Source organism: Chiloscyllium plagiosum, chromosome 22 (assembly GCF_004010195.1).
Source record: "Chiloscyllium plagiosum isolate BGI_BamShark_2017 chromosome 22, ASM401019v2, whole genome shotgun sequence".
Lineage (NCBI taxonomy): Eukaryota > Metazoa > Chordata > Chondrichthyes > Orectolobiformes > Hemiscylliidae > Chiloscyllium > Chiloscyllium plagiosum.
In genome coordinates this window covers 41,614,791-41,686,879 of record NC_057731.1, presented here as the reverse complement: position 1 = coordinate 41,686,879, position 72,089 = coordinate 41,614,791, and the positions used below count along the sequence as shown (strand labels likewise).

The window sequence follows — 72,089 nt, the reverse complement described above, 5'->3', positions numbered from 1 at the left end:
CTCTGCCCCAGGTTTGCAAGCTATTTTTGAACTCTTAAATTCAGCATGCATGAGATTTAGCCTGTCCCTAAATGTTGGCAAAATTATTCTCATATCAACCCAGACTTCAGCCAAATATTCCAATTCCTAAAAGGAGAGATTCTGGAATATGTTGAACACTTGCTACACCTTGTCAGCGACAAGGAGACCAAACACCAGATCAGTTCCATCAGTTCAGCTTTCAACAAACTCTGGCACTGAGGTTTGACAACAAAGATCTCTAAGTCAACAAAGTCTCAGTGTATGTGATAATTGTCACCATCACCACATTTCTGTTGTGTAGTGAGTCCTGGACTGTTTATCAGCAACATGTAAGTATGCTAAAGAAACTCCATTAACAATACCTCTATCACATTTTAGGGACTCTGCGAAGGTTATAGAACAAATGCCAGTGGTATGCTGAAGCCAATTTCTGAGCATTCAGGTAAACTTTATACAAAATCAAATGCAATGCACTGGACTCTATATCTTGCTAGCTAAAAGGCGAGGAAATTATTGGAAGAAATTCTAAAGGACTGGCTTAAACAATACTTGGAAAGGCAGGGATTGATCAGGGATAGACTGCACAGATATGTTAGAGCGAAATACTCTCTGACTAATTTTAATGAGCTTTTTGAAAGGATAACTAAATGTATTGATGAAGATCATGCAGTTGATGTTGTTTACATGGACTTCAGTAAGGCCTCTGACAAGGTCCCATATCAAAGCTGGTCCAAAAAATAAGAGTTCATGGAATCCAATGCAAATTAGCATACTGAATCCGAAACTTGCTTACAAATCGGAGGGAAAAGATGATGGTGGAGGATCGATTTTTTTTTGTAATTGGAAGCCTGTGACCAGTGTGTACTACAGGGATTGATGCTGGGATCTTGCTATTTTTTTACATGATTAACGGCTTGGATGTGAATGCGCCAGGTATAATTAGTAATTTTATAGATGACACAAAGTTATGGTGTTGTTGATAGTGAGGAGGATGATCTTGGACTACAATTTGATAATGGTCAGCTGGTAAATTGTGCAGAGCAATGGCAGATGGAATTTAACCCTGATAGTTTTGAGGTGATGCATTTTGGGAGGTCTAATAAGGAAACAGGTAAAAACAAGGGCTGCAGATGCTGGAAACCAGAGTCTAAATTATAGTGGTGCTCGAAAAGCACAGCAGGTCAGGCAGCATCCGAGGAGCAGGAAAATCGACGTTTCGGGCAAAGGCTCTTCATCAGGAATAGGGAATATCTTACACAATGAATGGTAAGTCGCTTGGTGTTCCAAGTCCATGGATCATTGATGATGTCAGCATTTGTAGACAGGTTAGTTAGAAGGCAAATGTGTTGTTCGCCTTCCTTAGTAGAATATAGGAGCACGGAAGTCTTGTGCTACTAAACAAGTATTTTGCATCAGTATTTACTGTGGAAAAGGACATGGAAGACATAGAATGTAGGGAAATACATGGTGACATTTTGAAAAATGTCCATATTACAGAGGAGGAAGTGCTGGGTGTCTTTAAATGCATAAAAGTGGAAAAGTCCCCAAGACCTGATCAGGTGTACCCTAGAACTCTGTGGGAGGTGATTGCTGGGCCTCTTACTGAGGTATTTGTGTTATCAATAGTCACAGGTGAGGTGCTGGAAGATTGGAGGTTGGCTAACATGGTGCCACTGCTTAAGAGAAGTGGTAAGGACAAACCAAGGAACTATAGACCAGTGAGCCTGACGGTGGTGGGCAAGTTGTTGGAGGGAATCCTGAGGAAGGTGGTGGTGGAGGGTTGTTTTTCAGACTGGAAGCCTGTGACCAGTAGAGTGCCACAAGGGTCAGTGCTGGGTCCACAACTTTTCATTATTTCTATAAATGAGTTGGATGTGACCATAAGAGGTACAGTTAGTAAGTTTGCAGATGACACCAAAATTGGAGGTGTAGTGGACAGCGAAGAAGGTTACAACGATTACAACAGGTTCTTGATCAGATGGGCCAATGGCTGAGAAGTGGCAGATGGAGTTTAATTTAGATAAATGTGAGGTGCTGCATTTTGGGAAAGCAAATCTTAGCAGGACTTATACCCTTAATGGTAAGGTCCTAGGGAGTGTTGCTAAACAAAGAGACCTTGGAGTGCAGGTTCATAGCTCCTTGAAAGTGGAGTTGCAGGTAGATAGGATAGTGAAAGCGGCATTTGGTATGCTTTCCTTTATTGGTCAGAGTATTGAACACAGGACTTGGGAGGTCAGGGAGAAGTTTTGGCTTTACAGGATATTGATTAGGCAATTCTAGTCTCCTTCCTACCAGAAAGATGTTGTGAAACTTGAAAGGTTCAGAAAAGATATACAAGGATGTTGTCAGGGTTGGAGGATTTGAGCAAAAGGGAGATGTTGAATAGGCTAGGGCTGTTTTGCCTGGAGTGTTGGAGGCTGAGGGGTGACATTATAGAGGTGTATAAAATCATGAGGGACGTGGATAGGATAAATAGACAGTCTTTTCCCTGGGATGAGGGAGTCCAGATCTAGAGGGTATAGGTTTAGGGTGAGAGGGGAAAGATATAAAAGAGACCTCAGGGGCAACTTTTTCACACACACGGTGGTGTGTGTATGGAATGAGCTGCCAGAGGAAGTGATGGAGGCTGGTACAATTACAACATTTAAAAGGCATTTGGATTGGTTTATGAATAAGAAGAGTCTGGAGGGATATGGGCCAGGTGCTGGCAGGTGGGATTAGATTGGGTTGAGATATCTGGTCAGCATGGACGAGTTGGACCGAAGAGTCTGTTTCTGTGCTGTTCATCTCTATGACTCTATAACTTTATAAAATATTAGTTAGGCCACAGATGGAATACTGTGTGCAGTTCTGGTGACCACACTATTGGAAGAACATGATTTCACTGAAGAGGGTGCCGAAGAGATTCACCAGGATACTATTTGGAATGAAAAGTCTCAATTATGAGGAGAGACAGGATAGGCTGAGTTTGTTTTCCTTTGAGCAGAGAATGCGGAGAGGTATACAATATATGAGAAACAAAAACAGTAGATTGTAAGACTCTTTTCCCCTTGACAGACATGTTTAAGACCAGAGGGCCTAAGTTTAAGGAGAGGAATAAGTGATTTAGAGGAAATGGGAACAGTTCCTTTCTAACTAAAAGGGTGATAGAATTATAAAATGTGCTACCTGAGAGGGATGATGGAGGCAGGTACTCTTGCAATAATTAAGAGGCATCTGGATGAGTAGGGCATAGTAGGCTAAGAACCAACTGCAGATAAGTAAGATTAATGTAGTTTGGTGTTTGTTGGTTGCCATAGACATGGTAGGCTGAAGGGCCTGTTTCTATGCTGTATCACTCTATGACTATGACATTATCTCTCCTGTCAGATTTTCTTTTCTCAACTCTCACACCTGCAGCATTCCAGGGGATGGTGAAGAAAATGCTACAAAGTCACTTTGAAGCTTTCTTTGAAATATGACAGCATTGGCATCAATGACTAGGAGGAACTCGCTAGACATTGTTCAAAATGACACAAGCAAGTTGCATCATCTGTGATTGCTAATGCTACAATAATGAGGCAGTGAAGAAAGCAAATTCAGCATTCTGGATCCCATTACCTCATGGACATCATGACCAGATTGAGATTCAACCTTTTCATATGTGAAGTCACTACAGAATGGGGGAGGTGGTAGCATACTGGTAATGTCGTCAGGCCAGAAATCAATGGCCAAAGATTCCACTACCCCTCCTCCCCTCCAACCTGACTAAAATGTCCAGGAGGAGCTCTTGTATGGGAATTTAAGGGACAATTGACAAGTTACCTCATCATAGCCTGGTCCAGAAGATTATATTACATGAAATCCATGGGAAATTGGATACAAAATTAGCTTGGTCGTAGGAGACATAGGAGAGCTGTGGAGGGTATTTTTCTGAGATCTGTGATCAGTGGTGTTTTGCAAGGATCAGCGCTGAGACCTCTGTGATTTGTTTGTTATATATACAAATGATTTGGAAGCAAATGTAGAGGGTCTGATTAGTAAGTTTGCAGATGATGTGAAAATTGATGGAGTTGTAGATAGTGAGGCAGGTTATCAAAGGATACAGCAGGGTATAGATGAGTTGGATAGCTGGGAAGAAAAATGGTAGATGGAGTTTAATCTGGACAAATTTGAGATGATGCACTTTAGGAGGTTAAATAGCAAGACCTTTAGGAGCATTGGTATACAGAGGGATCTTCCACAGCTCCCTGAAAGTAGCAATGCAAGTGCATAAGGTGGTAAAGAAGGCAAACAGCATGCTTGCCTGAATGATTAGGGCACTGACCGTGAAAATTGGCAAGACATGTTGCACCTGTGTAACTTTAGTTACACCACATTTAGATATTGTGTGTAGTTCTTTTCGCCACACTATAGGAAAGATGTGGAAGCTTTGGAGAGGGTGCAAAACAGTTTTACAAGGAAGTTGCCTGGATTGGAGTGTATTAGCTCTTAGGAGAGCTTTGGACAAACTTGGATTGTATTCGCTAGAATGTCGGAGGTGACCAGAAGTATATAAAATTATGAAAGGCATGGATAGGATTGTTAATTGGAGTCTCTTTCTGAAGATGGAAATGTCAAATACTAAAGGACATTGGTTTAAGGTGAGAGCTGAAAGTGTACAGGTAGTGTAGGTCAGTGAGTAAAGGGATGATAGATCACAGAATGATAGTAAAACAAAATATGTAGTGAAGTACTAAAGTGCCATTGATACCTTGAGCATGTTGGGCAACAACGATCTCACTTTCCACCAGGTTCACAAACACATCGTAGATGTCTAGGCGGTCAGTCACCTTTAAGTCTGTGAAACCAGCTACATACCCTGTGTGTTGAAGTGAAAACAATTCTTAGAACTGTCATTAAACACTAGAGGTATATACTCTGTTACAGGGGAAAAGCCATCAATGTTTGCCAGCAGATGGATCGATAGTTGGTAATTTGCAACCACTTTATACATCCCAGAATTAGACAAAGGGATTTTATTATTGAGTGACAAAGTTCCAGGTGAAATTAGATATTGCAGGAGTAGCACAGCAAAAAGTGATTTAATTGTGGATTTGAAAAAGAAACAGTATTCCTACCAGCACAAGTCTTCAAGGCCTCTAGTTCATTTTGATTTAAATGCACATAAGGATGAAGTATTGACCAATCCTGCCTATGCCAAGCTAATGTAGGCAAGGTCCTGGAATATAAAGTAAAATGAATATCTGTCACAATTCGCAGTCACCACACTTTGAAATGACAAACTTTTAAAGAACAGAGAATTAAAGCCAGTGATTTTGCTTTGTTCTTCCTGGCTTCTCTGCAAGGGCAAGAGTCAAGGATCTACCAGAAAAGGCCATTTTTCCAGTTATTAGCTTCAAGATGATACATTGTGTCACTATCACAAAAACTACACCAAATAGATTGAAGTGGGTTCAAGAAGACAGCGCATTACCACTTTGTCAAAGATAATAGGGAAAGCAATAAATGCATATCCACCCAAGGACATTCCGGTGTCATAAATGATTTTTAAAATGTGTCTCCATTTAGTGTGGCTCAGCATTTTCCATTAAAATCGCAGGACAGGGTTCAGAGATAAAGCAATGGAAATAGCAATATCTGGTTATCATGGCATCCAAAGTAGGAAGTTTAGAAGATGTAGACAATATCATGCAAATGCAGTGAAACACTATGTGCCATCCCATGTATTGTTTTTACCTGGTAAACTCCTGCAATGCTTCTATGCGTGGGTGGTAGACCACAATTCTCCTCTTCAACAGAAGTGCAGTATACAGGATAATAGTTTCCATTCCAAACTGATTTACTACATCTGGTAAAGAAAAATGCATTTCACTGGAGACAAAAAAAATCCTACTTTGTTTCACAACATAATCACTTTACTGCATACGGTGATTTTATTCCCTTAAGAGAACCATTTCACACCAACATGACTTTCACTTTGTGTGGAGTTCATAGAATCTTGACAGTGCAGATAATGGCTATTTGGCCCATTGAGTTTGCACTGATCTGCAATACTCATAACCCTGCATTTACTGTAGCTAATCCATCTTACCTACATATTTCTGAACTGTGGGAAGAAACTGAAGCACCGGCGGAAATCCACACAGACAGTCACCACAGACTGGCATCAGACTCTGGTCCCTTGCATTGTGAGGCTGCAGTGCTAACTACTGTGCAACTGTGTTACTCAGTTATCTGGTTTCAGTGAAGGATTGAATTGAGGAATAACTATTTCAGGCCAAAGTGAACTATACTCACAACTTATGGTTGCTGTTCATTTTCTCTGCTTAAATATCTGCATATGTGGAAGTCTAGTGCGGTCAGAGTTGAGTTAATCTACAATGTTCTCCATAGTCATGTGACACTTGCTGCTACATTAAGAATTGTGATTTTTTTCCAAGTCTTTCATGAAGATGTATGCAACAGTGGAAGACTATCATTTATTACATAATTGTCCATGAAAAGGTGATGGTGACCCACCAGACTGGGTAAGAGCAGCAGATCTCCTTTCTTAAAAGATATTGGTGAACCTGACAGCTTTTCAAACATTATTCACAAATACTGGTGGTTTGTTTTTAAATGTCTAAATTAATTGAATTTAAATCCCAAAGCTGCCATGATGACATTTGAACTTGAGTTTCTGGATTATTATCCAGAATTAACCATTATTAACCACTATGCTATAGAATCCCTAGGTGAATGTGCGTGTCAGAGAGGTACCAGTGAACAGCTGAGGGTTATCTACTTTCAAGAGACCGCTGTGTGCAAAATGAAAATAAGAACAGCTACTGAACAATGGAAAATAGATCATCATATGTAAAATAATTAAGTTAAAATGAATTCAGTAGAAAATGAAACAATTCTGCCATAAGATATAAGTACATTTGGAGTAGATAGAAATATAGAAATAAGTGAAGGAGTTAGGCTGTTTGGCCCTTCAAGCCTGCACCACCATTCAATATGGTCACGGCTGATCATGCAATTTCAGTATCCCACTCCTATTTTCTCTCCATACCCTTTAACTGTAAGGGCAACATCCAGCTCCCTCTTGAATACATCAAACAATCTGACCCCAATAGCTACGTTAGAGAATTCCACAGGTTCACAACTCTGAGTGAAGAAATTCTTCCTCATCTCAGTCCTGAATGGATTACCCATTACCGTGACCCCTAGTTCTGGAATTATTCAACAACTTTCTACATCTTTCTTTCTACATCTAGCCTGTCCAGCCCCAGATGTCCCACTATTTGTGATAATTACAAACTACCATTTTTTACACAATAGCTTATTATATCAATGATGTAAAGATCTGCTTGGCATCGGACCAAAGCATTAACTCTGTTTTCTCATTACAGATGCTGCCAGATCTGCTGTGTTTTTCCAACAATTTTTGTTTTTGTTCATGCATAATGTAAGTGACCATATTTGCTCAATCATGACATCAACCAGATTGAATACTTCAAAAGGAAACTTATGTTTATGTAAATCCTTAAGCATAACAGGTTTTTGTGTTTACCTTTAATGGATCCAGCAAGGTATGCTTTTCTTGCATCATAATCCTTCATAAGAAATGACCCATTCTCTTCACTTTGACAGATGCCATTAGTAAGAACAGAAATGTAACCTTCCATCATTTTGGCTGGGCTACCATATTTCATGTATATCCTTCAGAAATATTAACATCATTAAAGTTGATAATCACCTTTATATAAAGAAATATGTTTGTTTTTAATGACTGTTATGCTATTGAAATATATAGAAAGATATTAACTTTCTCATTTAGAAAGGTTTCTTTTTCAAGTGAATATCACTTTTCGGAACACAGATTAATATTTCAAAATTGCCAAACACAACAATATTTTCGGATTCAAGTTTCTGACTCTGGAGTTGGGCTTTCTTTATCCCACATACTGCTTAGTTAAAATCATGGAATTTCCTCCATAACTGCAGAATAAGAACTTCAGCTGTTAAAGATGTCAGTTCATCACCACCATCTCAAGGGCAATTAGGAATGGGCAATATTGCAGGCCTTGCCAATTTCACAAAAATCCCATGAATAAACACAAAATACCATCAGGCATGTGCATTTCAATCCCAGATTGTATTGATTTAAGTATTATTGGTACAATAAAACATATTATACATCTAATTCAGAAACCTACAATATCATTATGTTGTAATAAATAATATGGTGTGTAGAGAATAGAATAAGTGACTGTCTCGTTATTATGAAGATGTGGGTGTACCTTTTAAGAGAGTTAAAAGCAGCAGAACTAGCAGATACAGCACCAAGTGTTCTCAACAAGGTAACAATGTAACACAGGGTCGAACAACTCGATTAGCTCATTGCTTGGAGACAAAAACCAATTCGAATTCGGCCAATCAGTTTAAATTATACCCGAAAAAATACCAATTTCCAATCAAGTTTGAATTGAGTATGTTGACAATCTTAAAAGCCAATGATAGAATCCAATGCTCTGGGGTATAAGACGGGGGGAATTGAACAGTTGGGAGGAGAACTGCCAAGTCCTAGCATGTAACAGACTGCTTGAAAAAAATTTCTCTTAAAAGTACCTTTTCGATCAGTAACCTGTGCCGCAGAAATTCCTAACAAGGAGAAAAGAGGACACAGGAAGATCCGAAGACAAGAACCTAAAGCTGCCTGGTTTTGAGATAAGAAGTGATGTTTTATAAGTCTTAATTGGGAGTTTTATCGGAATAGTATAATAAAAGGGAAGGTAACAGATAGGTTAAAATAAAGAATGGTAAATACTTGTTAGTTAATTTTACTCTGTTATACTTTAAGAAATAAATTTGTTAATTTTTACTTAGTTCTTGGCCACTCGAAGTTTTACAGATTACTGCGTGGGATAAATCTTTTCTGTGTTGCTGGTTTTAAATTAAGCAGGAGAATTTACTCTGTGTTGTGATACTCGTAAAGCCATAATAAACTGCATTACACAGGATAGCAGTGCAAAAATTACTCAGATACTATTGCCAAATCATGATATCAATCAGTATCAATGTGTCCTTACCTAATGCAGGCTTGAAGTTAGGTAAAACTCCAATGGTGCACAGCATTAGGAACCTTGGATCCAAAATTATCAGTTCTGCCAGGTAGGTTACATCTACTACATATCTTGTTTCAAAGTACCATTTTCTGCATCGCAAAATATTAGTTTATTAAATAAAGCTACCTAATTTGTATTTTAATGAACCAATACTATTTGGTTCCATTGTCTCTTTAGGAAGCCTGCATATAAATGTACCACTTGCACACAGAAAACAATGGTCTGATAATTGTGGGTTGCAGGAATGGTGTGAATGAGGTTGAAAGCAGTCAAAGAATTCAGTAAAATCAGGAAGTTCTGCTCATATGACCTCATCAGCGTGTTATAATTTTGCCTCCTGACCAGCAGATAATTAGCCATTAAGCCTGGTCACTAAGCAGTCAACTGCAACTGTCATTGGAGGGGGAGGGGGGGGTCTCAGTTCCTTTAAGAGTCAGATCCCCACCCCCTTCCTTGTGAGCCGCCAGTCAATCACAGGGTTGGCAAATCTTATGATACCCACTACTAGGACTGAAGTCAGTCCTGAATGGTGAAAAAAGTGGATGCCCAAGAATGAAGGGTGGTGTGTAGGGCTTATTGGGACCTGGTATGCAGGCCCTTGCATTATTGTGGTAGGGAGGGGTGGTTATTGAAAATGCAATGGAGGAAGGTCTGACAGTAGCTTTTGCCTCCAGGGTCACTGGGGTCCTAAACAGCAAAGTCCTTCCTACCTAAGCCCAAAAGGGGACTCGTCTTTTACGTTGTGACCTACCTGTGTAGTGTAAGGATGCCTTCCATTTAAGAACCTCAGTGGAGGACTTTTGGACGGAACCACCCTCGACATTCCATGTCCCTGACATAATCAGAGATTTCAAGAATGAACTCCATCCCCAGCTTTCTCTTCCAATTTTATGTCCCCCCTTAACTCTTCCCAGCTTGCTCCTAAGGGTGAAATGTGATTCCGCCCAAGGAGTGCTGAGGGAGCTATTTACTTCTCAAAGCCTTGAGCTCCTATCTCTGCTTTACGGCTGAGTTTCCTAATATTTGGGAAACCAGTTAGTTAACTTCAAGTTGGAATCCCATTGTATTGTAGGAGCTCAATAAATATATTAATAAGCATCTCACTTTGTTATGTCAGTGGAGACAGATGCACCAAAATCTGTCACTCTAAAACTAAAACTAACAGTGGATGCAACACAGTATGTTAGGGTAAGGTTAAGTGTCTTTCGCTATGTAACTATTCTTAACCTGTTTCTGCTATTAGTTTTCAATGTACCCCTTTTCAAGGACAGGCATATCCTGCCCAACATATATCCCTTAACCACAATCATTAAAAGAGACTATAATCATAATTTTACCTCTTGTCATTCAGACTGAGCAAGTTGACTGTCTTGCTTCCTACATTCTATCATTGAAACACTTATGAAAAGTTCATTATGTGTAAAATATTTCTTTAGGATGTCCTGAGGTCAGGAAAGTTCCTCAGCAACTTATCCCCTGAGGAAGTTGTTTAAATATTTTATTTTTTCTTTGCATGTAAACTGGTAAGTTGTAATTATTTTAGCTATGAGCCACTGAGCATTTGAAATGTCCAGGGCAAAATAGTACAGATGATGGTTTAGTGGTAATGTCACTGGACTGTAATACAGAGGAGCAAAAATGTGTCCAAACTGTAAAGCTAGACTCAGTAATGTCCATCAAGAAACTATCATCGATTTGATTTAAAAGAGCAATCTGCTTCAAATGTTGACCTTGCCAATGATGACCATATCCCATGAAAGCCATTACATGTAAAACCTTCACCTAGATCCATAAAGAGTTCAATATAATGTGTAATGTGATCTCAGAATTTATAACTCACCTACATAATACTCTCCCAAATGATGCATATTTCTCAGGATTAAAGTCTTTGGCAGTCAGAACTATAGAAAAATGGGTCACCTATGATAAGAATGAAAAATAAGATACAACTAATATTTAATGCTCATCATTGTCACAATTAGAGTTCTATTTCAATTCCTAACTCTTACGCAAAATTAGAAATAGAACTTAAGAATGCAATTTGATATGGCTATAATATCATATAGTTCTCCATATTCATGCTGCCTTATTATATAGTATTGACATTACAGAAATGTGGTATGTGGCACATGGAAACTGAGATTGAGAGCAAGGAAGAGAAGAAAGTCTGGCCTCAGATTAAAACAAATCCATAAAGCGTTGTATACCTTTGACAATGTGGTGGGATCCTGGACTTGTATGGTTGTGATATAATACCAGGTTCTTTTGAACTGGCCAAAGACAAAGGTGTGAAGAACATCATTTTCATCAGAAAGGCAGCATTTCCTCAAAAGCAGCTCACGGAATTCTGTTGTGACAGTAGGATAGCACCACACCCACAGTGCATCACCATTTGTGTCTTTTTCTAAGGAAGGAAGGACATTCATTATAAGAGTGTGAAAGAGCACTACTGAAGTTGTAAAAATGCATTTTATATAATGTGGAGGAGCTGGTGTTGGACCGGAGTGGACAAATTTAACAATCATACAACACCAGATTATAGTCCCACAGGTTTATCTGGAAGCACTAACTTTTGGAGTGCTGCTCCTTCATTAGATGGTTGTCCACCTGATGAAGGAACAGCGCTCTGAAAGCTGCTGCTTTCAAATAAACCTGTTAGACTATAATCTGGTGTTGTGTGATTTTTTAACTTTGCATTTTATATAAACTCTTGTCAGGAAATTCATCTTTAAAGCAGTAGCTCCACATTCCACAATGATATGCTTTTAAAAATCAATATGCTGTGAAGAATTAAATGCATGTCCATAATGATTATTACCAAGTTAAAAAATCACACAACACCAGGTTATAGTCCAATAGGTTTAATTGGAAGCACACTAGCTTTCGAAGCGACGCTCCTTCATCAGGTGATAGTGGAGGGCTCGATCGTAACACAGAATTTATAACAAAAATTTGCAGTGTCATGTAACTGAAATTATACATTGAAAAATTGATTGTCTGTTAAGCCTTTCATCTGTTAGAATACAGTGATAGTTTCACTTCTTTCATGTGTAAATCACAAAACCTTTTTTTTAAAGCAGCATTCTCGGGTTAGCTGTTAACAATGGTGATAGCTAGACAATATGTTGAAGGTGTTAGCCCCCTGTGTTTGTCTATGACCTGATGTTTAGATTGATTCTAATCTAAAAAGGTCTATGACCTGATGTTTAGATTGATTCTAATCTAAAAAGTGAGATCACAGAGATTTACATAAATTCATGCAGTTTTTGAGTTTAGAGTTCTACATGAATATATGCAGTTTTTGAGCAAAGTGTAATGTAACTCTGCAAGTACAAATTCACCCCACAAAATATATGTGTGCATGTGGGTCTGTGTCTGTCTGGGTTGGGGGTTGTGAGTGTAAGAAAATGTGTGTGTGTATAGTGAGTGCAGAGTGTCTTAAGTCTGTGAGGGGGTGCATGTGTGAGCGTGGCAGTGTGTGTGTGTCTATAAGGGTGTGTGTGGGTGTCTGTGTGCACATCTGTATGTACCTGTTTGTGTGTAGTGTAATGGTGATCACCTGTAATGTGACATGAACCCAAGGTCCCGGTTGAGGCCCTCCCTATGGGTACCGAACTTAGCTTTTAGCCTCTGTTCGGCCACTTTCCTCTGCTGCCTGTCCCGAAGTCCATCTTGGAGGATGGTTACCCGAAGGTCCGAGGCTGAATGTCCTGGACAACTGAAGTGTTCCCCAACTGGGAGGGAACCCTCCTGTCTGTTGATTGTTGTGCAGTGACCATTCATCCGTTGTTGTAGCCTTTGCTCGGTTTCCCCGATGCCTCCGGGCATCCTTGCCTGCAACGTATAAGATAGACAACGTTGGCTGAGTCACATGAGTACCTGCCATGTACATGGTGGGAGGTGTTCCCATTCGTAATAGTGGTATCTATGTCCACAATCTGACATGTCTTGCAGCGTCCACCATGACAGGGTTGCATAGAGTTGTCCTGAGAGCCGGGCAGTTTGCTACGAACAATGATCTGTTTGAGGTTTGGCGGTTGTTTAAAGGCAAGTAGTGGAGGTGTGGGGAAGGTCTTGGTGAGGTGCTCATCATCATTGATAATGTGATGCAGGTCACGAAGAACATGGCGTAATTTTTCAGCCCCTGGGAAGTACTGAACAACGAAGGGTACCCTGTCAATTGCAGCCCGTGTCTGTCTCCTGAGGAAGTCATTATGGTTCATTGCTGATTTACACATGAAAGAAGTGAAACTATCACTGTATTCTAACAGATGAAAGGCTTAACAGACAATCAATTTTTCAATGTATAATTTCAGTTACATGACACTGCAAATTTTTGCTATAAATTCTGTGTGTTAGGATTGAGCCCTCCACTACCACCTGATGAAAGAGCATCACTCCGAAAGCTTCCAGTTAAACCTGTTGGACTATAACCTGGTGTTGTGTGATTTTTAACTTTGTACACCCCAGTCCAACACCGGCATCTCCAAATCATGATTATTACCAATTTTTATAGCACATTACAAAGCATCCTATCCAGAAGCATCACAGCTTAGTATGGCAACTGCTCTGCCCAAGACTAAAATAAATTATAGACAGTTGTGAATGCAGCCAAGTCCATCACACAAATCTGCCTCCCAGGTTGTACAGGACATTGGTGAGGCCTCTTCTGGAATATTGTGTCCAGTTCTGGTCTCCCAGTTTTTGGAAGAATATCATTAAGCTGGAGAGGGTTCAGAATAGATTTACCAGGATGTTGCCAGGTCTGGAATGTTTGTTATATAGAAAGGCTGGATAGGCTGGGACTTTTATCACTTTAGTGCAGGAAGTTCAAGAAGTGACCTGGTAGAAATATACAAAATGATGAGAGGTACAGGTAGAATTAATGGTAGTTGTCTTTTCTCTAGAATAGGGGATTTCAAGGGCAGGAAGCACATTTTAAGATGAGAGGAGAGAGATTTTTAAAAATGTGCGAGGCAAATTCTTTCCACAGAAGTTGGTTCACATGTGGCATGAACTTCCTGAAGAAGTGATGGATGTGGGTACAATTTAAAAGGTTCAAAAGAGATAAGTACATGAACAGGATAGGTTTGGAAGGATATGGGCCAGGTGGGATTAGTTCAATTTGGATTATGTTTGGCATGGACTGGTTGGATTGAAGGGTTTGTTTCCATGTATGACTCTATGACTCCATCTATATTTCATGCTTTCTCGAGAAAGCAGTGAACATAATCAAAGACCCCTCCCACCCCGGTTATACTTTCTTCCACCTTCTTTAGCGGGCAGAAGAGACAAACATTTGAAAACATGTACCAATAGATGCAAGAGCAGCTTTTTCCCCATTTATCAGACTTTTGAACAGACCTCTCATATATTAAAGTTGATCTTTCTCTGTAACATTGTATTCTGCATCCTGTTCTGTTACCATGATGTACTTATGTATGCTATAATTTGCCTGGATAGCATGAAAAACAATACTTTCACTGTTTCTCTGTACATGTGACAATAATCAAATCAAATATCATATGGAAGAATTAATGAATGTACTGAAAGGACTCTATACAACCATATTGAGACTCTTTTTAATGGTTATCTATGCACAATTTACTAGGAACTTACAGTCTCAGGACTTCTCTGGTGTCTTTAACAATGAAGCGTCCACCAAATGCGAACACACAAGTATGATTTTGTGTTTGAACAGGGCTATGAGCTACAAAAGATCACTCTTCCGTGCCTCTGCCGCATTTGTTCCCAGGATGACCAATTCCATCTTAGAAAATCCCTGAAGACTGCAATCTTCCCTCCCACGTGGTCAATGATCTCCTCCACTTCCTGCACCCCTGCCCTTGAACCCCACCCCTCTCAATGCAGCAAGGACAGAACCCCATGGTCCTCACCCTCCACCCCACCAACCTCCATATACATTGCATCATCCTCCACCACTTCTGCCACCTACAAACAGACCCCACCACTAGGGATATATTTCTCTCCCCACCCCTATCAGCATTCTGGAGAGACCATTCCTTCCACGTCTCCCTTGTTAGATCCATGCCCCCAACCAGCCCTCACCCCACTCCCGGCACCTTTCTCTGCCACCGCAGGAAGTGTAAAACCTGCACTAATACCTCCCCCCTCACCTCCAAGGCCCTAAAGGATCCTTCTACATCCAACAGAAATTTACCTGTACCTCCACAGATAATCATCTGCTGTATCCTTTGCACCTGATGTAGTCTCCTGTACATCGGGGAGACAGGACACCAACTTGCGGGTCATTTCAGAGAACATCTCTGGGACACCCGCGCCAACCAACCCCACTACCATGTGGCTGATCACGTCAATTCCCCCTCACACTCCGCCAAGGACATGCAGGTCCTCGGCCTCCTCCATCGCCAAACCCTAACCATCCGACACCTGGAGGAAGAACGCCTCATCTTCTGCCTTGCAACCCTACAACCACACAGGATTAATGTAGATTTCACCAGTTTCCTCATTTCCCCATCCCTCACCTTATCCCAGTCCCAAGTCTCCAACTCATCAACCTCCCCTTGACCTGTGCATAGTCTTTCCTATCTATCTACTTCACCCTCCTCTCTGCCCTATTACCTTCTCCCCCACATTCACCTACCCATGGCATGCCCATCTACCTTCCCCCAAGCCTGTCCCCCCACACCCCTCCATTTATCTCAACTCCCAGGCCCAAAAGCCTCATTCCTGATGAAGGGCTTATGCCCGAAACGTCGATTATCAGATGCTGCCTGACCTGCTGCGCTTTTCCAGCACCACACTCTCGACTATGAGCTACAAAAGTCAATCTATGACAACCTTTATCAATTACTTTGTTTTGCACTAAGGGAAGAAAGGCAATTTTTTAAAGAGCGATGGCATCTTGTAGAATTGCACAATCCTGGGGTCGGGGAGACATCAGATCAGTTAGTCGGGAGAAATGGAGGATCGAGTGCTGTTCCGCGAATTAGTACTAAGTTTTACGGTCCTCTTGACCACGTCAATGTCTCGTTTTCTCTCCGAGACAGAGATCGATAAAGCTGCCGGAACAGGCCCTCAATCCTCGGTATAAATCTGCACCATGTGACCAAATAGGAAATATGGAAATCCCATGTTTAACATAAATGTTTACAATTGATCAACTGCTTCGATGTCGGAGACAAAACGCGTAGGTCATATATGCGAATGTGTTTACAATTAAATAATAAAATTTGCAGAATGTAACCTATATTAAACTGGATATTTCTTGAAGCTGGTACAACGTACACAAGGGGAAAAGACAGGCCGAAGTGCGAAATGTATAAACGTAAAAAAATGGGATAGCAGCATCTATCATTCGGCACTCTTAGGACAACGCAGGATGTCAGTGTACATTACAATCCCGATTCCTGACTGCGGACTCTTACCGACCAGCCCCACACTCAGCATCAGAGGTGTCTCAGCCATGGTCTGTCCAACGCGTCAGCAGCTCCGTTACTATAAATGAATGTGGAAACACTCCCTCCGAATATATCTTCAACAGGAATTGAACAATAAATCACTACAGACTGAAATGAAACTGTTGCTGTACTTTGCCAATTGTAGCTATCACTGAGGTTCTCTAGTGATACAATGTCTGATACAATGTAACTATTAATGCAACCACTTGTTCATGTCAGTTATTTTCAACAATGCAGGTTGTCATTAAAGTTAATGCAACCTTACTACAACTGTTACTCTCACTTTTTTTTTATTTCGGAAGGGGTGATTTTTCGGTCAAAAATGCAAACAACTTTTCCGCACTGTAATCTTTCAGGACCTCTGGCTTCACATTAAAAACTGTCCGGCTGTCACTAAGGGATTGTGCAAAGATTGAGCTGGCCGGACGGAGACGTGCAAAGAATGGTACTGCATATGCTTAACGACTGAAGCCTTCACGACAACAGGATATTTTGAACTTTGCTTCCTGTTTGAGGAATCTTATAAAGACTATTCGGAATCGAAATTGAAATTGGAATCGAAATTGTGTAAATAAGCTTTTTTTTATTCCTTCACAGGTTGTGTGCGACATTGACCAGGTCTGCATTTATTCCCCATCCCTAATTGCCCGGGGGCAGTTAAATGTCAAACACATTGGTGTGGGTCTGGAGTCACAGGTAGGCTAGACTACGTAAGGATGACAGTTTCTTTCCCTAAAAGACATTAGTGAACCAGATGGGTTTTTCCCAACAATTGGCAGCGGTTTCAGTCATCATTAGACTCCTAATTCCAGATATTTATTGGATTCAAATTTCACCATTTGTCATCTCATTCAAGAACATGACCAGGGTCATTGGACTAATAGTTTAGCGATAATACCACTAGGCCATCACCTCCCCACTAACATAAAATGCATAGCCGTTCCATCAACACCCAAAAAAAGTCAGTTTGTGACACCTTCAAGAATATTATGATAAGGGTGTTCCACAATGATTCCCTGTCAAAATGAGCTGTTTAAAAAGTGTTAAAAAGTGTTCTTTAAAATATTAAAGTAATAACATAAAACAGTCTTGTACATTGGCTCCCAAATAAAAAGAAAGCTGAGATATCTTCAGAATTTCATTGTCTTCTTGTGCCTGCTACATATTCAAATATATTTTTGTTTAATTAACAATACAAAGTATAAATGAAATGATTAACAGTTCATGTATTGGTGCTTGGTCGGATACCCTTTTGTTTACATATTCTAAGCTCAGTGGTCTCCAAACTTCTGAAGACAAGGTCACTATTTAAATTTAAAGTGCAACCAGGATCTACCATGAAGAAAAATATCAAACAAAAGTTTTATTTTTTGTGCTATATAAATATAAAACCAAGTATATATAATTATCAATCCATCATCTACTCACAAAGTCTCAGTGTAACATCTGTGACTGCACATTATCTGCCAGTACTTTGGAGTCAGGGTTATAATCTGTTGCTAATCTATTGTCATAATTTATTTCCAGGCCCCTTAGTTGGTTTGCTTTGATTGGATATTGGATTTGGGGCATGGCATCATTTCCCATATTTTTACTGCCATGCCCTACATTTTGATTTGTTCTGCATGGACATAATGAATAAGCTGGACAAAGCTCTAATAGTGTCTCATGGACCTACACTTTCTTAGGCAGAATTAATCTGATAATATCCATTTGTAAATTAATTGAAATCAGCACATTTGTTTTAAAAATGTATCAGATATTCCAAACAGAAAATTTCTTTGATGATATTCTTACAAAAGAATTATATATCAATACAAACTATTTAAATTGAAGTTGTAGATTTTAATTATTTAAGGAAAATAAATTTGTCTGAAGAATATCAGATTATTGTAGTACTGAAAATAAATATTTTCCAAACTTGTCTACATTCAAAAGAAAAGAACCTGCTTAAGAATCAGTGTGAGATCAGAGTCATCATGATATCAAATCAAGTAAGGATGGTCCACCACATGCATCCCACTCACCCACTTTAAACGACATTAGTAAATGCCAAACCATCTATTCACTTTTATTGGTGCCAGCCTTTATTTCCAGATTTTTAAAAAGTAACCTCTAATTCCCACATAGCATAACAGCATTTTAATTCAGTTCTTTGGATTATGGGTCCAGCAGTATAATCATATTTATAATCCTACAACACGAAATCTCAGGAAACAGTATTATTTGCTGATGATGAAAACATGATAATTTTTTTGTGAAGTTGGTGCCCCTTTGGCTATAAGGCAACATTTTAACATGATAATTCCAATAACTAGTGTTACAATGTTTTCTTGATTTTTAATCCAATGTTTATCCTAACTGCAAACTTTGTTCAAAACAACAGTAATAGATCAGTTTTTTAACAAACTAATTGCTTATAATGACAACTGCGATTCAGTTGGTCACACTCTTGCTTGAAGTCAGAAGGGTTGAGTCCCATTCCAAACCATAACAAACTGAGTACCCAGCTGGAATATCAGTGTTGCTGTTGTTCGGATGAGATGTTAAAGTTTATATCCTCACAGGAAAATATATAAAATCCTATGGTATTATTTTGAAGCACAGAAGACTTCTACCCAGTGTCAATATTCATCTCTCAAGTTGTCATCATATTTTAAGAAAATTATGGTCATTATCTGGTTGTTGTTTTTGGGTGCTTGCTGAACACATTCCTGCATGACAACAAAGATCAAATTTAAGAAGTATTCCATTGACCATGAAGATAATAAGTGGAAACAAAGTCAAACTTAAGAAGCATTTCATTGACCATGAAGATAATAAATGGAAACAAGGGTAGGCCATTAGGCCCCTTCAGCCGACTCCAACACAATAGAATAATGACTGATTCCACACTCCTATCCTGCCTTTTCTTCGTAACCCTTGATTCCCCGACTGAATAATATATCTACCTCGGCCTTAAATATACAGGAGCCTGCCCTCACAGTTCTCTGAGGCAAGGAGTTCTAAAGACTAACAACCCTCTCAGAGGTGAAATTCCTCCTCATCTCAGTCTTAAGTTGGCGCACCCAACTTAAGACTGGGGTCATGAAAGGTCTTTTTTTTCCCACTATGCTGCTAATTGGTTTTTAAATTGTCCACAGTCCACAGACATAGCAATTCCAGAGCCTGAGAGACTTCCTTGCTTCAAGTGAACGGGTCTTAGCGCGCATGCGCTGAGCGTCGTGATGTCGGGGTGCGCCTGCGCAAGGTGCCGGCGGGCGCCGGGCGGTCCACGTGGGTGTCGTGGGTGTCACGTGACACTGGCCTCCATTTTGAAGCCGTCGGTTCAGCGCCGTGCAGCTCCGCTGGTGGCGGGTCTGGTTGGGGAGGGAGTGCGGAGTCCGAAACCATGCCGGCATATTTCCAGAGACCGGAGAACGCTCTGAAACGAGCCAATGGTGAGCGACTGGGGTTAGTTTGGCGAGAGATCTGGTCTGGGCCGTATGGCTGAGGTGGCGCAGGCCTGGAGGAGGGAGAGGCTGCGGCCTTGCACCAGGCCTGTGGCTCATGCACATGTTGCTCGACCTCTTATCGACTTAGGAGTGACTCGCTTTTATATAAAATATAGCAAACCAAGCTCACTCGTCACTTGCCTTTATTTACTTCAAGAAAAGCATCTGGATTTCTGCATTGTCCCGGAAGTGAAATTCTCCTATCTTAAGTCGAAATTTAATTTGCAGTTTTAAGTCCAGATTAATGTATCAGTAAACTAATTATAAGACATCTCTACCTTTTTGCATGTTTGGTACTATATAATGTTTGATTATTTTTCGAGGTTGAAAGCCAAACTGATGATTCATGGATATCTTAATCTTCCCTTTTGTTACTGGCCCTCAGACCAAACCAAATGTCTTCCTTTCAACGTCGTGATTGTATTTATTTTTGTTTAGATCTCAATTAATCCCATCATTGAATGTTCTGAGTACTGCCATGATAATAGGTCTTCCTTTTTTTCTAAATGACTTTTTTTCTAATTGTGGCAATTTTTGTTTGATTTATCTGATCTGCTTCTGGTCTTATCTAACTTTAGTTTGCTCGGAGGTGTTTTGTTAGTGATAAGATAGTCAGTCATTGATATATTAACTGGGAGTTGGGTGTGATATCTGGGGTGTGTAATGTGGTTTAGTTTGAAACTATATTTTACAGGGGGTATTGCCAAGGAAATTGGAAATTTTAAGGATTATATTTTTAAAAAAATTACCATAAGGATATCTAGGTCATTAGGAAGTGTATGAAACCAGTAAGAAGGGAGGTTTTGCATGATATGTGACAGGAAATGTTAAAAGTAAAGTTATTGGGGCTCGTGGGGAGGGGATGATATCAGAAAAAATACTTAGTTTAGCATCAGTACAAGTGAAGTTTCTGAGCTCTCGTGTCTGTGAATGAACTTGTTTAATCTGATCAAGACAAATCACATTGAGAAGTCTTGTCTGACTTGCTGCTTGTATATGTGCAATTTCCCCTTCAAGGCACTCGCTATCCTGCTGTTCATTCTGCATCAAAATCCTGTAATTCATATGACATTATGGGTCTACCTACAGGATATAAACTGTAGCAGATCAAAAAGGCAACTCACCACCACCTTTTCGTGGTAGCTTGACCAGTGCCTGTGTCTTATGGAAATATTTTTTTAAAAAAAGATTTAGTAGTTTTAACTTTCAGAAAGCATTTCCTCTGAGATTCTGCAAAGGGTGTTCCATAAAAAGATGATGTAACTAAAGGTAACCTTGTAAGGTATCAGGGATTTCTTGTCTTGAGTGATTAGAATGTTGATGTTGGCACAACAAAAACTGGCTGAGGCTAATAGCATAGCTGTTTTCTGAAGAATGCTAAAGTACCTGAGAGAAAAATTTAATATGGTTTGAAAGTTTACAGTATTGTAAGTCAGATGTGTGGAAATGTTTGTGGAACATAATCACCAGCATGGACTATTGAGGCTGATGGCCCTTTATTTTGTCTATATTATTCAACATACAGTTTGGAGTTTGCATATTGGGAGGGCACAATAAGCTGTTTGACAGTGGGAAATTATGACATGCTGTAGATTAAAAGGTCAAAATTATTGTAGATGGTATTCAATATGGAGATGTGACATCATGTATTTTGGATCTAAGGGACAAATTTGGATACTGTATTTACTTACCTGAAGCAAAATAAAAGGATTCGGTGTCCGTATATACACAATCCTAGAAGTAATGGAATATTGGTGCTTGTATACCAAAGGAGGAAATCTTTTCAGTTGGTTCAGTGACACAGCCTTGTTTGATCCAAATTTTTATTGATCTGGTTCTCTGGTTGTATTAGTGAGAATCACATCTTGTATGTCTGCACAGTGTAGACAGAGGATTCCAGCCAGACTTGAGGCCAGTCAAATTTGAGGCAACTTGACCAGCTATCAGTGAAGGTGATAACATCTATTTACAGTGGCTGATGCTGTTCCTTCTTATAAAAAAGAAACATTCTTGTTTAATGGATTGCAGTGACTCTTGTGTTAATATGCATGATGGAGATTTTTGGTGAATTGAAGCTGACACTTGAAAACTTTGGAGACACACCACCGTGACAAGATGCTTCAAATCCTATGTCAAAAAAGACCCAATAGCAATACCTCAAGCAACTTGTCCAGGATTGAGATGCTCTACTGGGTGGGACATTGCTTAAAAGCTTAATCTCAGAGCTCTGATCCTTTACTTTACTTGGAACTCTTTCTGAGGACTGGATACGTTTTGGTGATTGTCTTGAAATCAAACATGCTGGCTGAATCGTAGAAGACTCGAGTTTGTCACTGACCAAAATGGAAAAGCTTTATTCGGGAAGACACCAAACACATTGTGAACATGCAGAGGCAAGCCAAGACATTTTGAAGGAGTGAACAAACTTCTGAAAAGTATGTGGTTCTGTTCGCCGAGCTGGAAGTTTTTGTTTCAAACGTTTCGTCCCCTGGCTAGGCGACATCATCAGTGCTTGGGAGCCTCCTGCGAAGCGCTTCTTTGATGTTTCCTCCGGTGTTTATAGTGGTCTGTCCCTGCCGCTTCCGGTTGTCAGTTTCAGCTGTCCGCTGTAGTGGTTGGTATATTGGGTCCAGGTCGATGTGTTTGTTGATGGAGTTTGTGGATGAATCCGGTTGTCAGCTGAAACTGACAACCGGAAGCGGCAGGGACAGACCACTATAAACACCGGAGGAAATATCAAAGAAGCGCTTCGCAGGAGGCTCCCAAGCACTGATGATGTCGCCTAGCCAGGGGACGAAACGTTTGCAACAAAAACTTCCAGCTCGGCGAACAGAACCACAACAACGAGCACCTGAGCTACAAATCTTCGCACAAACTTCCTGAAAAGTATTTAAGCAGCATTTGCCATGAGTGACAATGACTGCAGGTTGCATATAGGTTCTGAAATATAGCTGATAAGACCAATCGAACATGAGTGAAAGTGTGTCCTCCTGTCCCCAAGGACTCTGTCAGAAGAAGTTTTGCCAAAGTCTTGCGGTACTCTGTAGCCTAACGATGTAGATTTAAAAATTTGGAAAAATATCACTTTTCATAGTTGACGTATGTTTGATTTGTGCTGAATGCTTCGTTTTGGAATTCCTGCTAACAAATGAAATAGACAATTGTTAGTCTCACACTGACTTTATTTAACTTTCAGTCCTTTTGACTGTCATCTTTGGTCGACATAATGATCTGTATGATTTTAATTCCTTTGGATTTTCCTTTGCCTTCTCGCCTAATCAATCCAATTCAGAAGTTGACTGTCACCATAGTTGAGGAAAAGAAGGGCAAGTTGCAAAGGAGGTTGCTAAGAAAGGCATGAAGTACAGCAAGAGGAGGACTAAGTCCAGGAAAGTTACTTTGTGTACATCTCCAAAGTGAAGCAGGTTCACCCTGACTCTTGACATCTCAAAGGCCATGAGCATGATGAACTTGTTCATCAATGATATTTTCAAGTGCATCATAGGGGACTCTTTACACCTGGCCTATTACAACAAGTGTGGCACCATCAGCTTCTGAGAGATCCAGACTACCATGTCTACTGCTGCCAGTGGCACTGGTCAAGAAGTGTCAGCAGGGGCAGAGAAGGTGACCAAGTACACCAGCTCCAAGTGATACACTGCATTGCGCGGGGGGGGTGGAATATAACCAGTCATATATGGGCTATCATTGTCAGTCTCTCTTTCCTTGTCCAAGTGAACGTTGGTCTGAGTATCAGCATGCTGTAATCATGCATTTCATCATTGATCTGCACAATCCAGTGATCTGCTGATGATCTCATGAACTTTCCAAAAAGACATTTCTTATTTAGGTCATATATAATATACTTGTATCACATTAAAAACAAAACCCTGAGTCAATTATTGACTTGATTTATGTATGTTGATGTGTGTGTATCATTCTGTCACTATAAATAATTTTTTTGTAACAGCTGGAAGTGTTCTTTTGAGAAATGGCTCACTTTTCATTTCCACTGTATCTTGGCACTCACTTGAGATGCCTAGTGTGCTGATAAGCTTGCCTTTTACAGTTAGCTTTTACACTGTTCAGCTACACCCATGACTGGATTTTGGATATGTTGAAATGACATTTAAAATAAGATCTTTGTCATCTTTCCTTGAACAAAAGAGTTCCATATGCTTCAGAAGCATATGGAACACTTAACACTAAATCAAAGAATGTGACTGAAAGCTGGTTTGAAGAGGTGCATTCTAAGAAGCATCTTGAAGGAAAAGGGATTTCAAAGGGAATTTGGTGTTCTAAGCAGGGGCAATCCTGTTGAACAGGCCAGTGGGGGAGAGGTGATGCAAGAAGGATAAATCGGTCATATCCGTTCAGTCAGTTAAATGCTGTAATGTTGTAGAAATTTAAATGGGTAGCAATGGTAGTGTTCAGAGGAAGTCTATCTGTAATTGAGAAGTTAGTTGCATGTTGTATAGAGGGAATATTAAGAATGGGATCAATAGAAAAAGAGGTGTACACCCTGCAGTAAGTGGGCATGCGAATGGTGTGAGAGAGTGAACCATGTTCAGGGTTATGTGAAGGGACAGGTGCTTTCCTGGGGGAGTAGGAAGCATAGCGTAGCAAAGCTGATTGAGTGGAAGCTGTTAATTCTGATAAAAATTCATAAGTTCCATGATAGAAATGAATGAGCAAGTCAAGAATCAAGATTTGAAGGGACTGGTTTTTATTGTTGGAAATAAAAACAGGATGTAGCAGGAGACTATCTTTGCTATAAGTCTGTAGTTTTGAGAGCAGGATGGTGCTTGATGTCTCTGTTATGGTATTGGGAGACTGACACATTTGCGCTCAGATGGCAGGAAATGGGAAGATATGGTGGATGAGTTCAAGAAAATAATCAAAGCTGACTTATATTTAATGGCTGAAGGAGTGGCTTCTGAAGAGAAGTTTCAACATGCTTTGTTAGGATTTGAGTATCACTGGAAAGATTAGCATTTGTTGCACATCCCTAATTGACTTTGAATTGAGCAGCTTGTGAAACCACTTCTGAGGTCACATTGAGAGTCAGCCACATTGCTGCCGCTGCTGTTCTTGAGATACCTATGAACCAGGTCAGGTTAGGACAGTTATTTCCTTTTCCTAAAGGACATTGCTGTAAAAATGCGTCAACAATGGTTTCATAGTCACAATTAGTGAGACTTAAATTCAGATTTTTAAATTGAATTTAAACTCCTTTAATGAGACTTTAATCTGCATCCCCACATCGTTAGCCTGGACATACTAGGTTATTAGTCCGGTGACATTACCACAATGCTATTGTGACCCTACACAATTATAAACTTGTTCGTGGGTGAATGGACTATAGAGAGGGCTGCTGATGGATCTACTGGCAGAGTCAAAATAGGTAGCTCTTAATGAATAGAATATGGAGGCTGGTGAAATTTGAACCCAGCAGATCCTCTGGGCAAGATCCCAATGAGGAACGTGTGGCTATCGGGATATCTGATTGCAAAAAGCCAATGACGTGTCCATTATGGGTTCCCTTTTAAGAGGCATGGATGTCTCCTTTACTTCATGGGATATGGGTGTTGTTAACCACGTCAACTTTATGCTTTGGAGAAGTTTGTGATGAGACACCTTCGAGAATTGTTGCAGTCCCTCAATGGAGGTGCTGCCACACTACTGTTAGGGGAGTTTCAGAATTGTTTTTTTAACACAGTGATAGTTCCAAGTCTGGTATGTGGTTAGGAGGTAAGCTTGCAATTGGAGTTAGCAAGCATCTGCTGTAATTGTCCTTCTAGGTTGCACAGATCATTGGTTGTACAGTACTTTTGAGGCTCTATGATTAATGTAGTGCATCTTTGTAAATGGTACACACTGCGCACTGGTGAAATTAACCATCTTAAAATGGTCAAGCTGAGGGCAGTATCCTGAGGAACTCCTGTACTGATGTTCTGAAACTGAGATGATTGATATTCAAACAAGTCTTTCCCTTCCTGTGACTGCGAGCAGAAGTAGGATGTTTGGCCCATCAAGTTTGCTCCACCGTGCAGTGAGATCATGAGCTGATTTAATAGTCTTCAACCTCACTCTCCTGCTGTTTTTCCCCATAACTCTTGATTGGCCTTATTAAAAAATTGTCCTGAATGTACTGAACAACCCAACCTCAGCAGCTACTTGCAGTAAGGAATTCCACAAATTCAATATCCGAGAGAAGAAATTCCTTAATCTCTATTTTAAATGGGTGACCCATTGCTTTGAGATTATGCACTCGGGCCTTGGACCGTCCCATTAGCAGAAACAACATTTGCGCATCTACTCTGTGAAGGGTAAGAATCCCTAAGAATTTTTTATGTTTCAAAAAGGCTGCCTGTCATTCTTCTATATTCCGATGAGAGCAGGCTCTACCTACTCAACCTCTTCTCAGTCATACAATATGAAACAACTAGTCCAACTGTCCAACTAGTCCTTGCCGACCAAGTTTCTACATTGGTCCCACTTGTCTGCAATTGGCCCATATCACTCAACCTTTCTCATTCATATACCTATCAAATGTCTTTCAAATGTTGTATCTGTACCTGCATTTACTTCATCTGGCAGTTCATTCCATGTATGAACCACCTGTGGGGAAAACATTGCTCCTCAAATTGCTTTTTAAATCTTTCTCTTACTTTAATACGCTCCAAGTTTTGAACTCCTCCACCCTAGGGCAAAGACCTTTTTAATATTCACCTTTTCAATGCCCCTCATGATTTTATAAACCTCCTAAGGTCACTCCTCGGCCTTCTATGCTTCAGGCAAAAAGGTCTTAGCCTGTCCTTATAACTCTCTCCATCCAGTGTCAGCAACATCCTGGTAAAGCTTTTCTGAACCTTCTCCAATTTTAATAATATCCTTTCCATAGCAGGGCAGCCAGAATAGAGTACTCCAAAAGTGGGTTTGCTAACATCCTGTGTAACCTCAAAATGATCCAACTCCCTTGCACAGTGGTCTGAGCAATGAAAGTAAGCACGCTAAACTCTTTATTAACCATCCTGTCTGCTTGTGATGCAACTTTCAAAGAATTATGTACCTGAACCCCATGGTCTCTTTTCAGCAACACTACCCAGCCCTGCAACTAATTGTATAAATTCTGCCCTTTTACCAAAATGCAATACCTTACATTTATGTAAATTAAGCTCCATCTGTCACTCTTCAGCCCACTTGACCCAATTGTTCAAGATTCCTTTGTAATCTCTAATAACTTTCACTTTTGACTATACCACCAATAATGGTGACATCCACAAACTTAATAACCATGCCTCCCAAATTCTTATCCAAGTCATTTATATGAATGACAGACAAAAATGGACCCAGCAACAATCTCTACAGAACACAATTGGTCACAGGCCTCCCATCCTAAAAACAACACCCCTCTTCCACTCTCTTGCCATCAAGCCAGATAAATGCAGGTAAATCCTATCTGTAAGAATCCCCTCCAACAACTTAACCACCACTGATGTCAGACTCTCATGTCTATTATTTCCCTGCTTTCCTTTGCAGCCTTTCTTAAATAAAAGCACATCAGCCATCCTCTAGTCATCCGGTATCTCAACTGTGGGTGTAGATGACACAAATATCTTTGCTAGGGCCCCTGCACGGTCTTCCCTAGCTTCCCACATTGTCCTGTGATACTCCTGGAGATTTATCCACCTTTTGGTTTGTAAGAGTCCTTGTCCATTAGATAGTTGAATAGACTTGCCACGTGTGCATGCAAACACACACGCACACCCATTCACAACCGAGCACTGCCTGCCCCACTGGAACCTTTTCTACCATGGTACCAGTGCCACTGCCTCATAAACGGAAAATCATTTACTCTATGCCAGTTTGCTTATGGTTCGGTAGTACGCTTGAGATTATTGCCTTGGAGTTTCTTTTTAATTCTGCTCCTATTTGTTCAAATCTTTCAGTTGGACCTCCGTTCCACAACAATCAGTGTTCTTCGTACCAAGCAGTGGCAAGTTTCCACTTATTCTAAAGTAAATTGGAGTCCTAAGGGCTGCTTGATGCTACTTTTGTAACCATGGTAATGGGAGCAATATATTTCATAGAAATATCCTGGCCTAATTTCTATATCTAGAGTTTATGTGCAAGCAATTCTCGCAATTTACTGGGATTTGCAATGGAACCAGATGGCGTATCAGGCTGTGCACTCGGAGCATGCACAGATCAACTGGCAGAAGTCTTCTCAGACATCTTCAATTCTCCCTGCGGCACGCCACCATCCCTGCCTGTTTCAAGAGGGCCAACATCATCCCTGTGCCTAAGAAGGCTCATGCAGCCTGTCTCCTTGACTACCGCCCAGTGGCCTAACTTCGGTGGTCATGAAGTGCTTTGAAAAGCTGGTCATGGCATTAATCAACTCCAGCCTCCCCACTACACATGACCTATCGGACCAACAGATCCACATCAGATGCCATATCACCTGCCCTTCATTCCTCCCTAGAACATCTTGACACCAAGAACAGCTACGTAAGAATCCTACTCATTGACTACAGTTTAGCCTTTAACACTATTATCCCCTTGAGTCTGATTGCTAAACTTGGTGATCTCGGACTAAGCCCCACTCTCTGCAACTGGATCCTCAGTCTCCTGAGCCACAGGCCACAATAGGTGAAGATTGGGGACAATATTTCATTGTCACTAATGCTCAACAATGGCGCCCACCAGGGGTGCGTACTCAGTCCCCTACTGTACTCACTGTATACCCATGACTGCGTCACCAAATACCAGACTAATGCCATTTACAAGTTCGCTGATGATGCCACCATAGTCAGTCCAATCTCAGATGGCGATGAAACAGACTACAAACAGGAGGTGGAAGACCTGGAAAAATGGTGCAAAGAACAACTTGCTCTCAATGCCGGCAAAACCAAGGAACTCATTATTGACTTTCAGCAGGATGTCACTCATACCCCCCTACACGTTAACAGCGAAGTGGAACGCGTGGAGAATGTCAAACTCCTGGAAGTGGTAATCCACAACAAGCTTTCTTGGACTCTTCGTGTGGATGCGCTGGTTTCAAAAGCCTTTCTTCCTCAGGCAGCTCAGGAAATTTGGCATGACGGCGAATACCCTTGCCAACATTTATAGGTGTGCCATCAAGAGCATTCTGTCTGGATGTATCACTACCTGGTATGGCAACTATACCATTCAAGATCTGAGACGGTTACAGAGAGTAGTGAACTCTGCCCGGACAATCTCAAAGACCAACCTCCTACCTTTTAGAATCCATCTACTAGGCCCGCTGCCAAGGAAAGGCCGTTAGCATTCTCGAAGATTCATCCCACCCTGGCAATGTTTTTCTACAACCTCTACCATCAGGGCGAAGGTACAGAAGCCTGGACACACGCACCAGCCGGTTTCGAAACAGTTTCTGCACGATTTATTAGAATACTGAATGGACTCTTAACATTCGCCTTTATCTGTGTTTTTGTTTTCGCCACTGTTTATCTATTATTTACTGTCTAGGCTACTTAACTATTTGATCTGCCTGTATTGCTAGCAAGACAAAGCTTTTTCACTGTCTCTGTATACGTGACAATAAATTCAATTCAATACTTCTGACCTGCTTGAGAAAATGTTGATATTTTTGTTAGAATTAGCTTTCCTAATTGAATAACATTTATAAGCTGGATAACCAAAGTCATCCACAAATGTTGTATTAAATAAGTCAAGTGGAAAAGTTCTATTGTCAGTCTTGACTTCTTGGTTACACTGCCTTGTTTAAAATTTGGTGAATGTTTTTATTACAAATTTGTGATCTGTGGATCCTTAATATAAACTCTATTGTTTACTTGCAGAGTTCTTGGAAGTTGGCAAAAAACAACCTGCTCTTGATGTGTTGTATGATGTTATTAAAAGCAAAAAACATCGAACATGGCAGAAAATACACGAGCCGATCATGCTCAAATACCTGGAGCTCTGTGTGGATCTTCGCAAGAGCCACTTAGCAAAGGAAGGATTGTATCAATACAAGAATATCTGCCAGCAGGTAAGTTGAACTTGTGGAATGTTATGTACACAGATTGAAAAAGTTCATGGCATGGAAATTAATAATCTAGTTTCTTCCAAGTTTTATGTTTCTGAAGTTGGCCAATTGGAAATTTGCAAGTAACATTTTTAGTGGCCAATTATTGTTCAAATAGTATTTATGGAATCCAAAATCTAAATGATTTTACCATTGCTTTTAATGTGCATATTTTTCTATTTCTCACTTGTCCTTGTGCATTTATTTGCACTTTGAAAATACAGCAGTAGAAAGACTCTCTGCATATGAACAGGGACATAACTGTCAGCCAATATCTGTTCAATGTGCAAGTATCCCACAGAAAAAAATGGAATAGGAACTAAGAGAAGTAAATTGAAATAGATTGCATGAAAAGAGACAAGGCTAAAAAAAGGTCTTTTTAGGGTGTGATGGACGCAAGTTTAGAGGCAAGAGGAGAGCACATGAACTGGATGTTTGATTGCAAGTTTGAGGTCGGGTGAGCAACGCAATGAAGGAACCAGTGGGATAGTTTAAGGATAGGAGTGAAATGTGAAAAGAATACGTTTGTGAAGTGCTTTTCCATAAGTTTGTTTATACTAATTTAAAATGCAGAAAATTGAACAGCAGAGTTTTTGACAAATCAAGCTTGAGTCATGGTGCAAGTTTTAGTGGCAGTGGGATGAGGTAAATGCCAATCCAGAAGAGAGTTACTTTTCCAATAGTTCAAGTAATGGGCTAAAACTGATGTTATGACCCCAACCAATTTGATTTTTTTTTTTGATTATATGTCTAGATAAGCCAGATTCAAACATGGCTTGATGTATTGAGTTTTGATTTTTGTTTTGGTTTTAAATGGTCTCTTGTTGAAATACACGTATGCAATACTGCAGATTTTGCCTAAAGAATAAAACTGTTTAATGCAAAATAAAATAGAATAAATCAAACCATCTTTTATAAACTTCAACTTATACAATGTATATTCTTTTTACTAAAAGAAAAACAGCAGCTTTTGTATTGTACCCAGAAACACCACTTTGTACAATACTGTCAAAGGTGTCCCCATCTCAATAGGTTTAAGTCACCTGTAAATTTTTAGTCTGCGACACAGACAGCGATTTTACTGGAGCTACTGTGCATCTGAACTTAAACCTACTTGGCGTTTAAGTAACCTCTTCAGGGTTTTATACCAGCAAGTCTAGAGTGGGGCTAACACACAGCCTTTACTCTAAGGTCATCTAGTTTTGCTAAATTCTTGCCTCTTCAGGACCACCAGTCTTTACAGCCTTATTCATCCAAGGATGTTGCCAGCAACAAAAGATCTCTAAGCCAAAGGTGTTTCTATTAAGCTCATGACTTTGCAAAGTAGAGTTTTATTTACTTTGTTTAGTGACTAGTGTATATAAAAATCCTATTAACTTTAAAGGTAGGGCTGTAACACTTTTTTAATAAAAATCACCATAGCTACAGAAATACTTGCAAGTTAATAATTAACTTTGGAGATGCAGAAACATTATTACTAGATCGCAAACTCTAACTTACAATAAATATTGAAAACATATAAATCTGTCTCGGTAAACAGAAATCTGGGTTATACAAGGCAAGAAGGTTGAATGATATCTAATTTGATCTATAGTTGAGTAGGATGTGGAAGTAAAGCTTTTACTCCAGTTTCTCCTTTTTTATTTTTCTTTGACCAAAATAAAAAGTTACATTTTAAAAGCATGGAATTCATAATAACCTCACCCAGACTTTCTGGACTCCTTTTGAGATTCGTTGTCCCAGGATCTGGCAGTAAATATTTAATTGAAAGTCATTGAACTTGGTCATTTAAGTGTTTCGACCTTAATCCCGGAATGGATGGATTATTTTTCAATGAAATGTCAGCCTGTTATCTATCTACTCTTCTACCTATTGAAATTCAAAAATAGTTGTTGCTTCCAATTTTGCTTCAGTGGCTCCTCCGAAGTGTTTGGCTCCGACTAGCTGTTATCCACTCGGCATTTATAGTGCTGTACGATAACCATTTACATGTGTATATACTTCTATCTCCCAAGGGTGCTGAATTGCAGTTATGATAGGACTACTCGATTCAGACAGCACAATTCGATTTATTTTGTACAAAAGCCATTTGGGTGGCACAGTGGTTAGCACTGCTGCCTCGCAGCGCCAGAGACCCGGGTTCAACTCCCGCCTCAGGCGACTGTCCGTGTGGAGTTTGCGCATTCTCCCCGTGTCTGCGTGGGTTTCCTCCGGGTGCTCCGGTTTCCTCCCACAATCCAAAAATGTGCAGGTTAGGTGAATTGGCCATGCTAAATTGCCCGTAGTGTTAGGTGAAGGGGTAAACGTAGGAGTATGGGTCTGGGTGGTTTGCTCTTCGGTGGGTCGGTGTGGACTTGGGCCGAAGGGCCTGTTTCCACACTAAGTAATCCAATCTAATGATGCACTTCATGCTAAATTGTCTGTCTGCCTTGTTTTGAAGAAATTTTGACAATTCTCTCCTGTACTTCATTTCACTGGCATATTGCCACAGACTTTTTTTATTTTGGCTAATACTGTTTTTGCAGATTTAGCCTGACCTCTATCTGTTTAGGATTTTTTTGTTTGTCTTTTGCTGTTTGCTGTCAAAAAGGGTTAGACTTCTACACTCCCTACCAGCCACCATCCAGTGTGTCACAACAAAATGGATGTGATATTCATTATGGTAGTAAGCTGGCAAGCAGTTACATCCACAGATCATGGTAATATGGCAACTGCTTTTACCACATTTTTTAAATGTGTGAGTGCTTGATGCATTAAAGCAACATTTTGAAATCAATTCTATACCTCAACAGTTTCATGGATACTTAAATTCTTAATTGTGACACTGGTTATTACCAAATTGGCCAGTTTTATGTTAGGCAAGAGTTTGGCTTTGATTCTGCTGGCATACCTTTATGTTTTTTTTCTCTTTTTTTTGCATTTTTACAGGTAAATATCAAGTCCTTAGAGGATGTGGTTAGAGCTTATCTGAAGTTAGCTGAGGAAAAAACTGAAGCTGCTAAAGGAGAGTCTCAACAGATGGTACTTGATATTGAAGACTTGGACAATATTCAAACTCCAGAGAGGTAAGCTGTCACGAGTTTTGGTTTCAGTGTCTTGTGCATCTGGAGTCCAAAAGAATTGACTTTTGTGATTTTGTGTGCTGACCTCTGAAATTACTGAAAATAAATTTGTGATAAATGATTGATAGGAGTTTAGGTTGATTATTCTACAGTGGTGTAGTGCTTTGTTTAAATGGTTTTGCTTTTAAGGCCAGAAAATGGTATTGTCTTTGATTTCAAGCTGGCAGTTTGATCGTTCTGACCTCTTTTAAATTGTGGGATATGAAAAGTTTTACTTGCATGCTCTTGTTTGGCAGTCCCCAAGCAGACATGAAAGAATGTGTAACATCAGTACTCTGCACTGAAGTTCCTTCGTTGGTAACAGTGAATAGCCTGATGCTCTGATTTACCTAAAGTCATAAATCAAACTGTAACCTTCTAACAGAATACAGCAATGTGCATTAAATGACACAGGAAATTCAGAGTAATTTATTTAAAAACTGGAGCTGTGTTTACACAGCTGTGTAGTTTTGGTGCATGGTTGTTTTACCATACTTTTCTTACAGGTATGACCTGTGTACAGTGTCTGACCTGATGGAAGCTGGCCAGTTAATTGCTGTCATGAATTTCTGTTGACAGAATTAGATTGATTTTTAAGGGGGAAGTCAATGGCCTAGTGGTGGTATTATGGACTGCTAATTCAAAGATCCAGGTATTGTGTTGAGGCCCACGTTCAAATCCTGCCATGGCAAATGGTGGAATTTGGGTTCAATAAAAATATCCTGTGATTAAGAATCTAATGACATTGAAGATTGTTGGGAAAACCCATCTGATGTCCTTTAGAGAGGGAAACTGCCATCTTTACCTGGCCTGACCTACATGTGACTCCAGACCCAGAGCAATGTGATTGACTCTTAACTACCCTCTGAGCAATTAAGGATGGGCAATGCATGCTGGCCTAGTCAGTGATGCCCACATCCTATGAAAGCATAAAACCACACTTTTTTTTAATTCAATCAAAAGTATGTGTTATGGAATGGTTAGCACATTTTGTGTCAGCTTACTGCAAGGGGAATTTGGATAGCCTTGCTCCAAAGTCATACAGAATGAAAACAGACCCTTTGGTAAAACTCCTCTGCTGACCAGGCATCCCAATCTGACAGTGTCCTGGTTGTAAGTTTGCTCGCTGAACTGGCACATTTGTTTTGAGATGTTTCGTCACTGTGCTATGTAATGTCAGTGAGATTTCAGTGAAGCACATGTGTTCTGTCCCGCTTTCTATTTGTGTCTCGGGCTCTTAAGGTGTGATATCATTTCCGGTTCCTTTGCTCAAAGGTTAGTAAATGGGGTCCAAATTTGTGTTTATTGGAGGAGTTCTGGTTTGAATGCCAGGCCTCTAGGAATTCCCATATGTATCTCTGTTCAGCCTGTCCTAGGATGGATGTGTTGTCCCAATCGAAAGTAGTATCATTCTTCGTCTGTTTGTAAGGATACTAATGATAGTGGGTCATGTCCTTTAGTGGCTAGTTGGTGTAAGTGTATCCTGGTGGTTAGTTTTCTGCCTCTGTCTGATGTAGATGTACAGTAGATGTGATCTATATGGACTTCAGTAAGGCGTTCAACAAGGTTCCCCATGGGACACTGATTAGCAAGGTTAGATCTCATGGAATACAGGGAGAACTAGCCATTTGGATACAGAACTGGCTCAAAGATGGTGGTGGTGGAGGGTTGTTTTTCAGACTGGAGGCCTGTGACCAGTGGAGTGCCACAAGGATCAGTGCTGGGTCCTCTACTTTTTGTCATTTACATAAATGATTTGGATGTGAGTATAAGAGGTACAGTTAGTAAGTTTGCAGATGACACCAAAATTGGAGGTGTCATGGACAGCGAAGAGGGTTACCTCAGATTACAGCAGGATCTGGACCAGATGGGCCAATGGGCTGAGAAGTGGCAGATGGAGTTTAATTCAGATAAATGCAAGGTGCTGCATTTTAGGAAAACAAATCTTAGCAGGACTCATACACTTAATGGTAAGGTCCTAGGGAGTATTGCTGAACAAAGTGACCTTGGAGTGCCGTTTCATGGCTCCTTGAAAGTGGAGTCGCAGGTAGATAGGATAGTGAAGAAGGCGTTTGGTATGCTTTCCTTTATTGGTCAGAGGATTGAGTACGGAGTTGAGAAGTCATGTTGCAGCTGTACAGGACATTGGTTAGGCCACTGTTGGAATATTGCGTGCAATTCTGGTCTCCTTCCTATCGGAAAGATGTTGTGAAACTTGAAAGGGTTCAGAAAGGATTTACAAGGATGTTGCCAGGGTTGGAGGATTTGAGCTATAGGGAGAGGCTGAACAGGCTGGGGCTGTTTTCCCTGGAGCGTTGGAGGCTGTGGGGTGACCTTTATAGATGTTTACAAAATGATGAGGGGCATGGATAGGATAAATAGACAAGGTCTTTTCCCTGGGGTTTGGGAGTCCTGAACTAGAGGGCATAGGTTCGGGGTGAGAGGGGAAAGATATAAAAGAGACCTAAGGGGCAACGTTTTCATGCAGAGGATGGTATGTGTATAGAATGAGCTGCCAGAGGATGTGGTGGAGGCTCGTACAATTGCAACATTTAAGAGGCATTTGGCTGGGTATATGAATAGGAAGGGTTTGGAGGGGTATGGGCTGGGTGCTGGCAGGTGGGACTAGATTGGGTTGGGATATCTGGTCGGCATGGAAAGGTTGGACCGAAGGGCCTGTTTTCATGCTGTACATCTCTATGACTCTGATGTTGTGTTTGTTACAGTTCTTGCAAGGTATTTTGTAAATGGCATTTATTTTGCTGGTTGTTGGTATGGGATCCTCCAGGTTCATCAGGTAGCTCTTTCAGTGTGTTGGTAGGTTTGTGGGCTACCACGATTCCAAGGGGCCACCATAGTCTGATAGTCATCTCTGAGACGTCTTTGTATGGTTGTGTGGCTAGATTTTCTGGGTGTGTTGTGTTTATTTGTTTGGCTTTGTTTAAGCATTGGTGGATGTATTTATCGGGTACCTGTTCTTGAATACACTGTATGGGTACTTTTTGTTCTACATGCTTGTAGTTCCTCAGTACTGCAGTGTATTCTGGTCCGTTTAAATGTCCTGATGCAGCTCTGTTTTTGGGTGTTGGGATGATTGCTTCTATAGCTAAGTATCTGGTCTGTGTGTGTTGCTGTCCTGTAGACGCAGCTCTGCAGTTGTCCATTAACTGTTCCTTCCACTGTGATATCTAGGAAAGGGAGTCTATCCTCTTTTATGAAATTTATGCCAGTAAGAATGTTGTTGATGATATATCCTCTAATTTTTTCTGTTTTGTGATGACAAAGGTGTCATCCACGTAGCAGACCCAAAGTTTGCGTTGGATCACAAAATGGAATAGTTAATGGAGAACTGCAGACCAGCATCTCCAGGAAAGCAACTTAACTACCAGGAGCAATTATGCGAACGCAGCTGCACCAAGACATTATTTAAATGAGCCACAACACACTGCAGCACCCAGGAACTGCATGCAGCAGAATAAAAATACCTGTACAGCGTATTCAAGAAGATTGGGTACCTGATAAGCACAATCTGCCGATTCTTATACAACAAACCCAAACAAGTAGACACATCGCACGCAGAAACTCTAGCCACACTACCATACATCAAAGACATCTTGGAGATGACTACCAGACTACTGTGACCCCTTGAGCATCGTGGTAGCCCACAAACCTACTTAACAACTGAAACAGCTACTGATGAACCTAAAGGACTCTGTACCAATAACCAGCAAAACAAATGTCATTTACAAAATACCATGCAAGGACTGTAACAAATGCTGCATCGGAGAGACAGGCAGGAAACTAGCCACCAAAAGACATGACCCTCTATCACTGCTATCCTTACATACAGCCGAAGGAGGATACCACTTCAACTGGGACAACACATCCATCCTAGGACAGGTTAAATAGAGACACGCATGGGACTTCCTAGAGGTCTGGCATTCAAACCAGAACACACCAAAAGAAATGCACCAATTTGGACCCTGTTTAATAAACTGAGTAAAAGAACTGGAAATGATATCACCCACTGAAGAGACCAAGGCACATAAGTAGAAAGTGAGACAGAACACCATCGCTTCACTGGAGGCTCACTGATGTTACTGAGCATGGTGACGAAACATCTGAGAACAAACCTGCCAGCTCAGCGAGCAAACTTACAAGCTGAACTTCAACCTGAGCTACAAATCTTCTCAAAAATTGAAAATGAGCTAGTCAAATTTGGCTCATACCATGTAAACCTTCCTTATTCATATATCCATCCAGATGCCTTCTTTAAGTGTTGTAATTGTACTCACCATCACTACATCCGTTGGCAGCTTGTTCCATACATGCACCACCCTCTGTGCAAAAGTGACTCTTCAGGTCTCTTTTTAAATCTTTTCCTTCACACCTTAAACCCATGGCTCTAGTTTTGGATGCCTCCACCCCCCGAAAAAGATCTTGGCTATTCACCCTATCCATGCCCTCATGAGCTTGTACACTTCTGTAAGGTTACCCCGCTGCCTCAGTTCCAGGGTGAAAAAGACCTAACCTATTCAGCCTCTCCCTATAACTCAACCCTCTAGTCCTGGCAACATTCTTGTAAATCTTCTGTACCCTCCCAAGTTTAACACCATTCTTCCTGTAGCAGGTAGACCAGAATTGAATACAGTATTCTAAGTGGTCCCACCAATGCCCTTTAAAGCCACAATATGACGTTCCAACTGCTGCATTGTGTTCTAACCAATTAAGACAAACATGCCAAATGTGTTCTTCACTACCCTACCTGCAACTTCATTTTCAAGGACCTGTGCACCTTAATTTCTGACTCGTTGTCTCAGCACTTTCCCCTAACCCTGATATTTTACCTCCAACTACTTCCACAAATTCCTTTTGAGAGTCATACTAGAGTTTACCTACACCATCACTTGAAGTGCATTTCAGATCATATAAGATGACCATGTTATAAGTTCTGTACTGTACTGGTGCTTTGTTCTGTACTGGAAACATCTTTATTACTAATGGGGCTCGCTAGTGTTTTCAAGCTGATTTAATTAGTTAATGAGGGGAAAGAATGCTGCTCACAACTGGGAATTTTTTTTTTAAATCTTGGTTTTCTTGTACAAAACGTTATGTTTTTTAAAAAAAAATCATTAAGTAACTGGCTGGTCTGCCATTCTAGCATTTAAAAATAAATTGCTGAAACTCCCATCACCTTTAAATTAAATCAATCATCTGACATAATTGAGAATTCTGAACAAACATTGGCAAATTTTGGAAAAGTGAACTTTTCTTTTGCTACCAGTATTAAACTGAGTTAATATAAATCAGTGAGGAGGTGGATGACTGGTCACCATGTAATTTGTTGATACTGAGAATGCGGTAATATCCGAATAAGCCAAGTGAACTGAAGCAAAAGAACCAAGTTGCTCCAGAAGTTCAGACATCTAATATATTATTGCTGAGAAAATGACTTAAATGATTAATGTGAATAACTTGCTGTAACTAATTTCTGAAGGAAGTACTTGTGGAAACATGCATTGGTGGGAACAAAACTTCAGTATTTCTCAAAATGGCTAAGATTTATGCACAGCATTGAAACTCAGATGTCATATTAATGACTGCTTGTTTGTAGTATGTTGTATTGTCTGCAGTGTTTTGACGTGCTGCTTCTTTAAAGGTATTTAGTTTTTGTTAAGTCTGGTTGGAAAGGATGTTTTTGGCTCATGATTTAGACCTTTTATAAATGTGCAAAATAGTTGCTCCTGCAATCCAAGTTAATTTGGTTTTTTGAGTATTCATCTACACTTGCAGTTTTTAAGCTTTTACACTGCCACCATTTCTCTGTACAAATGTTACTGATTTTCTTGTACAAAAACTTCTGGGGTGGCAAGATGTATTTAAGCTGTTTTATGTTGAATATTTGCAGCGTGCTACTTAGTGCTGTTAGTGGTGAAGACACTCAAGATCGTACAGATCGTCTGCTGCTAACTCCATGGGTTAAATTTCTTTGGGAGTCCTACAGACAATGTTTGGATTTATTACGGAACAACTCTAAAGTGGAGCGCCTTTATCATGATATTGCACAACAAGGTAGAGTTTCTTCGCTGACCTTCGTTTTCTGTCTAACCTGTGCCATGACCAACTGCAGCTCGTCCCTCCCATGTTTCTTTCTCCTCGTGATTTTGATCCTCCCTTCCCTTAACTGTTGAAAATAATATTTAATGGTGATGTCATCTCTGCTTTAATTGCAAATTTTTATTGTTTTCCACAGGCTCTAACATAGCACAAAGATGAGGAGAAACTTGTACAATGTTTCTTTTATACTTAATGTTGTCTCATTCAATATCTGCAGAATTTAGACTGATGTTTTATCTACTCTGCCTAATTCCATTTATAACAAAATAATTTTACTTGAAAAACACCTAGACTGAGATGTTTCAGTCTTTTCTTGAATATCTGAAACATTCCACAATTAGATGAATCCCATTGAATGTACAAGAGTCTCCTATTCCCATACTCATCTGCGAGCAACTCAGAATTCTAATATTTACTATCTTGTTCTGCTTATTGCTGAAATTTGTAATCTGTTGCTTTTGGTTCTGGAAATTTGATTTTGGAATTGCTTTTATATGATCAAATTTTTTTTTCAGCTTTTAAGTTCTGCTTGCAGTACACTCGAAAAGCAGAATTCCGCAAACTATGTGACAACCTGCGTACACACTTGGGACAGATCCAGCGTCACCACAACCAAAGCACAGCAATCAACCTTAATAATCCAGATAGCCAGTCCATGCATCTGGAGACTCGCCTTGTACAACTTGATAGTGCAATTAGTATGGAACTTTGGCAGGTAATATTTGAGCTTCATTAAATACCATCAGATCATCCATAATGAGTTGGCTTCACAAAGCATAGCTATAAAATTTGCGGTTGCTCAGAGTATAATCAGCACAAATTAAGGATTCAAAATTCTTACTGTGTAGGGTCTTTAATAATAAAGGGAGTCAGAGAACTTTAAGTGGATAGGTAGGTTCAATCCCCACTTAACTGCATCAATGAAGCATGACAATATGAACATCTGCGCAAATGACTTTCGAGTTAAATGAATAGCATGTAGCAAAGGACATATCTCCTTTGTAACTGATACCTGTACTGATTTGGATCAGAGTTGACTTTGTTCTTTTATTTGCATTAGATCCTTCCCATTAGTCACATATGACTGAACCTCAAAACACTGAGAAGAGAAATGTATTCTTGTGTTTTAAGTAATCAACTTGAATTAACCTCATTCTGGGATTGTTGGGTTTTCATCTGGACTCTCCCTCTAACACTTCTGCTTCTGTTATGGAAGGAGTGAAGATACATGCACAGAATGACTGACTGACCGAGTTTGGTTCTTTTACTTAACATTTTTTCAAAATGATCCAATAGCTGTGTGCTGATGTTAAAAGTTTAGAAACTTGCTTTATTCTGGGTTTTCAAAATTCTAGAACCTTATTTTGTATTGCACGTGGTTTGTATGGCACTACTAATAAGTTAGTGTTGCAGTAATTGTGCACTGATGTGCTTACTTAGAATCTGAATAAAGTACTCATGATTTCCACATGTTGTTAGCAACTGACCACAGCATGTCCTCCTTAGCTTGCCATTGTAGAGTGCGTTTGAAGTTGCAGACACCGGCTGCAATGAATTTGATTCAATGCCAAGCAATTAATGCAAAAAAACTGCTGGCAAATATTAATCTTTATTAACCATGTTACACACTTATGCATTACTGACCTAAGTCTGCAGAATGTATCGGTAATAAATTTGAGGCAAAATTGGATTTAATTTTAGTTTCCACATCAGGATTAAGTAAGTGTCTTGAAGGTGGAGGTGTGTACTGGAATCATCTCTCCCTAAGTGAATATTTAACTTTTTTGTAACGGTCAAGCAACTTGTTAATAAATCTTCAACTATGTGGAGTTAAAACTTTTAATAAATCTCTGGATTGTTGAGGATTCTAGTATAATGTTTTGTTTATGAAGTATGTTTGTTTTTTTTTAATAGGAAGCTTTCAAGGCTGTAGAAGACATTCATGGGCTATTTTCTTTGTCCAAGAAGCCCCCCAAACCCCAGCTAATGGCTAACTACTATAATAAAGTTTCCACAGTCTTCTGGAAATCAGGAAATGCTCTGTTTCATGCATCTACTCTTCACCGACTATACCATTTGTCCAGAGAGATGAGAAAAAATCTTTCACCAGAGGAGATGCAGAGGTAGAGAAATACTTAAATGCATAGCTAGTGATAAACACAAGTGCTGTAGATTATAAAGAAATATTGGGGAGAAAACGACATACTGAAAGGTGGAAGCAGTACAAAAATTAGATTGTGAAGTGTGGTTGATGTACTATTATCTACATGCATTGAATGGTAGGTAGGGGATCCCAAATTTCCCATAAGGGTGTGAAGTCAACCTCAAAGTCTGTTTGTACGTGCTTCTCATTGTTTGAATGCGATGAATGATACAGTGACTGAGTCCAGATTGAGCACAACTATTTTGAGTGGGTTGCTGTCACAGATGAGGCTCCCTGTTTTAGGGTTTTGAAGGCAGAATTATATCAATATAATTGCAGAAAATTGGCCTTCACACCACAAAATATTGTAGAAGCTGGAAATTGAAAATAAAGGAGAGGCTGAAAGTCCATGTCACGCTGTAAGTTAATGCTTCAGGTCAGTTATCACTGTCAAAATTTTAAAAATCATTAAGGTATTATATGTTTTAGGTGAGTGAAAGGAGTTGAAACTTAAAGTGAAAGTCTTTGATAAGATGGGAGGCATTAAAAGGCAAAAGGAGACAGTAATGGAGCAAGGAGTGGAACAAAAGGTGGATCCAGGGAAAGCAGAATCATCAACTGAATAGGGGCTGTAGATGAAAACCGCCTACTATTACAATCTGAAATCAAACTAATCGGAAGGGCTGTAATAGTGTTTAATCATAAAATACCATTCCTTTTACTTTAAGCTTCATCAGAATAATCTGAAAAAGATAAGAAAATTGAAATGTCAGTTTTTTTCCTTTTGGGGCGAAGAAAGTAAACTAAAACTTTTTTACAAAAAATTGGGCATTAATTATTGCCTAAAATCCTCTATTGAAAGATTCTTGAGCTTCAGCAAACCATACAGCTGCAGGCTAGAATGCCTTTAATTGTGGAAATGGATATAATGTTGGGAATTTATGTCTAACTTGGATTTTAATAGCAGGTCTAAAAGTAAACCGCTTCCAATTTGACTTGTGCTTATGAGTGAGATTTGATTTCTTCATTTGTAACAGTCTAATCAATTTGCTGTTTACTTTCCAAAGGCTTGCCTGTCCAAAATCATCGGTATTGCATTAAGTACACCCAAAGTCAACTCTGTTTTTAGGATGTTAAGTGTGTTGCTTATATACATAAAATAATGCTGAAGCATTTCACAATCAGAGTTTCCCCATACATCAAATTTGTAGTGAAAAATATTTTTTTTAAAAACTTGTTAGCAGTTAATCAATGCTCGTCTTGGATGCATCATTTCTTTGTTGCAGCAAATTTTTTAGTATCATGTAACATTTTGATTTACTGTCTTTACAGGATGTCTACCAGAGTCCTTTTAGCTACTCTATCAATTCCTATTACACCTGAAAGGACAGACATTGCCCGATTGCTCGACATGGATGGTATTATTGTTGAGAAGCACAGACGATTAGCTACGCTGTTGGGCTTACAGGCACCTCCAACTCGACAAAGTTTGATTAATGACATGGTATGATTTTTAGCATGCCCAAGTTTGTATCCCACTGGAGCAAGCTTTAATTTTGTAATGCCTTTTTCAGTAGTTTTCAGGATTTGACAGTGGCAGGGCCAGCATTTATGATTGCATTGGTGAGGCATGTATGATAGGCTGGATGAAGTAAAAAATATAGGATTCCCTCCTGAAAGAAATTCAGTGAAGCATTTTTGGTTTTGGAACTATCCAGTATCTTTTCATCAGCACTTCAGGTCTTTTTGACAGAAGTTAAATCCTAATAATCACTTTGAAACGATTTAAACTTGCATTCTATGCATTACTAATCCAGTAAAAAAATAACAATTACAATGCCATCCACAGTATAATTTTAATATAGGAATGAAGTTTGTTTTAGTAATTAAGGTAAGAGATTGGGAATTGGAAAGCATCAAAAAAGACATGTAATGGTAGAAATTCACTTATCCTTTTCTTTTTGAAGAAGCATTTTCACTTGAGCTGAAAAAGTACTAATGGACAGATTTGCCACTAATAAAGCACACTTCATTATCTTGTTCTCAGCCTTAGTGAGATTTGAGAGATTTTTTTATGTGCCAGAATAAGAGTTGAAGGTTAATTAGCAGCTTGGCTGATTCAAGTGTACTACTGCTGCCAGTCTCCTTCAGACAAGGTGATTCAGATACAGAATTTGAACTGTTAGTAAGTTGAAGTGAGCAAGCTATATTAAAATTCAAGTGGTGAGGTCCCCAATGAGGTAAGTAATAGTTAATAAATTTACTTTCCAGGGTTGAATTACGACTTGCAGATGTATTTTATTTTAACTGTTGCTCATTTAGCACTGGTAAAGTTCTTTTTAGATCTCAAAACATTTCCTGATGTGCTGCAATAGAGTTGCAAGATGGTCTCCCCCATCAATTTTTATCAAATATTTGTTGACCACCAAAACACAATCAAGTTACTGCAGATGCTGGCGACCTAAAATAAAAACTTAGCATGTTGAGCAGCATCTGTGAATTGTGAAAGGGAAATGGTTAACATCTTGAGTCCAATGTAACTGTTAGTTTGGAATTGAGAATGGTTGCTGGCAATTTAAATATGCCACGTTACTTACATTTCTGTTCTGCGTTTGTTGCTCCAGTGCAGTGAGGAACAGCAACTGATGTTTGTTAGACAAACTCAGACCATCGATTCTGTTAACCATTTTATTGTCCTGCCTCATTTCTCAACAGAGACAGCAGAGCTGTCTTTTGTTCTGCCATTTAAAATAACTCTGAGCCTGTGTCTCTTTGCAGCTATTACCTTCCCCTTTTTGATCGATGGTATTTACCTGTGGTTTCTACTCTGCCTTGCCCTCTGGCCTTTAAATTTGTTCCATTTGCTCCTCCTGACCACCTTTTTTCAACAGCATAAAACCATCACCTTGTTTTTATTTGACCACAATCCTGATTATCAGTTTTGCTTAATCCAGTTTTAATTTTAGGATGAAGTGTAATTAAGGAATATTCAGGCACTAATGATGGTCCTGTACTGAGCAGAGCTCTGTTGAAAAATCTTAGGATTTGATATACTTTTTGAGACTACTAACAATTGTGTGACTCGATCAAAATCAAAACAAGGCACAGGTATACAGGTGATATCTTTTGCGTTCTTGGTCTATTGGAATCCTTCAGTGTTTGTGGCATGTGGTACGGTAGAGTGCAATTGTGAGAAACTTGATCATGAATTAAAGAAGTTACTTCGGCTCCTATCAAAGTTGAACATTCTGCCAATTATTCTTCTGTTAATTGACTTTGAGAGTAAATTGTTTAACTGTTCATTGATGCTTTGGTTTCAGCCTTCATTCTGAACCAACTTTTCTTTTTACAAAGGTTCGTTTCAATGTGATGCAGCATGCTGCACTTGAAGTGAAGGGTGTATATAATTGGTTGGAAGTGGAATTCCACCCGCTCAAACTTTGTGGACGTGTTAGTAAGGTAACAAATAACGTTAAGTTTTGACATTCTGAACTGTTTGGAAGGGATCAGTTGACTGTACAATATAAATTATTTATGTTACAGTCCAATTAAAAACTATCCTGATTTTGAAAATTTGAGCTCCTCTAAGCAAAGTTGCATGGTTAAAGAAATGCTATATGGTGGATGGAAATAAGCGTGAGGTGTGAAGTTGAATTTTAGGGGTGAAAATTGAAAAGCATTCTTAGTTTGAGTTTATTATCCCACCAACACGCACCCCCTATCGGAGAACATACTCTAAGTCCATTTTCCTATATTTGGCTATGATTTTCATAAAATGTCCAACCGAATATTTGAAGGACTGATCAGCCAAATCCTGTCTTCCTGGTTTTGTACTGCAATTTGCTGTAATATTGCTTTCAGCACCTTCTCATTGTCATGTTCTTTGTTCTTGTGAGATCAATGATATTTCTAATGTGCTAGAGCAAAATTGGAGGCTAATTAGCAGATGGTCTTTTTATGTAACCATAACTGCCAGTCCCCTCCATACATTTTAGGTAAGTACGTTAAATTTATTTCCTATATTGCAAAATGGTAACATTCTTTAAACAGGACAAAAGAGTTGAAGTCTAGAGATGAGAATGATTGCCGTTAACGTTAAGGTAGCTTTGAGTATGTAATCAAGGGATTCTCACAACTGAAGTCAATGACCATTGGAGTTGAGGATGGTATGGGAAGCGCTGTACTCTTTGGAGTGATACCAACACTAAGGAAGATGGTAGCAGGTCTTAGAGGTTTCAAGTCAATCCAAGATAATTGCTGTAGCACCTCCTTAGGTTAGTGATCATACTTGACATTTTCATGGTCGTCTTCATTGTTTGTCCTTCCATTTTAAGGCCAGAAGTGGGGGTGGGCAAGCATCAATGTTCAGCACTATTCTCACTCCTTAAACACTGATGTTGTCCATCTCAAAATGCATCAAGACCAAATTAACATTTTGGCTTCTACTGACAACTGGTAAGTAACATTTATGTTGTCCAAGTGCCAAGAAAGACCATGGCTGAACTGACAGTCTCTGTGACATTCAATGGTTACAACTCCTTTTAAGCATTCTGGGGGCAGCCATTAACTAAAAATTGAACTGGACCAGATATATAAATCTTGTGGTTACAAGAGTAGGTCAGAGGATTGGAAATCTGACGGGTAACTCTTCTGTCTCCTGGGAGCCTGTCCATCATCTAAAAGGCACAAGTAAGAAGCATGATGCAATTCTGGTCACTTGCCTGAATGAATGCAGCTCCAACAATAATCAAGAGGCTTGAAATCATCCACAACAAAGTAACCTTCTTGACTGCTGCCTATCTCCTCCCAGCCATCATCATTCATAGCAGCTTCCCAAAGTTCCATCAACAGCCTCCTTCAAACCTTTGATCTCTCTCACTTAGACAGAAACAGTTGGTACATAGGAGCACCAAGCAAGTTACCCTCCAAGTTGCATACAATTCTGGCTTGGGACCCAGTCAGCATTCTCACTGTCACTGGGTCAAAACCCTGGAACTTGCTTTGTAGCAGCACTGTTGGTATATCTGTACTGAATGGTTTGATTCCCACTACCACTTTTTTGCAAGTAATTAGAGGTAGCCAATAAATACTGGCCTAGCCAGTAATTTTCCCAACATCATGACAGCATATTTTGTTTGTTTAAAAAAAATTGGCATTCAGAAATTTATTTGATTTAGTATGTTTAAAAAATTGGTCAGGTCTTTATTTCTGCAATTGCATTAAATCATGTTTTTCTGCTTTAATCACTATCCTGTCAAAATAAATACACTCTTTAGATAAATACTCAGGTCTACATGATGTAAACCATATCTTTTGTCTTTCTCTTCTACTCAAGGTCCTCGACTGGGTCCGAGACCAGTCAGAAAAAGAACCTGATCTCCAGCATTACGTGCCTCATTTGCAGAATAATACTATCCTACGGCTCCTTCAGCAGGTGTGTACATATTTTCATGAAACAGTTTAGAAAAATCACTCCCTTTTACATTAGGAAACTTAGTACAAAGATTTGAAGTTCACATATAATCTGATATGTGGCGATATCTTGCTGTCATTTTAGAAAAGGTTACTCTTGTTATATTTTGGACAGCAGAGTGTTTTTGCTCCATTTGCCTTAAGCCTCTCCCTTGAGAACCTTGCATGCGTTTTAATGTTGCACAGATTCTGTCCTGTTCAGGAAAGCCAAGCAATTAGGTGTGCTGTTTTAGAATATTGCAGTTTCCAAGAGTCACATCCAGGGGATAAAATTTCAACTGTTGTCATTTAGAAATTCACAATTAAATTTGATACTTATCCTGTATTTTGTTTCACGATCAACTTGTAAACCGTACCAAAACGCTGACTGCAATGCCTTCAAAGAGTTGAAATATTTTATTATCACTCATGAAATGTGATGAGCACTTTCACTCAGATTTTTTTTGTTGTATAATCTGCCATCTGCAGTCGTGGAATTAGAACCCACGTCACTAGAACAGTAGCCTGTACCTGTGGATTCCTAACACAGTAACAACAACACTGGACTGAAGCCTCCCCGAACTTGATGTGTGCTTCCATGGTGGTGATAACTAGGGAGTTCCTGAATTTGGTTCAGTGATGAAGAAACAGATGTGTATTTCCTAATCAAGATAGTCTTGTTTAATGGGAACTTGGAAGCATGGTCTTCCCATGCATTTGCTGCTGTTGTCTTTGCAGACAAGAGATTGGAGTCTAGAAAGTGATTTGGAGTTGTGTAACATGCCTCTTGTAGATGGTGCAAATTGTAACCATGGTAGAGAGGCGAATGATTACTTGAAATATATTGGTGTAGAAGTGTTAGAAAGTTCTGGTTCTTCCTTTTTGATGTTTTCTCTGAGGCAGCAGTGCTAACCAATTATGCAAGTGATCAAACTTGCATCCTAAAATTATTCTAACAACATTTCAATTTTTTTCTGCCTACCTTTTTGAGGATGAAGGCAGCTTGTAATGGCATAGGTGTAAATGTGTTTTAGCCTGGTTCAGTAGATCTCAATTAGATTTGATTTGAAGCACAAAATTAATACATCAGCCTTAATTACACAGCCATAAACCTACAGTGTCTTTGGAAAACATGCAAGCTTTTTTGATTCAATCCTGATTGATAAAGTACTATTTTTATTTCCACAGGTAGCTCAGATTTATCAAGGCATAGAATTTACTCGTTTGGCTTCCTTGGTTCCTTTTGTTGATGCCTTTCAATTGGAGCGTGCCATTGTTGATGCTGCCAGACACTGTGATTTGCAGGTAATGCCAACAGTCACATATTGACCTGTGCAGTGGTGTTAGAGTTCTGTTGGGTTTCAAATACTGGGCTTAATTATTGGAGAGAAGTTTAAGAAATCAAATCTTATGTTGTGTTGCATTAGAAGCAGGTATTTCTCATCACGTAATTAGCTGAGATTACTCCTTTGAGAAACTTGACGGAAGCTCTGATGGATACATTTTTGATTGAGTTTACACTGCTGATAACACAAACTTTACCAGAAATTTGTGGAGATCTGTTCCAATGTAGTTCATTCTCTCTAATGTAAGATCAAAGATCTAACTTGAATCTGAGTAATTTCACAAATCCTGAACGAGTGCTTGTAGACAACTTGTAATTCCAAGAGGAAGTTGTTGACATGTTAGTTAAGTGTATTGGAAAATGACTTCTGTCTGGCTGTCCTGTAATTTGTAGTCATCCATGCTGTTTTTACATGTATTTTGCTGACTTTCATGCTGAAAGGCACAGCCGGAGATTGGAAGAGCTTCCATGAAAGTTCCATGCACTTTTGAGTGCAGTAATTTCTAGTAAAATTGTCCTTTAAACACATTTCATAATCTTCTGGGTTGATTTAATTCTGCTCCAACCAAGTCTGGATTTTTATAGCGCAGGTCAGATATATTCAAATAAGTATATTTTTTGAGTGCAGTCAATAGATGGATCTAGAATGGCTGGTTCAGTTATGATTAGTGTAATTTCTTGTGGCTTTAATTATCATTAGCAGTTATCATTTCCAGTAAGGGAAATTACAACATTTGAAAGACATTTCGACAGGTACATGACCAGAAAGATTTAGAAGAATATGGGTCCAACACAGGCGAATTGGACTAGTTCAGTTTAGGAAACCTGGTCACTATGGATGAGTTTGGCTAAAGGGTCTGATTCCATGCTATATGACTGACAAAATTGTTTTTTTTTTGTTAATTCTGTTTTTGTTCTAGGTTCGCATAGATCATTCTTCTCGTACTTTAAGTTTTGGCTCAGATCTCAACTATTCTCCACGAGAAGATTCACCAGTGGGTCCTTACTTGCAGCCAATGCCTTCAGAGCAGATCAGAAGTCAGTTGACCGCTATGTCTGCCGCATTAGCAAAGGCTATCCAAGTTGTCAAGCCAACACACTTGCTTGTAAGTTTTTTGTTTTGACTAAGTAACCCTAATAGGTCCAGTAATTCTAAATCGCCAGGAGTAGCGGTCTCAGCATACAAGCATGTTGTTTTGCTGTTAAACTTTACAGCCTTGGACATAGTATTGCTACACTTTGACTTGTTTCCACCTTGAAACAAAGTTTACCAGACTAATGAAAATGGTTTGTGCATCCTAAATGTGGGTGATGCATTCCATTGTTGACCATTTTCATTATTTGGTTTGCAGAGTTTTAAATAAGCTGTTATAAATATCATATGCTCACTGATGTCTGAAAGGACATTTGATCTCGTTAGATCAGTTTAGTTAATAAGTCCTGATAGTTAGCTGGGATCTGGTAACTCAGCGTGAACTGAAGATGAGCCAGGACCTTCCTGTTTTCTGTCTCAATTCAGTCGAGTGAGCTGTGAGACATTATGAATTTAAGTATTAGGAATTTTAGTTCTGTTAGGAGTTTGTATTCATGATTTTTCCTTGCCCATGTTTCCTCTATAATCTCTCAGCATGAAAAGGAAGAGCAGCATCAGCAAGCTGTTAGTGCTTACTTGAAGAATGCCAGAAAGGAGCACCAGCGGATCCTTGCCCGTCGCCAGACTATTGAGGAGAGAAAGGAACGTCTGGAAAGTCTGAATGTTCAGCGGGAGAAAGAAGAAATGGAGTTGCGAGAGGCAGAACTTCAGAAAGTTCGCAAAGCTGAAGAAGAGCGTTTACGTCAAGAGGCACAGGAGAGAGAAAAAGAGCGTCTTATGCAGGAGCATGAAAATATCAAACGGAAACATGTGCGAGAGCGTCTGGAGCAGATTAAAAAAACTGAACTGGGAGCTAAGGCATTTCGAGATATTGACATTGAGGTAAAATACAGTTCAGTAAATTTCTGTTTAAACATCTTTTAGTTCCAATATAAAATGCTTTCTTTTGGGGGCAATAATATTACACAAATTTTCACAGAGAAAAGGGCTATTCACCCCACCTTGCATGCCACAGTTTCTGGCCCATTAATCCTCCTATTGTTCTTCTATGTGTTGCAATCAGCATAATAATCTGTTCCCCTCCATTATCCCCTGCACTGAGGAGTTCCACATTCTCACCACTGTTTTAGGTAAAAAGTGATTTCTTAATTCAATTGTATTGATAGCATCTAGTTTTGTTGTTCCCCAAGTTAAAACACTTATCTACTCCGTCAAAGTCTTTGACTATTTTAAGTCCTTTTATTAGATAGCCGTGCTATTCAGTGGCATTTCTTCAATCCAGGAAGTGAATGTGAATTGCTAATTGCTCTATAAAGGCTTTGTTCAATTTGGAAATGAACAATGCATACTTGTTAATTTTCAATCCTTTTTTTCCCTCCACCAATATCTGTCTGTTTCTTCAGATTCAATATGGTAGGCAATATCTGTATGTCAACACATTTTGTTCAGTATGTTTCAATGTGCCATATCTGATTGTGATCCCTTGACTTTTTCAGAACCTTGAAGAACTGGATCCGGATTTTATCATGGCGAAGCAGGTTGAGCAGTTAGAGAAAGAAAAGAAGGAACTTCAAGAACGTCTGAAAAATCAGGAAAAAAAGGTGAAAGTTATTTTATAGTAAAAGAAAATGGTAACAAATGTTTGGAAAGATAGAGCAGGGGTGCTGGTACTGACGTGATAGCTAAATTAAGATGACTAAGTGATCATGAGGGCAAGCTGGCTGTGTTAGTCTTCATCGTAACAATAGAAATACTAGCAAAAGTTTCTTTGTGATTGAGGGTGGTGCTTCACATTGCAGTATGAAGTGATAAAGTAATGTATCTGCAATTGTCCATGTGTTAATTACCAAATTATAGTAGAGCACAGAGTTCAAGCCAAGTGTTTTCCTATTTCGGAAAGTGGGGCAAAGTATGGTAACAAGTGACTATTTTAAGCACTGTTGGCAAATGGCCAGAGTCCTTCCAGCCTGTCAAGAATGGCTAGCTGGTGAAGAAATGGAAAATACAGATTAATAATATTTCAAAGTAATATGCTATATGGACTTCAGTAAGGCGTTCGACAAGGTTCCCCATGGGAGACTGATTAGCAAGGTTAGATTTCATGGAATACAGGGAGAACTAGCCATTTGGATACAGAACTGGCTCAAAGGTAGAAGATAGAGGGTGGTGGTGGAGGGATGTTTTTCAGACTGGAGGCCTGTGACCAGTGGAGTGCCACAAGGATCGGTGCTGGGCCCTCTACTTTTTGTCATTTACATAAATGATTTGGATGTAAGCATAGACGGTACAGTTGGTAAGTTTGCAGATGACATCAAAATTGGAGGTGTCATGGACAGGGAAGAGGATTACCTCAGATTACAGCAGGATCTGGGCCAATGGGCTGAGAAGTGGCAGATGGAGTTTAATTCAGATAAATGCAAGATGCTGCATTTTGGGAAAGCAAATCTTAGCAGGATTTATACATTTAATGGTAAGGTCCTAGGGAGTATTGCTGAACAAAGTGACCTTGGAGTGCCGTTTCATAGCTCCTTGAAAGTGGAGTTGCAGGTAGATAGGATAGTGAAGATGGCGTTTGGTATGCTATCCTTTATTGGTCAGAGTATTGAGTACAGGAGTTGGGAGGTCATGTTGCACTGTTGGAATATTGCGTGCAATTCTGGTCTCCTTCCTATCAGAAAGATGTTGTGAAACTTGGACGTTGCCAGGGTTGGAGGATCTGAACTGCAGGGAGAGGCTGAACAGGCTGGGGCTGTTTTCCCTGGAGCATCGGAGGCTGAGGTTTACAAAATTGAGGGGCATGGATAGGATAAATAGACAAAGTCTTTTCCCTGGGATCGGGCAGTCCAGAACTAGAGGGCATAGTTTCAGGGTGAGAGGGGAAAGATATAAAAGAGACCTAAGGGCCAACATTTTCTCGCAGAGAGTGGTACCTGTATGGAATGAGCTGGCAGAGGATGTGGTGGAGGCTGTTACAATTGCAACATTTTAGAGGGGTTTGGAGGGATATAGGCTGGGTGCTGGCAGGTGGGGCTAGATTGGGTTGGGATATCTGGTCGGCATGGATGGGTTGGACCAAAGGGTCTGTTTCCATCTCTATGACTCTGTTGTTAAACTATTTTACGCATATTTTTGAGGCATTGAGAATGTAGCCTGACGTTGAGTTGTGCTAAAAGGTTTGTTCTTCATTTTCCTTTGCTTGTTTATATTGTAATGGTTTATATTTTAACCAAAATCATTTCAATCTGCTGAACGGTTCTTTTAACGATCTGAAATTTTTACCAATTAAATAATCTGAAAGAAATAAATTGCTTCCAGATATGCCAAGACAATTATTAGGAACGCAATAATGAAGTCAGTATTTGATATGTATAAAATTGTGGGCAGGAAGGAATAATTCTCTTGACAGAGGAATCCATGAATGGGGTCATAGACTTGAGGTAAAGGGCAGAAAGTTTAATGATGTAAGGAAAAGCGTTTTTCTTAGATTCCCTACAGTGTGGAAACAGGCCCTATGGCCTGACCAGTCCACACCGACCCTCCAAAAAGTAACCCACACAGACCCATTTCCCTCTGACTAATGCACTTAACACTATGGGCAATTTAGCATGGCCAATTCACCTGACCTGCACATCTTTGGACTGTGGGAGGAAATCCACGCAGACACTGGGAGAATGTGCAAACTCCACACAGACAGTCGCCTGAGGCTGGAACTGAAGCTGGGACCGTGTTGCTGGGAGGCAGCAGTGCTAACACTGAGCCACCGTGCCGCCCCAAAGTCCGCACTGTCCAGAGTAGTTTGATTAGATTCCCTACAGTGTGAAAACAGGCCCTTTGGCCCAACAAGTCCACACTCACCATCTGACCCATTTCACCCCTGGCTAATGCACCTAACATTAGCATGACCAATTCACCTAACCTGCACATCTTTGGATTGTGGGAGGGAACTGGAGCACCCAGAGGAAACCCATGCGGACACGGGGAGAATGTGCAAACTCCACACAGCCCGAGGCAGGTATTGAACCTGGGTCCCTGGTGCTGTGAGGCAGCAATGCTAACCACTGAGCCACCACGCTGCCCCCGGGATGATGGGAATCTGAAATTACTGCCTTTTAGAAGCAGAAAGTCTCATAACATTTAAGTAATTTTAAGCACTTGTATTGCCAAGGCATACAAGTCTATAGGCCAGTGAGATTAGAATGGTTAGGTGCTTGTTTTTGCAGACTCAGTGGGCCAAAGATTTGTTTTGTGCTGTAAATCCGACCATTGCAGAATATTGCTGCTATTCTAAATTTGAAGAGCTGATAACTGTAGCCCTTGATGTCACACAAAGTGTTTGCTAACTCGAGGTTTAAAACTCTTCCCCAATTTCTTTCATATTTGTGACGGATTTTAAAGCTATTGGTAACTCTCCTGACCGACTTTGGTTTTTATTTTGCAGATTGACTTTTATGAAAGAGCCAAGCGATTAGAAGAAATACCTTTACTCAAAAAAGCATTTGAGGATCAGCGAATAAAAGATATGGAATTGTGGGAACTTCAAGAGGAAGAAAGGGTGAGTGATGTAATTTGTGTACATATGCTTTTCAGATATTCTTTTGTTTTTTGTTTCAACGCACATTTTTAGGCACATTGCTCTTTGTATTCCTCTATGTTGTAACTCAAGTTTTTCTTTGGTTTAGCAAATTACATGTTTGCCTGTAACTGATTGTAAAGTTCTTCTGTTTGCAGATAACCAGTATGAAAGTGGAGCGTGAGAAAGCACTGGAGCATAAAAATCGAATGTCAAGAATGATGGAGGATCAAGACCTGTTCCTAACCAAGCTTATGGCTTCACGTCGCACTGTCTATGAGGTCTGCAATTTATTAAATAGCTTGTTAATAATATTGTAGCTTGACTTATGTTCTTGGCCATGTAATCCAAGAAATCATCTGATTTTGAAGCATTTTTTAATCTTGGCAGGCTGTTTTGTTACTTAAATATAGCAGAACTAGGTAAAAGGTGGTATTTAAGTTGCATTCTGTTTTATTCTGAGAAAAGGAGAAACTAAAGAACTTCCAAGACCGGCTGAATGAAGAACGGAAGATGCGTTTAGAAGAGCGTAAAAAACAACGTAAAGAGGAAAGACGCAGGCTCTACTACATACAAAAAGAGGAAGAAGCTCAGAGATTGGAAGAAGAAAAACTTAAGAAGGGTTAGAATAACTAGTTATACATTTTTCACAACCATATGAATAAATGAACTACTGCAAAGGAAGGTTCTCATTTTTGGCATTCCTTAATAGAGCGTGAAGAGAAGGAACGCTGTGAACGTGAAAAACGAGAAGCAGAAGAGCGTGAATACCAGGAAAAGCTAAGAAAATTGGAGGAAACCGAAAGGAAACGACGCCAGCGAGAAATGGAAATTGAAGAACGCGAACGGCGTAAAGAAGAAGAAAGGAAATATGCTGAAGACCAGTTTCGCCGGAAGGTATTAAAATCTCTTTATTGTTAACTTTGTATTTGTTCTATGCTTTTTAGCTATTTGAAGCATAACAATTTCTTGATAATTGTGATTTGCTCTCGGTGGGATAACAGCAAAAGTGGAAATCTGATCATCCAGGATGTGCATTTCTCACATTCGTGATAGATCACTGCATGAAAGCAAGGTATTCAATTGCTCAATTCAGCCAGAAGGGATCCAGAGCTTTGCCTGAAATGTGTGGGTTTGATGAGATGTACTGCTTTGAGTGAGAAGTAAAAACTTCTCACGCAGCAATTGAAAAGGTTAATTTCACTGTCCCATCTCTGGAAGAATTAAATGCTGCATCGTGGGCTTTTGTCACCATCTCCAGTTTTCAGTAAACAATGTTGTCAATGTGAAACTTGCGTGCTGTAATCCACTTGAAGGGAGACGAGAGGTCTAGTAGCATGATAATAGTAAACCATTTCGCAAGCTAATAGAAAGCTGTAATTTGAGCTAAAGAACTAAGTTAATCTCGTGAGCCATAGCAAATACCATGCTGCTTGGCCAGTCGTCAGAAATGCAGATTATTTTTAGGGACATCACAAATCTAAAGTTTGTTTGTGAGAGATATGTTTACTGCATGAAGTGGCTTGTTTATACTGTATTATTCACTTAAAGATCAAGAAAGACTAGAAAAGTAGTTGATATTTAAGATTTCTCTTTTCTTGTAAACATTTGTAATGCTGCCATTTTTTTACCTTGTTAGATGATTTCAGATGAATTGTTCGTGCTATTCAAAGATTGCTTTTATGTATTCCAGTCTATTGCAAGCTCAATTATTTGAAAGTATGATATTTTTTCCCTTTTCCTAACTAGTGGTAGCTTTGCTACATGAGTCATTGACCTGGGGTTTTAGGTGGACAAACTCTAAATTTAAAAATCTTGATGTTATTGCAGTCGCCTACAGTCAATTTTGAATTTGCTTTAAGATAATGTTTGCACGCAACAGGATTTGTTCTGTTGAAGTATTGCTGCTTTTTTTTCAATTTAACATGGATGCAATTTTTGTTTTAAATCATAGGATGTGGGCAACACTGGCTAGGCCTTCATTTGTTCTCCATCTCTAATTACCTAAGAGTCAACTAATTACTAAGTAATCAATGAAGTTTTGAAAGAAGAAGCCAGAATTTGTGGGTGCAGTAGTTAAATATTTGATTTTATTTCTCTTTTGTCAGGAACCTCAGCGCTGGAGTGACAGAGACTCTGAACGAGATGGTTGGAGGGATTCCCGTATTATAGAAAGAGAATCCGAATGGAGACGCGGAGGAACTGATGCGTATGTAGTTAAATTAAAATAATGGTTAAAACAAAGTTATCATAAAATGCACAGCACAGACAGGCCTTTCAGTTCAATGTTGACTGTTTGTTGGAAAGTGTGCAGTTATTCCCTGTAACTGTATAATTATGCCTGTAAATAATTCTTCTAAGTACATCTACTTTACTTCTGAGATTTAATCTAATGGAAGCAGATTCAATATTATTGGAATATGGTTTGCAGCATTGAAAGAATCATTTAAAATTGGTCACAAAGCCAAATCATAAAAGTGAAGCTTATTGATCCTTTGAGCCTGTGCCAACTCTGCAGAGTTATTTAATTGGCCTGATTCCCCTGCTTTTTTTCTGGTAGCCCTGCTTTCTTTCCCTGTTAGGTGCTCATGTAATTCTCCTTTGAATTACCATTCTGGCATAGCTGCTTGCTGACGAATCAGTCTTTTCATGGTGCCATTTATTCCTGACCTTTTTCCAGCTGGAGTAATTCTCTCACAAGTCTATCTAGACAGCTTGTGGAACGTCACTTGTATCATCTCTTTTCAAACTTGTCAAAGGAAAAGTACTTCAATTTCTCTGATTTGTCATTGTAATGCAAATCCCTCATCCATGGAACCAACTTAGCTTTATCCTGCACACTCTAAAGCCTTCCTATCTTTCCAGAATGTTGCCTAGAATTAGAGTGCTTAAGTCAATGTGTGATTTTGTACAGGTTCATCGTAACTTGCCTCTTTAATTCAATAACCTGCTTTGCCAACTTTTAACAAATTTGGCTTTTATGTTCCTATTTCTCTCAACTTTTCCAGATGCTCTTAGTATTGCCACATAACTGAATTTGTGGATATGGTGACATTGATACTATCAGCCTTTCTTCTAATTTTATTTACATCTGTGCATGTCTCCAAGGTCTGTGTGCAGCAGTGACTTTCAGAACTAGACATCAGTGCCCTGATTGGCATGCTGACATTGATCGCTGTGTACGGAATCTCGAAGCACAGCTGTGCAGCCTAGAGGAAATATTAGTCACTGGACTAGTGACCCAGAGATCCAGGCCAATGCTCTGGGGGCATGGATTCAAATCTCTGTTGGTGGAGTTCCATTTATCTGGGAATCTGAAATTGAAAGCTTTATCTCAGTAATGGGAAATGACCCTGTAAAATGACCTCATTTATCCTTCCAATTGCAGTAATTCAGCTTTCTCTATTAAACTTGGGCTGCCGTGGTTTCCTGGACTCCTCTCATTGATCACTACTTGTGTTAATAAAATAGCCTGAAATTTTATGTCCTGTATATGAAAGGTCAATTGTGATATTTAGTAGGTTATGGTTATGAAAATTTTGTAATAGGTTTGTGGCTTGTGGTCATATTTCTTAGTGAGTGGCGCCGAGGGGAAGGCCGTGGCTTTGATGATGATAGGCCAGCATTCCGTCGTGGGGACGACCGAATTAGGCGTGACGAAGATAGGGAGCCATTGTTTAGAAGAGGAGACGATGATCGTGGGCCGTTGTTCAGGCGAGGTGATGACGACAGGGGGTCTTGGCGGGATGATGACAGAGGCCCCCGCCGTGATGATGATAGAGGCCCTCGACGTGTGGACGATTCCAGGCCTGGCCCATGGAGACCACTTGATAAACCAGGTACAAAATTCTTTTTAACTCTTTCTTTTGGATGTGTTCTTGCTTAACAGAGGCATTTGGGTTATTGTACGTTTTAAAATGTACAATTTCTGGTTGTAGGTGCAAAGTAAATTGTTGACAATTTTGGAACTTTCCTTTTGAGTTGCCTCTTCCTGTTTAATTTTGGGAACGCGAATGTGGGCCTTCCTCTTGAGCAATTGCATTCCACATGCTCAGTATTGTAGAAATGGGAGTCAGTACAAACAATTTCAGTACATCTACCAAATGTAGTTGTTTCAAAACAAACCTTCAGCATAAGTTAGAAGTTTTGCTAAATAAGAAGTGCTTTATAGATTAACTTAGTGACAAGGGAACTTTTAGCCCCTTATAAGTAGAGCACCTTTTTAATGGCAGAAGTGTTACTGTATTGAAGGTGGTGGATGGAGAGAAAGGGAAAAAGCACGTGAAGAAAGCTGGGGCCCACCCAGAGACACCAGGTCTTCAGAAGATAACCGAGATCGTGATTTGGATCGAGATCAAGATCGTGATCGTCGTATTGCATTTAGGTTTGTAAATAGAGGTTTATGAACAACTTTTTTTCTTTTTGGATAATTCTGTTAATGAAATTTCCATTTCTTATGGAGGTACCTCTTTCTTTAAGTAATAAAGAAAAGAAGGTAAATGTCACATTCTGATTGCTTGGCGAAGGTGTATACTCTGATTGCTCTTCATCCCTGTTCCTATCTCAACATTTAGAACATTTTGGATTTTAACCAAACAGTAAAATTTAATATTCCACTTCCTTCTAAAAGTTAACTCTTTTCCCGAATACTGCTGAATATCCTCCAGTGCCATTCCCAAGTATTGCTTTAACAGTAAATCCTAAAGGTTATTCATCTTTGTGGCCAGAAAGACTTTGTTTTTCCCTCATCTGTGATGGTGTACATCCAGACAAATAGCAATCAGGACTGGGAACTCTGATCTTCGCATGTGGCTGTTTTAATGTGGAACATAAAAGCCTACAATTGAGTATGGTGTCTTTACTGCTGTTCCAGCTGAGACTACTTCACTCAGCACAAATACCGGACTAAGCCTGTGTCAAGTGTCCGCACTTCCACCTATTTGACAAACTTGTTGAGCTATGGGTGAAGAACTGTTCATGTTCACTTGCAAGATTTTACTCTTTTTTTTTTTTGCAAGTCACTGTCTGTGAAATTGAAAGTCAGAGAGAAATATTAAGATAACTGAACTGTTGCCACTTAAGATTATCAAGCATTTCACCCAGATTTCAAAGCTGGTTTAAGATGCTAGCTAAGTGCAGAAAAGTATGACTTCTTCAGACCATGTTGTATATTTTTGCTGTTGAATGAAAATTCTACATGGAAATAGTCATAAAGATCAGGCTAAAAAATTTTTCTGAATGCTAGCATTTTATTAACTTGCATTTGCTCTTTTTACAGAGACAAAGATGATGGTCCTTGGAGACGTGGTGGTGGCTCGGAAGACTCTAGTAGCTGGAGAGAAATTCCACGACGTGATGACAGGGATGGCGATCGCGATCGTAGAGACTTGCGTGAACGCAGTGACATCAGGAGTCGTAAAGATGAACCAGAGCGCCGTGCTGCATCTATTCGAAGTGATCGAGATGATGGTAAAACAAAACATTTGATTGAAATAGTGTACTGAGTTCTGTAAGAAGAATGAATCACTTTGTCAGCATTTTCTATTTTATGGCATTCTTACTAGAGTTTCTTTGTAGTACCAAAAAGTGTGGTGTTGGAAAAGCATATTCCTGATGAAGGGTTTATGCTTGAAATGTCGACTCTCCTTCTCAGATGCTGCCTAACTGGTTGTGCTTTTCCAGTATCACACTTTTTGATTCTGATCTCCAGGATCTGCAGTTCTCTTGTTCTCACGCGCGCTGTCCCTCTCTTTTTCTCTCTCTCTCTCTTCTCCTAGTTTCTTAGTAGTGCTGCTACTTTTAAAAAAATCCATCACTGACATAACCATGAAAATGCTGCAAAACGTAAATATCCCACTTGTCACCTCAACTGTTGTTTTTAAAGCTTAGTGTGAGGCATTTGGTTTATAGGATTTAAAAAAAACTGAATTAGAGAAATGGAATGAGTGTACTCAAAAGATAACCTATTGTACAGCAGAATGGGCAAGAATATATGGTCATATTTGAACTTGGTTTTGTGCTGTTTTCAGCACATTCTTGGTTTCAGCAAGTTTACTGCAAAATATATTGAAGACTGACATTAACTTCTCCCTGTAATGCTACTAGGTCAAATGTATTACATCAAACTCCAGTGATTTGGTAAAAGATTATCAGCCTCAAATATCAACTTGTTTCTTCCTCCACAGTTGCAGTCACACACGAACATTTGCAGCGTTTTCTGTTTTAGCTCCAATTTTCAGCATGTTCAGTACTGTATTTTGTTTCTATGATGCCTAACTTTCAGTTGCCAACTATAGAGATTTTAAGGAAACTGAAGAGGTCTTTAAGAGCCATCACAGGCACATTAGACAAAATGAATAACTATGGTGTAAAATGTTCCAGTTATATGCGTAGTGTATAAGCTTTAAATGTGTGGAATAACACATTTATTCATTTTAAACTTTGAATTTGTTATTTTTTCAGTGAGATTTGATATGCTGTACCTGACCATCATGTGTATCATTGATGTTCCCTTTTCATATGTATACTAATTATATAGGATTCAGTCTCATGTGTAACTCCTTAGATACTGAAGAAGTCTGTCCATATGCAGCAAGACCTGGATAACATTCAGCTTGGGCATATATGTGGCAAATAATACTTGAACGGAACGGAGGTGGGGCGAGGGGAGATATAAAATGGATTAGAACGGAATTTATCCGTTGAATATGATTTCACATGATTCTGTCCGAGTGTATGATCATGGTGTTGAGACATTTGGTATTAGGAAAGTCAATTATGTAGAAATTATTTGAAGTGTACGCTCCTTTTCAGATCTGAGGGAGGGTGCAGTTGAAATATTGAGCTTTTCTGTTGCTGAAATTGGACCTTTTTTATATAGATTCTTGGCTAACTAATACAAAATATTATTCCATACTAAGTTAATTTCTAAATCCCCTTCTCCAATCATCAGTGTAAAATTAAATTGGTTCACAGGTGCCTGGCGACGTGGTGAGGAACGCCAAGGTGAAAGCCAAGCTAAAGAGGTGCAGGATACTCCTGTGAAAGGTCCACCACTTAAGGACAATGACCAAGAAAAGTCGATGTGGAAAACTGACAAGGACAAAGAGGCATCGCGTCGTATCAAAAATGTCATTGATGACGAAGGCTGGACTACTGTTCGCCGCTAAATTTAATCTTCGTGTCCAATTTACCACGGCAACTAGCTGAATTCTTTTGAATCTGAATAACAGTAACTTTGTGGCAAACTCTTAAATTTTTTGCAAGTAACCAGTAAAATTGACGTGTTAAACTGTACGCATGTACCTATTTTAGTACAGCAAATTTAATACAAGCCGATCATGCAGCTAAAATAATAGAAGCCTGCTAAATGAAACATCTGTTGCATGTCAAAGTTTTGCCTTTACTCTGTCAACATTTCACTTGATAATCTAAATACGACAACTGCCTACCTTGAATTTTCAAGATTGCCCAGTTTTCTTAAATAAGCTATGGCAACTTTGATAGTAAACAGAATACAGTTAGAATCTAGTGCAACTGTAATGTGAAAAGGAAATACACACCAGCCTACGTCTCTCTCCAAATTTTATCAGCTAACATGGATAAAGTAGCCTTGCTGTATAATGGAGACATGATTAAAGGCTTTTATCATCCAATTATTTGGTACCGGTACATGTCTTGCCAGTATGTCTGCTACTTTCACAAATAATACATTGTGAATTATTGAGTGTATTTTTAAAGTCGCATACTCCCTATTTAAACCTTTTGCAGTTTGGAGTATTTTTGGTCAGGTTTGCTACCCCCTCTCACTTGGATTATTAACTTGATTTGGACCTAATTTTCTTCCCAACTTTAGAATAAAGGTTTTCCTCATCAAATCTGTCTTTGTGGTAGTGATTGTTACATATTATTATTGGTAAGTCAGCTGAAATGGTCAAATTTTTAAAATAAATCTATGATTAGTTTTTTTCATTTGGAAAATGCACTGAATATTGCAAATGAATGACCTAAGTGTTTTGGTCTCCTGTGTGGCTGATACAGTTACCACTTTATGACCGACTAAGGTGAGTTGTCCCAGTTTATCTTTCTCTACATGTCAGATACCTGTGTGTAGCTGCCACAACTCCAGAGCACTTGGAAGATGTGATGCTGGCTTAGCTAGTCATGTGTATTGATTCAAAGAATAATAAAGATCAGTGTCAAAATTTGAAGAACTAAATTCCTATTTATCTGACGGAGCATTTATTTCTATCACACTTCAACACTTACATATTTCTCTTGCATGCCCTCTCTACCACTCAAATCTAATTAAACTGTAGCTACATTTTCCACTGGGGAAGAGTAGAAGACGCTCATCTGAAACCTTCTCTGGATGCCAGTTTTACTATTTCATTTTCACATACAAATAAGGTGCCTAGAATGGATGGTGTTTTTTATTGCACATTCCACAGCACTCTGAAGCCAGTGTGTTATACATTTCTAATGCAAGATGTTTGTGCTTTGAGGGAGGGATTACATGATATATTGTCATAAGTGACTACATTTGGATTAATTAATTTTTTCCTCCAAGCTATGGGAAAAGTTCAAATTGGACCAAACACATTGTCCTAGCCAATGAAATTAAATATTAATCTACAAACAGAAAAGACAAAATTTGAAAGAAAATGAATTCCTTTATAATGTAAAGTAACAATATTCTTTTCTGTCAGCAGAGGGAGCAGTGATGCTGACAGATGGAAGGTATGCAAATTTAATCTTTTTAAATACAGTTGGTAAATCAAGAACGAAGGCTGTTTTTAAAATGTATCAAAAGGAATTTTTGAAAGATCATAGTGAAATTTTGTTTTTGTAATAATGATCTGCCTCATTATCTGAAGTTTAGATTCTGGTATTAACGATTAGCTTGCTTGCTAGTCTGGTAACACAGCTGTTCTGTAAGCTAGAGAATTTAAATTTTGAGAACTTATTTTTTTAAAGACTGGAAATTAAAAGCAGCGAGTGGTCTGTTGGATAGTCTAGTTTGGGTGGGAGGGGGAGAGGAATCTGGTACCTGTCTGGCTCATGAGTTCAATTCCACACCATGTAGTTGAAGTAGCCTAGCATCCACTGAAAATAATAGAATAAAACAGCACAAACAAGGAAACCAGCATATTAATCAGCTGAGGGCAGCGGTAATCAATAATTTTACATCTTGAAAATAACTTGAAGGAAGCATTAAGGTCATCAATGGTGCCCATTGTTTTTTTTTAAATTTGATTCCCTACAGTGTGGAAACAGGCCCTTCGGCCCAACAAGTCCACATCAACCCTCTGAAGAGTAACCCACCCCCTCTGACTAATGCTCCTAACAACTATGGACAATTTAGCATGGCCAATTCAGCTAACCTGCACATCTTTGGACTGTGGGAGGAAACCGAGCACCCGAAGGAAACCCACGCAGACACAGGGAGAATGTGCAAACTCCACACAGATGGGGCACAAAAGTCTTTCCCAAAGTTGCCACACTTCCATGTTTCTCCACAGAGTGGGATTTCTCTGGATTCTCCATGGCCGAAGCTTCAGCCGCACACAAACGCGTATACTGCCCCTCCCTGCCGTGAATTCATCTTTCCAGGCCATATAACTGTTTCAGGCTCCACACTCCGTGCGCTGCAATGGTAGGGTCTCTCATCCAGTCCCACTGATGCTGAAAATGTACTCAAACAGGAACCAAAAAGCATTGTTCCTTCTCACAGAATCGTAGTTGAAAACCGTTGCAGTCCCAATGGATTGATCGACATTGTTGAAGGCTAGTCATCTAAGTAAGGATGTAATTGCAGGTGTTCATCAGGGTAGATATTTTCCTAATCAACCTGTTTAGGGATGTACTTTCTCACCACCTATGGCAAGTGGGATTTGAAGCTGGGCATCCTGGCTTAGAGGTAGGGACAGTACCACTGTGCCACATGAGAGGAAACTGACAAGTCACTAAGAGTTTTTGGTAGTGACAGTGAATAAACAGCACAATAGTTCCAAATAAGCATGACATGAGGCTTGGAGGTGACTGGTAGATTGTGGTGTTTCTGTATTCTGTCATGTAACATACAACCCGGGGTAATAGGTAAATGGGAGCACCATCAGTTCCAGGATCTTGTTCACCTCATTCTGCCTGAGATTTATTGCTGTTCTGTAATTGTAACTCCTGCAGTTGCTACATACTTGGAAATAATAGTACTTTTTCACTATATGGACTGCATTCTTTTCAAAAAAAAAAAGGCCTAATACCTTTGGAGTAACTAGGGCGACATAATCAATCATTGTCATCCTTGCCAATGCTACAAACCCACACCCAAGAATTAATTCACTAAAATAAATAAATCTGATGGCAAATGGGTTGTTAGTAGAATTGACTAACAGCAAGCAGCTTCCAGTGGTTCAGCTCAATCTCCCTCTGCCACAACAAATTCCTGTGAACATGGTCATTATCAGGCTGAGCTCCCCAGATTAACCATCATGGCACCCGACAATGAATAAGCTTTATTTGATTGGTTTTGTTTCATTAAACTCTGATCAAGGATTAAAGATCAGTAGTAACTATGTCACTTATTGCCTGTTAAATAAATGCTTGCATTAATTAGAACATAGGCCCATCGACCCTCTGTTGTGCTGACCTTTTATCCTACTCTAAGATCGAACTAACTTACCGTACACTTTTTACTATTTTCCATGTGCCTATCCAGGAGTCGCTTAAATGTTCTTAATGTATCTGGTTCTACTATGGCAATGCATTCCATGCACCCACCGTGTAAATGACCTACCTCTCCCCTTAACCTTCCTCTAATCATCTTAAAATTATGTCCTCTCGTGATCGCCTTTTCCACCTTGGGAAAAGGTCTCTGGCTATCCACTCTTACCTATGCCTCTCATCACTTTGTACATCTCTATCAAGTCACCTCTCATCCTTTGCTCCAATGAGAAAAGCCCTAGCTCCCTCACCCTTACTTCTGAAGACATGCCATATAATCCAGGCAGCATTCTGGTAAATCTCTTCTACACCCTGTCTGAAGCTTTCACATCCTTATAAGGTGGTGATCAGAACTGAACACAATATTGTGTGGTCTAACCAGGACTGTACAGAGCTGCAGTATAACCTCATGGCTCTTAAACTGAATCCCCCTCCTAATGAAAGCCAACACACCATATGCCTTCTTACCTGTACCAACTTGGGTAGCAATTTGGAGAGATGTGTGGACATGGACCCCAAGATTCCTCTGTTCAAAGTTTGGGTGAAGATTTGTAGCTCGGGTGCTCGTTGTTGTGGTTCTGTTCGCCGAGCTGGAAGTTTTTGTTGCAAATATTTCGTCCCCTGTCTAGGTGACATCCTCCGTGCTTAGGAGCCTCCTGGGAAGCGCTTCTGTGGTGTTTCCTCCGGCATTTATAGTGGCCTGTCCCTGCCGCTTCCGGTTGTCAGTTTCAGCTGTCCACTGTAGTGGCCGATATATTGGGTCCAGGTCGATGTGTTTGTTGATGGAGTTTGTGGATGAGTGCCATGCTTCTAGGAATTCCCTGGCTGTTCTTTGTTTGGCTTGCCCTATAATGGTAGTGTTGTCCCAGTCGAATTCATGTTGCTTGTTGTCTGCGTGTGTGGCTACTAAGGATAGCTGGTCGTGTCGTTTCGTGGCTAGTTGATATTCAGGAAGACAGCTAACGATCCGCATCCATGAACATCAACTAGCCACGAAACGCCACGACCAGCTTTCCTTAATAGCCACACACGCAGACGACAAGCAACATGAATTTGACTGGGACAACGCTACCATTATAGGGCAAGCCAAACAAGAACAGCCAGTAACAGCAGGGACAGGCCACTATAAATGCCGGAGGAAACACCACAGAAGCACTTCACAGGAGGCTCCCAAGCACTGAGGATGTCACCTAGACAGGGGACGAAACATTTGCAACAAAACTTTCTAGCTCGGCGAACAGAACCACAATATTCCTCTGTTCCTCCACACTGCCAAGAATCCTGCCTTTAACCCTGTATTCTGCATTCAAATTTGACCTTCCAAAAAGAGGGCATAGATAGGCTAAATTTTTTTCCCTGGGGTGGGTGAGTCCAGAACTAGAGAGTATAGGTTTAGGGTGAGAGGGGGAAAGTTTTAAAATGGACCTAAAGGGCATCTTTTTCATGCCGAGGGTGGTGAGTGTGTGGAATGAGCTGCCAGAGGAAGTGGTGGAGGCTGGTACAATTACAACACTTAAAAAGGTATCTGGATGGGTGTATGAATAGGAAGGGTTTAGAAGAACATGGGCTAAGTGCTGCCAAATGAAACTAGGATATCTGGTCAGCATGGATGAGTTGGACCAAAGGATCTGTTTCCATGCTGTACATTTCTATAAATCTATGACCTCCCAACTTTCCAGCTTGAACTCCATCTGCTACTTATCAGCCCAACTCTGCAAACTGTCAGTGTCCCATTGCAACCTACAACATTATCCACCGCTCCATTAACCTTTTGTGTCATCGGCAAGCTTACTAACTCACATTTCCACTTCCTCATCCATGACATTTAAAAATCACAAAGAGCAGAGGTCCCAGAAATGCAGAACACCACTGGTCCCTAAGCTTCAGGCTGAATTCTTACCATCTATCACCACCCTCTGACTTCTATGGGCCAGTCAATTCAGTATCCAACTAGCCAGATTTCCCTGGGAGAAATGGAAGACTGCAGATGCTGGAGATCAGAGTCTAAGAGTGTGGTGCTGGAAAAGCAGGAGAATAGACGTTTTGAGCTCAATTCCTGATGAAGGGCACCACACTGTGCCAGATTTCCCTGCCTCCTTACTTTCTGAATGAGCCTACCTTGGGGAACCTTATCAAATGCCTTGCTAAAATCCATGTACTCCTCATCCACTGCTTAACCTTCTATGTGTTTTGTCACATGCTCAAAAGAATTTACTAAGGCTTGAGGCATGGCCTGCCCCCCTCAAAGCCATGCCGACAAGCTGTAATCGAACTGTGGTTTTCCAAGTAATCATAAATCCCATCTCAATAATTTGCCCACCACAGATGTAAGAAGGATTGGTCTGTAATTTCCAGGATTATGCATACTCCCCTTCTTGAACAAGGGAATAACATTTTCTGCTGTCCAATCATCTGGGAATACTCCAGTAAACATTGAGGATGCAAAGATCATCACCAGATCCTTATATTTTTCAAAATTTTCAGCACATCCTCCTTCCTAACATGAACCCGTTCGAGCATATCAGTCTGTTTCACACTGTCCTCATAAACTTCAAGGACCCTCTCAGCATTGAATACTGAAGCAGACTATTAAGGACCTTCCCTATTTCCTCTGACTCCAGGCACATGTTCCCTGCACTATCCCTGATCGGCCCTATCCTCACTCTGACCATCCTCTTGTTTCTACATAAATGTAGAACGCCTCAAGGTTTTCCTAAATCCTACCTGCTAAAGCTTTTTCATGCCCCTTCTAGCTTTTAATTGTTGAATTTGTTATATTGTTGCCACTTGTAGGAGTCAATGTTTTAAGTTATTATAGGCTGGAAATTCAGTCCTGAGCAAGCAAAGTCCAATTAAAGGTTAATTATTACAAGATTGTCTTTTTCAAGAGGATTCAGAGTCTTCTAGTTTTAAACAACTCATGAAGACTCCTATGCCAGAAGCTTCCAACTTTCCACCATCTAAAAAGACAAAGGACAGCACCTGCATGGATCAGCCCTCGCTGCACAGCATCCTGATATGAAATTTTATCACTCCTCTTTGTGGAGTCAAAAATCCTGTAATTCCCATCTCACCTCATAAATTGCAGTGGTTCAGAAAGACAACGTAGCACCATCTTAAGGGCAATAAATGCTAGGCTAGTCAGAAAATAATGAGATCTAGTGTGAGAATAAAAATGTTTGTTCTGTACATTTCAGAAATATTTTCAACTATTGGCATGTAATTAAGACTACCAATGCTGTTTCAGTGATATTTGAAAAAGTTGTAAAAGAAAACAAAGGCATACTTATTCTCTTACAACAACAAGCTAATGGAAGTAGTATAGTTGCATTAAAACAGGCTGTTTGGTCCAACTGGTCCCCACAGGTGTTCATGCTCCACTTGGGTCTTCTCCCATTGTTTTTCATAACTGATTTTGCTTAAAAACCTTCCAACTAAATACACCTATTTGCCTCTAACAATTTGGTAGTGAGTTCCTTTATTTGATTCATTAATGACTATCCTAACTATTGTTAATCCATCTGGTCTTGCCCATTTGCTGAAAATTTTGTGCCCCTTTATTGTAAGGGCATGGAGTAGGAGTAGGAAAATCTTGTTACAAAAGTACATGAGTGGTTCAGATCATACCTAAATTACTGTATACAATTTGGTCTTTTTAAAAATAATATACTGGAGGTAGCTCATTTATAAAATGAGCAGGTTTGGTCTTTAGAAGAATAAGGTGGCCTTATTAAAAATACAAGTTTCTAAAGGGGGCTTTAGATGGTAAGTGCAGAATATTTCTTCTTGCAAATTAAGGACAAAGGGATTCCAATTTAAATGGGAAAGTGGAAGCATTTCTTCAGAAGTCGTTATTTTGTGAAAGAATTCCAAAGACTAATGAAGACTGATAATTGTACCTCTAATATACACAATGACTCAATGAAAAAATGGTCTAAAGCATTTAAGATTTATGGTGAGGAGGTCTGAGGGACTGAAATGGTCATCCTATGTCTTTTCTCTCTAGGTAAGAGTCTGAGGCTATTTGGCCTATCTCCCCTCCGCCCACCTTATCCCAGATCCAACACTCCCACTCAGTACCGCCCAGTTGAACTGTCCTTCCTGCCCACCTATCCACTCCAACCTATCACCATCACCCTCCACCTTAATCTATCTAACGCATTCCTTTCCTCCCAACCCCCAAATTCCTGATGAAGAGCTTATTCTCGAAACATTGATTGTCTTGCTCCTCGGATGCTGCCTGACCTGCTATGCTTTTCCAAAGCCACACATTTGCCTATTTGGCCTATCCTGTTAAATATTTGTTATTGACCTTGACTTTTCTTAAACATATTTTCCCCAATGCCCCTATATTCTATTTATAGTAGAAAGATCAGAACTGCATGCAATACTGTTGAAATGTGAACTAAAGGTGCAATACTAGTTTAAAATGACTTACTTCAACTTTCACACAACCAGCTTTATTTAATTATAAACATATTCACACAGGAGTACCATATTAACAGCTTTACGCATTCTTAATTTATTCCCCCCCCCAAAAAAGACTTTATCAACCTAGTCTGTTATGCTTATTATTTCATAAAATGCCACACACTGTTGTTCCAAGGTTACCCTGTACATCCAAAGCTGTTGCTGCTTCTGATGGTCTTTGGAGAAAAGGACTTATTTGTATATTACCTTTCATGTTCTCAGGAAATCCAAGAACTTCTCAATTAATGGCTTTTGGTGTACATTCACTAATGCAGGAAAATAAGTGACAATTTATACACTATCTATTTCCTGTTTGTGGGTTATTAATGAATCTGTTTGTTTAACATTGGTTTAAACCAAAGATAAATCCTGAACTCTGATATTGTATGCAATCCTTTAATAACCACCTGAACAGGGCCCTCAGTTTTGCTATTTAATAATGCAGCATCTCTTCACTAATAATGTAATCTACATAAGTTTTCAATTTTTGCAGTGGGGCTTAAAGCCACAACCTTATGTTAGGTGAATACTAGCATTGAACTATGTTCACACATACACAGATTTGGAAATTGAAGATGTGACATAATATCTTGAGTAGGTCATGCTGAAAAGGGAAAAGTATTCAATCTTTTAATGGTAGAATTGCATTGAAAACAATTCCACATGATGCTTATGGCTAAGAAAAGCCATTCATTCCTGTGAAACTTGTACATCACCCAACAATTTTGTGCAATTTATTTTATGTATATTGCATCAACCAAATCTAGTTTGATGCTTACAAAGTTGACCAGCTTTGGGTTTTTACACCTAACACATTGATGTTGATTACAAGCAGTTATTGAGGCTCTTGCTGAGTCATGAACTCAGCACTTTACAACATACAAGTATCCCTCCAGGACTCATGCAGATTAATCCCAATACTCCTGGTAATACCACACATGCTGCATTTCAGATATAGCATCAAGTCAACATGGATGTAAATAAATTCCCACAACACTTACCTTGGTGGGGCTCGGATGGAAGAGAAAGAGAAGCAAGAGTTAAATATTGGGCAGGAGACCAGTAGTGTCACGAGTATCATCGCAAGGAGATATTCAGTCATTAATATATGGAGTATACAGTGGCGACAACAAGACCAACATCAGAAATGACTTCACGTCAAAAGTGCTTCAGCTGTACTTGGTGGTTGTAGAAGATACTACGCCATACAAATAGATGTTTTTAGAAATAGTACCAACATACATCCATCCACAAGACTAGTTCTCTCCAACAACTATCTCCCCTGCTCCAGAAGTTTATCCCACCCAAAGAAAATCATGAACCTTCAACAGAAAGCGATATACTTGAAGAAGTGGTTGTCATTTAAAACACAATTTTTGTATAATTCAAAAGTGGTGGAGATCTTCAAATAACGAGCAGATCAATTGCTAATATCTTGCCTAGATAGCAAGTTCCAATTAAAAATAAACATTACCAATTTGGTATTTCCAAAATCTAGGCAGACGTCAGCGAATCGGTTCGGCTACAACGCGATCCTCTGGGTCGCTAGCTTTATTTTTTACAAAATGTGACTATCAACATAGCAATAGTACTCTGTGTCCTTGGGCTTCAAGGAGGGTTTGCATTATGAGGGTAAGCGGAATCTGCATTTCAACTGTTTTCCACACGACGGCGCCCAGAGACAGATGCTGAAGATCTGGCCTCTCTCCCACCATGAAACGAAACACACAAAAGGAGCTGCTAAAATGTGAAAATTTATTGGCTCTCCGTACTGTTGTTAACACAGTTATTCATTAGTAATCTTTATATCTGTTTTACATTTCACTTTTAAAAAGTAGCAAACATTACATTCAAAAAAAAGGAAATCAAAATACATTTTCTACATTATAATTACTGAGTTACCTTAAATTCTCCGAAGATGAAATGCACGTCGTGGATTTTGCAAACCAAAAAGAAAAAATTATGGCGCTCTCTTAGTTCCATAAACTATATATTTTATATAACTGAGGTAGATTTCTGGGCTAGATATTCCACCAGAAACATTAGATTGTAAACAAATTTAGACAAAGAGTACATTCAGTCACTATAAAACATTTATTCCCAGACTCAAAATATATAGTCTTAATAAAATGTCCACGTATTAGTCTACAAAGCCTGGGGGAGTGGGGGTAAATTGGGTTCACAATGCCTTCCTTGTTTGTAATAGATAGTTCCTTATTAACGGGCCCTCTTGCTAACGCAGTTTCTAGTCTTCACCTTTGGGATACTGGGCTGTAGCTTGGAGAGTGGGCAGTATTTGATGGTGTGCGCGTTGTCCCCGTTGGCACCACACAAGGGGCAAGTGTACCGCCTCAAGATGGGGCAGAGCACCCTGCCATCAGGGCTCTTCAGGATGTGGGTGGTGTACAAGGTGACCGACTCGTTGTTGTTCCTGCAGAAGACGCAGATCTGCAGCTCGGCCTTAGCCCTGGAGGTTCTGTGGACAGCAGCAGCCGGAGGTGGTGGTGGAGGAGCTGGAGGGAGAGGCTGCTGCTGGTAGTGGGCAAGTTGCAGGTGGCTCCTGTTCTCCATCATGATCACATCTACTCGGTTCCAGGACGAGTCGCCCCCTTGCTCCCGCTCCAGGCGCTGCTGCTGATGGGGTAGGGGCTCCCCAGCCGCAGGGTAAGCCGAGAAAGGGCTGAAGCTGCCTTCCAACTCGGAGCCGAGCAGCGCGTCGTGGTGGGAGCAGAACCCTAGCCCCCGCAGCTCCAGGGAGTGGCTGATACACGGTGCCCGGGACTGCAGCTTCAGTTCCCTGGCCGGGTGCAGTCCGCTCTTCCCCCCCTTACTCACAGCCTTCCCCACCAGAGTGCTCAACCCCAAGTAATCATTCCACGAGTTGAAAGTATTTTCGTAAGTACTGGCGTACCTCTGGTGCAAATAATCCACTGGGCTGCTGTGATTCTCCAGTCGA

General features: G+C 39.8%; 3 protein-coding genes and 2 non-coding genes across 5 annotated transcripts in view; 3 read left to right on the top strand and 2 right to left on the bottom strand.

The window, feature by feature from the left end:
* Positions 1–17,141, bottom strand: part of dennd10 (DENN domain containing 10) — a 29,825-nt gene extending 12,684 nt beyond the window's left edge. The window contains exons 1-7 of the mRNA XM_043712863.1: positions 16,523–17,141; positions 11,321–11,517; positions 10,954–11,033; positions 7,559–7,707; positions 5,740–5,851; positions 5,121–5,221; positions 4,754–4,861 (exon numbers count right to left, since the gene is read on the bottom strand). Coding sequence (XP_043568798.1) covers positions 4,754–4,861; positions 5,121–5,221; positions 5,740–5,851; positions 7,559–7,707; positions 10,954–11,033; positions 11,321–11,517; positions 16,523–16,562 — 787 coding nt within the window. The 5' untranslated portion in view covers positions 16,563–17,141. The remainder of the gene's footprint in view (positions 1–4,753; positions 4,862–5,120; positions 5,222–5,739; positions 5,852–7,558; positions 7,708–10,953; positions 11,034–11,320; positions 11,518–16,522) is intronic.
* A 2,722-nt stretch (positions 17,142–19,863) lies between these two features.
* On the top strand, positions 19,864–61,818 carry eif3s10 (eukaryotic translation initiation factor 3, subunit 10 (theta)). Its single transcript, XM_043712852.1, has 22 exons — positions 19,864–19,995; positions 29,895–30,085; positions 33,050–33,186; positions 39,131–39,294; positions 39,855–40,054; positions 41,254–41,462; positions 42,815–42,986; positions 44,837–44,941; positions 46,818–46,916; positions 48,122–48,238; positions 49,199–49,384; positions 49,906–50,253; positions 50,868–50,972; positions 53,810–53,923; positions 54,100–54,222; positions 54,410–54,563; positions 54,654–54,838; positions 56,050–56,150; positions 57,518–57,780; positions 58,193–58,325; positions 59,220–59,410; positions 60,917–61,818. Exons 1-22 carry the CDS (start codon positions 19,947–19,949, stop codon positions 61,108–61,110), a joined length of 3,540 nt encoding a protein of 1,179 aa, XP_043568787.1. The 5' UTR covers positions 19,864–19,946; the 3' UTR covers positions 61,111–61,818.
* On the top strand, positions 43,503–43,639 carry LOC122561424. The gene has a single exon (XR_006315006.1). It is a non-coding gene; the product is annotated as a small nucleolar RNA SNORA19 (small nucleolar RNA).
* On the top strand, positions 45,341–45,474 carry LOC122561423. Its single transcript, XR_006315005.1, has one exon. It is a non-coding gene; the product is annotated as a small nucleolar RNA SNORA19 (small nucleolar RNA).
* A 9,522-nt stretch (positions 61,819–71,340) lies between the features above and the next one.
* Positions 71,341–72,089, bottom strand: part of LOC122561243 (nanos homolog 1-like) — a 1,087-nt gene continuing 338 nt past the window's right edge. Inside the window, exon 1 of the mRNA XM_043712853.1 lies at positions 71,341–72,089. This exon is cut by the window's right edge and continues 338 nt beyond it. Within this exon, the coding sequence (XP_043568788.1) occupies positions 71,351–72,089 (739 nt within the window). The 3' untranslated portion in view covers positions 71,341–71,350.

Excerpts from the sequence above, each read along its gene's own strand:
- eif3s10 (XM_043712852.1), top strand. The coding sequence starts at position 19,947 with ATGCCGGCATATTTCCAGAGACCGGAGAACGCTCTGAAACGAGCCAAT. Across the intron at positions 42,987-44,836 it reads AAAGTTTGATTAATGACATG|GTTCGTTTCAATGTGATGCA; the intron begins GTATGATTTTTA and ends CTTTTTACAAAG. Across the intron at positions 49,385-49,905 it reads TCAAGCCAACACACTTGCTT|CATGAAAAGGAAGAGCAGCA; the intron begins GTAAGTTTTTTG and ends ATAATCTCTCAG.